General features: G+C 39.9%; 1 long non-coding RNA gene across 1 annotated transcript; it reads left to right on the forward strand.

Moving 5' to 3' along the window:
• The first annotated feature begins 31,688 nt into the window (after positions 1-31,688).
• On the forward strand, positions 31,689-53,665 carry LOC136178507 (uncharacterized). Its single transcript, XR_010665907.1, has 3 exons — positions 31,689-32,089; positions 34,683-34,735; positions 53,454-53,665. It is a non-coding gene; the product is annotated as an uncharacterized lncRNA (long non-coding RNA).
• The last annotated feature ends 7,283 nt before the right edge of the window (positions 53,666-60,948 follow it).

The following is a 60,948-nucleotide window of genomic DNA, read 5'->3' on the forward strand; positions in this document are numbered from 1 at the left end:
AATTAAACAGTAGTTCCGCTGTCAACATCACACACGTACACACACTCATACACACACTTACACACACACACATACAAACACACACACACACACACACACACACAGGCAAATGGCCCCTGCTGTTTAAATGGTAATTAAAGAGCCATTCCAGTATCAACATCTGGGCATACTTATAAAGAATGACATTAAATAACACACAAACACTTAACACACACACACACACACACTCACTCTCACACACACACACACACACACACACACACACACACACACACACACACACACACACACACACACACACACACACACACACACACTCACTCACACACAGGCAGATGAGAGCTGCTTGTAAGAATATTACAGGAGTTCTCTGTCGCACTTTTTCTTCCCTTACCTTCCACTACAGTACACTTACACACAAACACACACAAGCACAAAGACATTTCAGAATTAAACACAGATATATAACTATAACGTAAATCCATAAATAAAGACACACATACACGCACAAATTGCTGAGGGCTGCTGCACTGGTACTTATTAGAAAGGATTAGAGACCTACATATCTTAATTTTTCACACACACACACACACACACACACACAATGGAGGGTTGACTCAGGTGCCGACCCGCATCAATCCCTCCATTCATCTTTCTCTTCTCTCTGTGTGATCTTCATCCCTGCTGCAACCCATTTAAACTTTTCTAACTATAGACAATATGTCTCTTAACATAACTTAAAGTTGTTTAAGTTGTATTTGTTGAACTAAACTTGTAAAAGTGACTTGTTTTCCAAAAACCCTATGCCTTTTCATATTCTGATATCGTAAGCTTAATTTTGTCAGTGTTGAGATTGTACACAATATGTAACTCTGCCTAACATTCTCTGTCCCTGGTCTATCTTAAAAGTTGTTTTTTTTTTAATAAAGAATTGATTCTGGCAAATGTGTGTGTTTGTGTGTTTGCACAAATTTTGCATTTTTGTGTGAGTGTGTGGAAGTGCATGTGTTGAAAAGAGCATGTCTTGTATCTACAAAGCATTACCATGCATGTGCGTCTGTTTCCAGGCCTGTATATTTCTCTGCTGTGTGTCCTGGGAACAATAAAGATAAAACAGATGCCAGCAGATGCCCTGTTTAAAGATTATCAGCCTCTCTCTCTGTACTGTTAACTCTCACAAGGGACAGAAAAACATTTAACACGACCCATTTACGCAGCACAACACATGGTGATGTAAAGCAAAAAGGGGAGATTGGTACAGAGATAGTGTAGGGCAAAAAGGGAAGGATGGCGGACAAATGGATGAGTGAGTACAAAAATGAATGGATGAATGATTGACGCGATTGTGGAGAGAGAAAATGGACAAGCAGATGGACTTAGCTCATGTTTTTTTTTTATCCATTCAGAGCTTTCACTTAAATAAAATGCTCAAAAATGCCAAATGGCACACTGCCACATGGCCCATGCCAATTATTAAAAGAACCCTTCAGGAAATATTTCAGATAGTCTAACTGGACAATCAGTGAGTGCCAGAAATTTAAAGAAAATATTTGAAATATCAACATCAACTCTGATTGTTGGTAGTATCAAAAAAATATCTTCTTATTTGGGCTGATCCTGTAATTGTAGATTGCTGTTCATCAATGAGTCTAGTTCTTGCTTGAGCTTTCTGCCCATTAAAAGGATTTTTTTTTCTTGCTAATGTTTCTTATTGGTCAGTCAGGTCGATTATTATTGGTCTAAATGGCAAAGGGATTACTCAAAGCGTTTCCACCCTGCAGATCGAGGTTGGGGTTAGGGTTAGGTGATGACAAATAGGGTTAGGGTTAGATGATGGCAAAGGCTGCTATATAAAGTGACCATCAGAAGTATCTAATCCCACTGACACACATTCATACGCCGCCGACGAAGCAGCAGGTGCTACTTGGGGTTAAGTGTCTTGCCCAAGGACACATCGGACATGTGGCTAGGAGCTGGGGAATGAACCCCCGACCTTCCTGTCGAGAATCAACCGACTCTACCAACTGAGCCACAGCTGCCTCACAGGTATCTGTAATAGTACAAAAGTTTGGTTTAGACCAGCTCCACCGTATATGTAAAGTGTCACAAGATAACTTTTTGTTGTTGTTTGGCATAAAATAAATCAAATTTGATTAATCTTTTTTCCAGTTTAATAAAAGTGAAATACTCTTGTTGTATTGGTATTGTTTACTTCATCCCTCTTTTACTCTTCACTCTTTACTCTTTTTAGAAGAAGTAACTCTAGTGCAACTGATGGAAAATGTCAGTATTCCATGTTACAAAACAGAACATCACAAAAAATTGCAAACCTGTTCATATAACAAAAAAGCTTTAGTCCATAAGTCCAGCTGGCATGTACAGTAGTCCCTCACACTTATGCACACACATGCATATATTCACATTTGTATTTCTTTGAGCTCAATCCATCATGTTAACAAAAGATCAAAGTGTCTTTCTCTTCCGCTCTTTCTCTGTCTCTTTCTGTCTGTGCGGCTCCCTCAGAGAGCATAATTACCAGTACAGAATGATAACACCATTTCCAGTCAGAATGAGACAATTCCCAGCATAAGACTCATTTCATGCTTTGACAATTCCTCCAGGAATCATGGCACACAAAGAAGCAAGGACCACTTCAGGATTTTGTCATATTCCTACCGCTGTGTGAAAAAGAGTTCAGGCCTCTTGCCTCTCTTCTTTTCATTTCTTCTCCTCTCTTCCTATTGCTACTCTGGCCTCTCTTTATTCCTGCCAACTTTCCATCTGTCCATCCAACCATTTATTGTCTTCTTCTTTTCCAACATATTTGTCCTCATTTTCCTCAAAATTTCTCTTCCCCTCCATCCCTCTCCCTTCCTGAACATTTTACAGGCCATAAATCCCTAAAACAGTTTTATCTGAGCACTGTCCTCTCTGCTGTCTTCTTCTTCCATCTATCCCTCTGTGCATCCATCATCTGTTTGTCCTCCCGTCCTTCCATCTTTCTCCCTCTGTCTTAATCCTTTCATTTTTTTTATTTTGCCCTTCCATTGAGCCATCCTTCCATCCATCTGTCCATCTTCTGGTTAACAGGTCATAAATCTACAGAGCTGTTTTACCAGAGCGTCGTCCTCTCTGTCCCTATACGGGCCACAACATGAGTGTATTTGTGTATGCATGCATTTATTGTGTGTCTCCCATTGAGGTGCTGTGCTGCTGGAGGTATTCCATCCCCCAACTGGTATGTGCTTTATTTTGGGAATATTTCTATAAATCATTTTGTCATTTACACATGCAGCGGCATTCTGGACACCACTGATTTGGAGTGAGGGGGCATTTTATAAATAAACGTGCAAGAAGTGGACCTGAGATACACACATATAGTGTAAACACTCACACACACACACAAACACACGTACACACACACACACACACACACACACACACACACACAAACATACGTACACACACACTACCTCTGTACTGTGACACGGCCATAACTCACCTCACGCTACCGGGTACTGTGAAATATGACAGCCCCACAGTGCTGAAGTGCAGTGTGTGTGTGTGTGTGTGTGTGTGTGTGTGTGTGTGTGTGAGAGAGAGAGAGATAGAGAGAGAGAGAGAGAGAGAGAGAGAGAGCAAGAAAGAGTGTGTGTGTGTGTGTGTGTGTGTGTGTATGTTTACTGCATGCAGTGACAAGAGTCCACCCCAATGTCCTTGTCCGTCTCTCCGTAAACTTTTCATTGGGTCAGACATTAGCATAGGCGGCTAACTATAACCCACATGATGGATGGAGCCACAACTCTATCTGTGATGTGACCCATGCACAGAGCCACAATGGATAGAAAGGGCACTTCCTGCTGGATCATGCTAATGCCTCTGGTGCAGCCGGGATGGCCACTGTAGAATTTCAATAAAGTTGTCACTGAATCTTTGTGTGTGTGAAGAGTGAATGATGACTGAAATAATGTGATGTGTTGAAAAAAAATCTATCTTTCTTTTTTTTTAACAAAGGCAAAGTATATACTGAAAGTTAACAGGAAAACATCACAACAGATCACGCTGTCGAAAGATTTGTAAATAGGGGAACAAGTCAGACCTACTTGACCTGGCAGCAGAGTAAGCGACACTCTGTGATCGAGTCAAATTTACTGAAATGGAGTTAAGGCCTATTTCTTTTCATGTTTGCAACCGATGCATTCAACATATGTAATCTTGGGCTATATGTTGAGAAGGCAACACTTCCTTTATCATACTCTGCCTAGCTCTGTTCGAACGAAACCCATGCAGTGTTTAACCATTATGTTAGTTTTCACATTTCAAATTTGATGTGTCTTCTTACAAAGTGTGCCCATCACCACACTTACATTGGTGATGTAGAGTAATGGGTCAGTGTGCGTTTGTTCTGACTTCAGGCTGGTTAAACAGACAGCATCTGAGCAGCCGATATCAGAGTGGTGCTTTCAGAAGGTATTTTAGGAGAGCAGAGAGCGACTACCTTTGCCTGAATGACAAGACGGTCTGCAGGAAAGAGAGAGAGTGAGTGAGAGACAATCAGACTGAGAGAGAGAGATAGCCTGCAGAATGCTTTACAGATATGGAGGACAATCGTGCCTGTGGCCAATAACACACACAAACAGACACAAACTGATTTAACTAGAAATACACCTCCACAGACAGAGTTGCTTAAGTAATACAAATGCTGAGTATTTATTCCAAATCAGAGCGTTTAAAGTCTCTTTGATACAGAAGTAATCACGCAATGCTTATAGAACCCTTAACAGACATCAGTCAAAGTTAAATGAAGGGAGTCAACCAAAATCAATCATAAGTAAAGAAATAAAATAAAAAACCTTAAGCTGTCAAACACTACTTTAATGTTTGTTTACACAGATAGGTGTTTTTAAAAGAGTCTAGAGACCTCACCAAAACGAAGGAGCTGACTCAAATCCATGGTGTCATAAAACATGCCATAAGTACACTTTAAAGACCCTCGGTTGAGGCCCTCATGTCTTAAATTCATGTCTAATCTTGTGAATATCTTAAAAGAGCAAGTTGTTGTGAGTAGTTTTTGTTCCATTATTTGTGAAGAAAATCTTGGTTTTTCTCATTTAAATCTCTAACTCTCTAAGGCTGAGAGCGACACTTAAGCTTCTAAACAACTCTCACTTTCCACCTGCACAATGCTGCACATCTCCAACCATTCAATCATCCTTCAGACCACCTGCTGACTCCATCCCCTTCTGTACAGTCGTGGCCAATCACAGTCAGCCTTGTTGTTAAAGGATTAGTGACAGCCCAATCGGACGGCCTCCTTGGGCTTCTCTTCCCTCGACTCCCCGGGGGACAAATAAGACAGAAAACCACATCACTGGAAAAACCACATAACAGCAGAAGTCCAAAACATTCTCACTGGGAGAGTGGGACACGCTGAGGGCTTTGCTCTATGGCAGGGTGGAGGCCTGGGGTGCGTGGAGGCTTGCAGGCTGTGGCGCTTGTGTGTGCATCTGCCCGACATTTGTTTCAGAATCAGTGCAAATAATAACATGTATTCACATGCATTTGTGTGTGTGTGTGGATAAATCCTGATGTAAAAGCCAGGTATAGGAGCGACATGACGGAGGTACAGATGATGTGGAGATGAAAAACGGATGATGACAACAGCCATTTGAGATAAAATTGATGTCATGCCTTCTCACTATGGAGGTTCCTATAATACACCCCCATGTGTGTGTGTCTGCGAATGTTTTCAAGAGTGATGTTTGTGTGTCAGAGGGAGAGTAGGTGTGTGTATGTAACATGATGTGCTGACATAATACAGCAATTTAACGTCCCACTTCACTGCTGTCATACACAATCATGCAGGCTACAGTAGGTACAGCATGAAAGCGACACAAAGTGTGTGTGTGTGTGTGTGTGTGTGTGTGTGTGTGTGTACATACACATCAAATTACATGTATCTGCATGGACCTGCACACAAAGGTCAAAATGCACACAGTAGATTTGTTAACAAGCAGATGCCGTTATAAAGGCAGAAAGATGTGAAAACTCTCATCATGACAATACAGAAGAATTAACATACAATATAGAATGTAGATGAATGCACACACACATGACAGAGTAGATAATTATCAAGTTATCAATGAGAACGTGCTCCTGCCCTTCTCTGGACCACTGGAGTGTGTCATTACGTTTCCTCACAAACCCATCTATCACGTAGGATCCCTCTCTCCCTCTCCCTCTCTCTGTCTATCTCGCTTTCACTCAAAAAAATACAAACATTAAAATGAAAAAAGAAAACAGTCCATAATTGAAAAAAACTACTATGGCTATAAAGATTACTGGTAGGTCTAGTCAATCCTTCTACTCTCTTCAAAGGACTCCTCAGCAATCAAATATACTCTTTTCAATTTAAAAAGCAAAGCTCACCAGCCTGTTATTGTGCCCAAACACTAATAAACAAATCTGTTCTTTATTCAGTTCATAATAAGATATTCAGGGCAGACTAACAGTCACATTTAGGACTGCATGTTTATAGAAATGCTCTTGTTACTATATATATAACACAATGAGGAGGGGTCAGTCAGTGGGTCTATATGACCCCACTTTGCTGTGTGTTTTAAATGATGGGAGAGTGGATCACAGCAGTCTTGTTGAGTGTAGATGTCGTGTGATCATATCTAAAGTAGTCACATGTGTTTTTGTGTCTATGTGTGTGTTTGTCTGTTTGTGTCTGTGTGTGCCCATGCGTATGGAAGTGACACAAGTAATATCTCAGTAGCACTCAGTCATAAACTGCTACGGTAACCCTGCACCAGTCTTGCGGTTGAATCCTGTCAGTCTGGTCTATTCTGGGACAGTGAAACTGCATTCCTCTTATTCTCTCCCTTTATCTCTCAAGTGTCTCTCTCTCTCATTTGGGGAGTTCTTTCTCTCTCTCTCTCTCTCTTCCTCTGTCCTCTGCCTCCGATTGTATATCTGCGGCAGTCTGCCTCTCTTTATCAGAAGAGGCCATGAATATCTGTTGTCTTCCAAGTTGTGCATGTGCACACTTGAACGTCTGTGGTTCATCCGGTTTTTGGTGTGGATTTCAGTTCCTTCAATGGCCAAGCGTGGCTAAAGGAGGCTTAGGTTGCTCTGACAGACAGCAGGTAAAAAAGGAAGAAGGAAAAAGAGAGGGAGGACAAGAATCTTTTTTTTCTTGATTAAATATAGAATATATTAGGATTCACGTTATGTTGCAAAATATCTACGTCCAGCATGCAGCTATATAGGACATAGCATACATGTGTCTAGAAAATGTGCACATTCATGGCGAATATGAACTTAAGGAGCGTCCTTTCATGCATTAATTTTTTTCAAAGATAACCCCCACCCCATGGTGTGATAACCTTAAAGCTGACAAGAATAGGTAGTAGCTCACTTTTGGCTAAATGTGGACTTCTGAAGTATACTATCATTAGGATGTGTTTAGAGAAAATACAACATTTTTGCATAGAATGTAATTATTTGGGAGATCAAGTTAATGATGGGCCACTCAAATTTGAAACGGGCAACACAAATGACACAATGCATACGCAACAAATATGCAACACTGTAGTATTAAAATGAGTTCAAAATACATGTATGTTCTGCTCCCCAGCCAACACAGAAACCTTCACTTTGAGGATGGTGTTGACTTGTCAATTTGAAATTACTGCATATTTATACATACAACTACAGTAGCCTATATGATTTGTTTCTAACTTAAGCCTACCTAAATAGCCATATCATCCAATTTCAAACATTTTTTTGTGTCTAAGTCTGTGTGTGTGTGTGTGTGTGTGTGTGCCTATGTGTAAAGCTCCAAATCTTAGTGTAAATCAAAGTGTGCCTCAGCAACCATAAACCTCAAAGGTATTTACACTCTCTAAAATGTAATATCATCAGACACACACACACACACACACACACACACACACACACACACACACACGTGCCTCCAGCTTTAAGCTTCTATACTCCACCCTCCTGTTGTGATACTCCTTTTCTTCCATTCCTGGGCCCATATCCTTTATCACTTCTATTCTATAAAGCACCAACACACACTTTCACAAGAACACACACACTCAGTACGTCTGACAGCCCCCATGGCAAGACACAGACGCCCTGCTCTTTTCTCTTCTCCTCCCTCTCACCATGCTTGGCGTCTGTCTTTCATGTAGTGACAGGCAGACATGAATCTGTACATACTGGAGTGCATCAGCTTTGCGCTTCAATGGACTTCACTCAGAAGATGCTTGTTTCTGAGGTGTATCATATTCAGTGACTGAGTTTCATCAAATGACAGACTTAAAATAAATGCTGATATATGGTATTATTTATTGGTAATACTAAAATAAAAAAATAAAAAGACAAGGATGTTCCAGTTACATCATCATCTGACTAAAAAAGTTTAACATATTGATTACCCAAATTTGACTTATTGATAAGATGTGGTAAAATAAGACACCCTCTGTTGTACCACCTGGATATGTTCTTACTGAAGATTATCAAACATTAAACATATTAAATGTTTTTGGTTCAGTTTAGTCACCATTTTCTTCAGATTTTTTAATTTCATTTCAATGTATGAATCCTGTGCTAAGATTACAGAGGATAAATTGCAAAGACAGAGGAAGTACTTTTGCTAAAGAAAACACGATACAGAAAAAAAAAACAAGATGGCCTGCTATTATGTGATGTGACAGAAGCCTGACAGACTTATATTCGCCTGAAACCTGTAAGGCCTGCAGACACAGATTCAAAGATGCAGGCCAGAGCGGCAGTCCAGCCAGCGGCCTCATCCCACAACAGAGGCCTCCTCACTGGGTTGCCTGGCTGCATGGCCTGGCCTGGAGACCCAGCATCCCTCACCTCTTTCTGCCACATATGGGCTTAGAGGCGTGCACACACAAACACACACACAAACTCACACACTCATACAGGCATAGGGTAGGGCCTTGTGGTGACCTGGAAGAATCTGCCCAAACTGAACTGACCTCTAATTAGTGCTCTTGGCAAAGTGGCTCTTCACAGACACACTCACACATAGTCCCACATGCATGAACACACACAAACACACATGCTTGAGGGTGTAATTTTGTGTGAGTGTGATGCGCACACAAATTGGCTGTACTATAACTCTTTATTACATGCATCATACTGTAAATGCAGTAAAGAATGTAAAAAAATAATTTGTGGTTGCAACTATATATTTTTAATGGTTTTTTTTCGGCTTATTGCTTTTACTTTCCAATGTGTTTTGATTCATACTTCAAAATTCCAATTTTTTCTACCAATTTCGCACACAGACCAACCTATGTTAGACAATAAATTGCTAACATCTACAAAATACCCAATCACCAAGCTCAAAACATCTCTCTCTGCACATTTTGTTTTTACTTCAGACTGCATTCATTAGATTTGACCCACAGTGTCACTGCTCTACTTACACTGAACCTCCTCTCTCCTCTGTTCGCCTCCTCCTTTTCTCCTTTCTCCCTCAATTTTCCTCTTCTTTAAGAGACACTATCTAATCTCTCTCAGGGACAGGACCTGTCTACGCCGCTGAGATGCTGGCCATGTTGTATATTCATTGAAAAAACAGAGTTTAAAAAAAAAAGCAATGTTTAGGGTGAAAACTTCAGATTGTTTATTGATTTTTATTTGTGTCGTTGAATAAGTCTGTCTGACCATGATGTCCCAGCGGGGGCTTGGCTTGGGGCATTGCATTAGGCACACACATGCAGAGACAGATACTCTAGAAAAAGTGGTGCTCGGACGGCTAAAAGAAAAATATACACAGATATACACACAGATAGAAATGTGATAAAAGAGACTGGCCAAAAACACTTACTGACATTTAAAAATCGTCCAAAATAAGATGAAAGAAATCTACCTTGACCTTTGTTTGTCCCAAAAACTAATAGTCCATTTGAAATTTAGAGTATAACGTTATTATTATTTTTTTTTAAAGGGGGGGGTGGGTTATACAGGTTTAACACATTCTGAGGGCCTCATCAACAAATCTTTCTCATTTTAAATCTTTGACAGCTGTATCCTCAAGGTCAAAGATGTGAGCTATTTACATTGTTTTGATCCCTTAACCAGCAGGAAAAATTCAACTGAAAAAAAGCGACCCCCTCACTTTCACCACTACCGAAGTGCCCTTTAGCCAGGCATTTAGCCCCTACACTATTCAAGAGTGACAAATAGACCAAACTGTGGATATTTTCTTCTTCTTAAAAACCACAGCTTGTTTTTAGTTTGGTAATAAACACAGTAAATCATGTTTCTCTTATATCTGTTTTAATGCAGATGTAAAAAAAAAAAAAAAAAGGTGCATGGTTCTGTATCCAGCGATGGTGACCAAAAGAAAACACAATTATAGTCTGTAATTAGAAAATCCAATATCACACTCCTCGGAGGGAATGACAGAATGTGAACATTTGGATTTCCTTCAAGTCATTCATCTGCATCTCATAACAGACTGAGTGTGCTGGCCGGCTAATGATGGAGACAGATGCTTAATGCCTTCTTCACAATACTGATGCCATAAAACACAAGGCAAACAGGCGTCACCCTAAAGCGCTGTCTGTCAAACCATTACCTTAACTACACTGGCAACAGCACAACGAGTGGAGGGCGGGAGACAAAGTTGCTTAATGTGAGAGGAAGTGTGTGTGTGTGTGTGTGTGGGGGGGGGGGGGGGGGCTGGGTGGATAAAGAGAGAAAGATAAATTGACACTCAGAGAATGAGGGAGACAAAATGAAAGTGTGAAGATGTGAGGCTGAGTGAGTCCTGGCAGATGAATGAGCAGCCTCTTAGTTAAATGGCAGCAAGGATCGCTGTCTGTTTGTCAACCTGATCAAAGGTACCACCAATAGTAGATAGTACTGTTGCTCCCACACACACACACACACACACACACACACACACACACACACACACACACACACACACAGAAATGCACCTGAGATCACATTTGGTTTAGTCTGTGGTTTAAACACAAACAAATATTTCTTAACTTCTGTTTTATTTCTTGATAATGAAAATAGGGAACATGTTCTTTGGGGAAGTTTAAGTAATCCAGGTGCAATGTTCTTAAAGTTTGCTCTTGCAGACTCAATGATCATGTCAGGAAAGAGGAAGGGCTTCTTTTCCTGGACCAATTTTACTGGATGAATTGGAGTTCATTTAACCCTTCTGGTATGTAGTTTAATACAACCCCTTAACTTAAAAAATAGATTACAAAAGGAAAAAACTGTTTTTTTGTGGATATCCTGGAAGTCTGGCAGGCTTAACCTCCAGTGTCTGCGGGAGGAGGCATGACGATGACTCGTTGGTTAACTTGTCTCAACTTTAAAACGTGTGTCTGCCGCTCCGGACACAATGACAGACCAGCCTCTGACTCAGCGGGTCCTGCACAGAAAGTAACAAAGCTGCAGAGTAACTTGATCATCAAAACGTCAGACATCCACCGACTAACGAAATTCAGAATACACAGCAAATCTGCCAGTGTGGACAGGAAGGTGATGGTTTCACTTTTGTTACTTGTAGCCTGGTGGTCTATATTTCTTTTATTTCAATCCCAACCTTGTGGTAATAAGGATTATTTCACCGGCAAGAAGGCACAGGGGAAAGTATTTTAGATGCGTTTTTTGTAGTCCATTTTCGGAACATTGTAGTTTCAACACGGCGGACCCACGTCATTAACCTCCGCCGGCCCGTCGCATTTAATGACGTCGCCTAGTGGAAAATACGGTCGGATTGTCAGAGCAACGAGATCGCCTTTCCCTAAGTCCTTTATGAATTCTCCTAACATCTTTCCTTAACCTCATGACGTTTTCCCCGGGGTTAAGGTAAAGTGGATAGTGAAAGGAGATAGGAGGGACAATTCGAACGCACCCTTCTTCTTTGCTGGCGTGTCACGCCGTCCTATTGGCTGTCCCCGTGAATGTGATGCGTTCAAGCACATCACATTATCTTCGTTTTAATGATCACGCACAAGGAAAAGCCCGAATCAGCGGGGCCCTACATGCTAGGCTAATTATCTTATACAAAACATTAACTTGTTTTTTTTAATGTAAGGGGACAGTCCGTTCCCTCCCGGAGCGGCGCCCCCCTGTGTTCCCGCGCATTCCCACTAATTAATTTACAGATAAAGAAACAAAGAAAAGTTATCGAGTGTGACAGTAACGTGAGTACCAATGACCGTCATCGTTGTCGCTTGCGGCGCCATTTGATTGGTTGGTTTCTGTCGCGGATAACAACAACGGACTATCGCCCACTTCAGTCAAATGGTTTGATGTAGAGCGAATAAAGTTAATTCAGTGAAACACAACACTTTGTTTTGTTGTGTTTAAGATATATAGACGCTAAGGAGAGCTTTATTTTTCATGTGAGGAAGATTATGTGGTGAACTCAGAGACTGCTAATGCAACAAGGAGAAAGCTAACAGCTAACTAGTCGGGAAGATGAAGACGAGCTGCACACTGTGAGTATGTTTGAGCTGGATTAAAGATGTTGTGTGATTTGGGCTAATGTTGGCTAAAGCTTGCCGTTTGCTAATAGCTGCTTGATTCTAATAGCCTATTTACTTTAGGTGAACTTCAGCTAATAAGCACTCACTTATGCTTTTAAGACGAATTTCTTGCCCTTCACTTTCCAAACATCAACATTATTGACAAGCCAAACACTATGCCACTAGCGCCCCATGACATCTGTTTTTTAGCTGTTGTGAGATGATGAAAATACTCAGTGCTTTGAAAAGATGGTGTAATAACAAGCCATTGATTTCTAAAGCACTTAAAGGGATGCTTCACACATTTGCATTAATCTTTGTATCATTAGAAACCTGGTAGTATTTTTGAATGGTCGTGCATCCCGCCCTCATTTTCCCCTGAGATGGGAAATCTTTGTATTTCTGAGTCTGAAAAGGAGCTTCCAGTGACGCAAAATGACAATTTTTGCGTCACTGGAAGCTGTTGCGGTTAGTGGGGTTAAACTACAACGCTAGTTCCATATTTTCGACCACTGAAGCTACAGACCAATCACAGATCAGTGGGTGGGAACTCACTCCCAGAATCAAAACTTAACGTCCGCCATATTGCTTGGAAGCTATGCTAACAGGCTCTATGGAGAAAGCTGATAATGGCCAAAAAATATAAATATAGCTGCAAGATGGTTGCTGCCGACAGGCCGGTCTTGTGCCACTAGCCCAGCCGCCGGGCGCTGGCTGCTGCTAGCTGGCCGCCAGGGCCGCCGCTAGCCCGCGACACAAGAGCGGCTTGTCGGCAGCAACTGTCTTGCGGCTTTATTGTTATATTGCTATAAGGCCTGCCTGTCGGCGGCGGTGAGGACGAGGATCCCGGGGCGGCTCGAGCTGGGGCGGACTGGTGGTGTCGGTGCTCTCACTGTTTGCCTGTGGACACAGACATAGAGTCTTTTTTCTGCTAGGAATTTCCAAGATCAGTTCTGGAAGAAATCTCAGAATCTGTTGAGGGAACGGCCGTATGTGTTGAAGTAAATATGTCTGTAAATGTTTTTATTACTATATTTCTACTGCTATATTGCATATATTGGAGAAAATGTAATGATCGAATTTCCCTCTGGGATTAATAAAGTATTTCTGATTCTGATTCTGAAATAGAGGACCTTAGTGGGAGTGGCCTGCAGTGCTGTGCATTCTGGGAGTTGGTGCCTTTCATCCACATGAGCAAAAAGGGACTTTCTGCCTTTTCTCGGCCAAGAAGGCACATTACACATTTCTACTACATATATGACCCAATGTCAATACAGATTCATGTTCGGGTGAAGTATCCCTTTTATAAATAACAACAAGGGAGTTCAAATTTAATCTGACTTTGCAGGATTTGTGCAACCTATTCTGCTGTTTTTAGATATCCTTTTACTGTATGATACAGCTGCTAATAATATTTTATGTCTTCATTTTCCCTGAAACAAGCAATTAAAACGAGAAGAGGGAGAATATAAGGGGGGCAGATTATAACAAAGAAAATGTATTATTTTGGCCTGTAAAAAAATGCTTGGCCAGGTGACAAAAACTAGTGACATTGTAAAACAGAATTCAGAAAAATGGAATCTGGGAAAAAGTAAAATAGAAATCTGTCAAGATTTAAATGGATTTCATAGGGCCCTAATTAAAGGGTTACTTCACCCGTTGAAACATGAATCTGTAACATTGGGTCATATATGTAGTAGAAATGTTAAATACATTTTGAAGTTGGTGCCTTCTTGGCCGAGAAAAGGCAGAAAGTGTCTTTTTAGCTCATGTGGATGAAAGGTACCAAATCCCAGAATGCACAGCACAGCAGGCCACTCCCACTAAAGTCCTCTATTTACAGACATATTTACTACAACACGTACGGCCTTTTCCTCAACCGATTCCGAAATTTCTTCCAGAAGGAATTGGCATCTTGGAAATTCCTGGCAGAAAACAGACTCTATGTCTGTGTCCATAGGCAAACAGTGAAAGCACCAACACTTTTTCTGTGTCATCGGAAGCTCCTTTTCAGACTTACAAATACAAAGAGTTCCCATCTCAGGGGAAAATGAGGGCGGGATGCACGACCATTCAAAAATACTACCAGGTTTCTAACGATACAAAGCTTAATGCAAATGGGTGAAGTATCCCTTTAACTTAACCACGGAAAGAGGAATGTGTGACAGGTTGAAATTCAATGCAAATAGTTAAAGTGAGCAATGAAACTGAGCTGTCCAGGAGTTTAAAAGTGAAATGAGCCAGTGAAAGGTGCAGAGATGTTATTCCCTACCGCAGTGGCTGAGCTTTGCGCCTAAAGGGGCGAAATAGCATTTTAGACCTGTTCATTTTAATTAACAATCAATTTAGGCCTTAGTCGCATCGTGATTAATGGCATCAGTGGTGGCAAGAAATAGAGACAGGCAAACTATGGTTTCTTGAGATTTAGCTATCTGAGTGCATGGAAGGAGGATACCCTATCAACTAGCTGTAGCAAAGACTTGAAGCTTTTACTGTGTGTGTGTGTTTCACTGACTGTATGTATTATGGCTGTCATTTTTCATTGGAAGTTCGAACATTCGTTTGAACCTGGGGGAAAAGTTCACATTTGAACTCATTTCAGTAGGAATTCAAAATATACAGACTATCAGCGCACCAGGCTGATTGAAGTAGTGTGTACAGCAGAGGGCGCTCTCAGTGTAACTTGACCATTGTATGCACTGTTGACCTCAGTAAATGAAGACAGTAATGTTCAAAAGCAATGGATTGGGTGTGATTTAGGAGATATAAACAAACATGAGGGAGAGTGGAAGCCAACTGCTCCAGTGGAGAGACACAGTGTCGCGACACACCGGCAAATATCTATGTGTACGGTGAACCTTCGTGTGTTCTGAACCGTCGTTCTTGTCAGCAGGTAATATTGTGAATAAATAGAGTGAGAGCTGCACTGGATCCCAATCAAGTTTATGAACTTGGGTTCTTGCGTTCGAATGTTATGTGTTATATTCTATATTTGTTCGAAGTAGATTTTTTTCAAAAGTGACAGCACTGGTATGCATACATAATACAAAGGCAAGTCCATCTGTGTATAAAAGGACTGTTTGTTTGCAAGTGTGTTATGTTTGTGCAGTTCTTTTGGTGTGTCTGTGTGTGTCTTACATCTGTTGCTGTGTGCAGTAATTTGCGTTCGCAGCTTGGCGCCCTGGTAATTATTCAGACGCTACCTTTTGCTCCGACATTAAAAGCCTTCATCTGGCGAACATGAAACAGCGGAGCACCCGATAAGGCTTCAAACATTCCCTGCCGTCCAAAGAGAAGCAGGAAAGGTGAAGAGATGCTTGGTGGGATAGATGGGATTGTTTTTCTCTGGAGGTTTGCCTTCACATTGGTGTTATATCTTCTCTGCTTAAACCAAAACCAGAAATGTGTGATCACTGGGTCAGGTAAATTGAATATTCTGAACTAGCTTTGTCAATAAACCATATACAATGTACTTTGGTATTTAGATACATCAGGGTTGATGCTGGGGAAAGAGAAAAGGAAAAAAAAGTTATTCAAACCAAGTATAGGCTGCCTTATAGAAAGTGTTAACATTGAATACAGTAGATTTAAGATAAGATAAAATAAACCATTATTTATCCCAAAATGGAGAATATATAGTTTATTATAAAAAAATAAAGAGCTAGAATAGAGAAAAAAAATGCACACAGTGCACAAGTAAGTACCGTATTTTCCGCACTATAAGGCGCACCGGATTATAAGGCGCACCTTCAATGAATGGCCTATTTTAGAACTGTTTTCATATATAGGGCGCACCGGATTATAAGGCGCATAGAATAGAACGTGTTTACAACTGAACAAGGCTGGGAGATATTGTGAATATATAAATATAAATGCGTATAAAACGTAACGTATAAAACTAAAAAAACAAAAGTACATAAGACGATTTCCCCAAATAATAAATTATTTCTTTGACGTTTCTCTTAACTCTCAAAACGTAGTTTTATACGTAGTGCATTCACAATAACTCAACGTTGTTCAAACGTTAATGTGCATATTCATATCTCCCAATATCTCCCAGCCTTGTTCAGTTGTAAACACGTAAAAGAAACACAGTCTGATACCGCTAATTCAAACGTTAGTGCAGGGGTGCCCAAACAGTCGATCGCGATCGACAGGTAGATCGCTGACTGATTCTCAGTCGATCGCAAGATGTTTTGTCAATATAAAATACAATTGTAAAATAGAAAAGTGATTTCAATTTCATCTCATTGCACTGTTTCCCACACACGATACCTGTGTTGGGAGCCCAAGTATACTTCCGACCTGTGTGTATTTAATTTTTCATTTATTCATGAAATTGCTGCGTGCATGAGAGAGCGAGCGAGGGAGCGAGCGGGGGAGCGAGAGAGAGAGAGCGCGCGCGCAAGAGAGAGTGCAGGCATGCGCAATGACGTGCAGGTAAAACCGGGGGGGTAAATGTTTTACCAAAAAGTCATATATAGAAACTATGCTACGAGTATTAAGCGCATTTGATGAAGCTGCAGCTACTTTTCTCTGCTCCTCTCTGCTGTCATGACTGTGAGCATCGCGGGGGACACACCAAGCGCAAACGCAAACACACACACACACACACACACACACACACACATGCACCTGAGATCACATTTGGTTTAGTCTGTGGTTTAAACACAAACAAATATTTCTTAACTTCTGTTTTAGTTCTTGATAATGAAAATAGGGAACATGTTCTTTGGGGAAGTTTAAGTAATCCAGGTGCAATGTTCGCTCTTGCAGACTCAATGATCATGTCAGGAAAGAGGAAGGGCTTCTTTTCCTGGACCAATTTTACTGGATGAATTGGAGTTCATTTAACCCTTCTGGTATGTAGTTTAATACAACCCCTTAACTTAAAAAATAGATTACAAAAGGAAAAAACTGTTTTTTTGTGGATATCCTGGAAGTCTGGCAGGCTTAACCTCCAGTGTCTGCGGGAGGAGGCATGACGATGACTCGTTGGTTAACTTGTCTCAACTTTAAAACGTGTGTCTGCCGCTTCGGACACAATGACACACACACACACACACACACACACACACACACACACACACACACACACACACACACTTGCACTGGAGCGCCAGCCACCACGCAAACCTTTTTACTTTTTACTTTTAGTGCTACAGCACACAGTTGATCCGTGATCCGTACGGACCGAGGTGGGAACACATGTGACCCGGTCAAACAGTCGGTTGGACTTTACTCCGTTCACTCTCACCGTGTCTGCAGCTAATTTAACAAAAGCAACATCATCTCACAGCAGCCTGCTGTAGTCTGTAGTCTGCATTATTTTTTACAGAACTCTCATTTATTATTTTCTGTTTGTTGTGTGAGTATTAAATGCGTTTGTAGGCTGTTGGTAAAGGCTATGGCTCACTATGTGGACTGGTAGATCTCGGCAGACTGGTAACTTTAAAAGTAGATCTTGGTTCAAAAAAGGTTGGGCACCCCTGCGTTAGTGCATAACTCAACATTGTTCAGTTACGTATAACACGTAAAGCTCACTTTTTCAGTTCATTCCCCGTCCACGAATCCCTCGAATTCTTCTTCTTCAGTGTCCGAATTGAACAGTTGGGCGAGTACGGCATCTAACATGCCCGGCTCCCTCTCGTCATTATCCGAGTCAGTGTCGCTGAGCGCCGTGTACAACCAGTATGGATCAACCAATTAACCAATTGATCCATATATAAGGCGCTCCGGATTATAAGGCGCACTGTCGTTTTTTGAGAAAATTAAAGGCTTTTAAGTGCGCCTTATAGTGCGGAAAATACGGTAGTTGAAAAGCAGAAACAGAGCTGCAGTTGTTGCATATGCAGTTTGAAGCCCGTTTATACAGCATAAATTAACATGTTTACAGTCTGGTACAATAAATGAAATAGGTCTGATTAGTTATTGTCATTATGGGCACACACTGTACGGTGTTTTTAAAAACGGCTCTTTTTGGATTATATGAACAATACTTGTTATCCATAGCTAGGCGTGTAGCTGAGATGATTGACAGGTGATGTAATGGTTTGTCAAGAGGCTGAAAACCCACCTCAGCTCCAGCTCTAAGCACTGTCTTTAGGTTGACTGAAAGTTAGGGTGAGACTGAGACAGCATTTCCAGCATGGCGGCTGCTGATGGTGAGCCTCTGGAGCCACCTGCCGTAACAGATGGCTGACGTCACTCAGGCTTTGTCTATTCATATTTACAGTCTATGGTTTTGACCAGTCTGTCCTGTACTCAACTCTTGCTGTGTGACATATGGAGGTATTTTAATAATGCAATCAGTCTAGGCCTGTGACAGGATGTTTCGCGATGAGCCGGGGATCCGGCCGAAGATTTCTGCCTTTTAATAAGGCAGTTTTTTCTTACCACTGTAACTTTTGCTGCTATGCTAAAGTGATCATGATGGATAGGCCGGGTCTTTGTAATACAGCAATAAGTAAGTTACCTGCTTTATGTAACATAACAATGAGTATGGTCTTTTTACCTGCTCTTTTGTAAAGTGTCTCGAGATAACACTTGTTATGAGTTGACGCTATACAAATAAAAATTGATTGATGGTAAATTTATTAATGTATGCCGGATGTTCTTGCATTATGAGAGCCAGACTTTCGGGAATTTAATTATTCTACTCGATTCCTACAGTCCCGCGGCCAAATTCAAGCCCTGGTTTTATCAACTTGAATGACCATCATGTGTCCTTACTCAAATCTATAACCAAACTGTGTGATTTGCACTGATATTTTTTGGGAGAAGTACTGAGGTTTGGCTACCAAATTCTGAAAATACTGATTTGTAATCAATTATCTTGAGGTCTATATGCTTAGCTGAGTTATAATATATGTGAGACTTGATTTTCAAACATCTCTTGCTCTACCAAAATCAGATGAACAGAAAAATTGTCTTTTTCCCCCTGAGATACAAAAAATGTAGCATTTGATCTTTAAAAAGCCACTCTGTCACAAACTGCAAACTAAGTAATACAAGTGCCTTAAACATAAGTCGAATGAAATCTCTGTGGTATCCAAATGAGGTTAAGAAATATTAAAAATATTTTTTGGAACAAGGGGGGTACCCAGTAGGGAATCCACATAATGGGTTCTCCTGCATAAAAAGAACGACAAAACACTAAAATAAAAATCTACACACGTTGTTTCTCAAGGGACTGTGTTCTGTGTTCCCCCCTTTTTTTTCTTGTTATCGTCACCGAAACAAGACAGTCTGTCTGCACATCCATATTCATAATTTGCCTCTGCATGAATATTAATTCAGTCTTAAAGATAAGTGCAGAGAAAAAAGGAAGACAATGAATGAGGAAAATAGAATATGACAGAGTATGTGCGGTGTCGAATTCATGTCAGTTTTAAAGCCCCTGTGTCTCTATTTCTGTGGCTGACTTGTACCAACATGCTAATCAGTCTCACTGTACCCTGTTTTGGCTAATTGTCGACAAATTGTCTCAACTCTGAGAAAATGTATGCATGGCCTTTAACTGGAACAGGCAAGTCAGTCAACTCGACTGCATCTGTTTCAAATAGCTCATAGTACCATTTTAATATACACTTAAGTGAAGTGCATGTTTTGCACACTTGACTCAAGCTGTCCTGTTTGACCTTTGTCCATGTTTTTTTCTTGTTTGTCTCTGTTTACAGTTGGTTACTGGGTCATTTCCTGCTGTTATTTCACACTTTTCTTTTCTTCCTCATTTCTTACACACTGGCTCCCCTCACAAGTGTCTCAGTAGGCTGAGGTCAATATCTCTTTTTTTTAATTGAGTTTTGTAAGAACGGGCAAACATTATGATAATTTCTTGATCAGCAGTTAAATTAAAAGTAGTTTAATTACACCCTGATTGTCTTCAGTGGTGGAATTTCAGTTAAAGCGAAGGGAAACCACAAGATGAAGGAACACAGTGGAGAAATGTATTCCCTCATTTCAAGTGTACACCGTAGTAGGGCTGCACGATATGTCGTTTCAGCATCGTCATCGCGATGTGCGCATGCATGAATAGTCACACCACAAGGACACGCGATGTGAAGAAAAAACGAATCCGTCTGGAGCAGAAAAATATATTTGAGCCTTTCAATTAAGTTTATGTAGCCTGTCTACGCCCATTCACATTACTCATAGATCTAAATGAGCATAAATGAGCATCCATTTATATATTTTACCACATTATGCGAGAACTCGCATAGTTTTCAGCGCTCTGTCATCTCACCTGCTGTTATCAGGGTCAGGCAGAGCAACGTGCAGCGTGAGTGGTCGAGCAACTGATAGAGAGTGAACGGTGAATGTGAGCGGAGAGGAGCAGGGATTTTGACAATCTGACAGTTTGCTTATAGTCAACATCACATCACATAAGTGGCTATATTTAACACTTTCGGGGTTAAAGGCAGCAGCTTCCAGATCTGTCCGTTCAACTTTGTCTTCAGTAGTGTGACTGTGCAACTGAATACAGTTGATCCGCGATCTGTATGGACTTAGTCTGGAATGCAAGTGATCTGGTCAAACGGTCGGTTCAAGTTTTCTCCGTTCACTTCCACCGTGTCTGCTTTTATCAACAATCACTAACACAACGATCATAACGTTAGCCAGAGTGTGAACTTCTCCACACAGACTGTCAAACAGCGCTGAGTTATAGCCAGCAAAGATATTTTTATTATTTCTCAATTTCCTGATCTGATCATATGATCCAAATTGTCTTTGACTTAAATCTGCGATTATTTGACATATTACCGTAGTAACTCAAATAAATGTACTTACTAATTTATGCAGTGGCAAAACTGGACTGTGATGTAAAGCTGTAAAGGCCCCCTCTCATTGATGTGTGGTTTGGCCTTTTTTACAATATTGCAGTGTGTGAACAAAACGACACAAGGGAAATATGCAACAATGCATCATTTTATCATCTGAATCAGAACAAAGCAAGGTAGCAAAATGTGTGCAAGCACACTTACTTAATGTCATCCCCTGCTAAAGTGTAGCCTATTCTTTGCCAAATTTGGGTCAAAACCCAGGATTATTCAAATCAGTCTTTTTGGTTGGCTGTGTGTGTGTGTTCATTTGTTAAGTGTGTGCCATCTGGAAACTGATCGGAGCTTGCCAAGGTTTACTAAGCTAAATTTCTTTAGCTGCCTCACACATAACAAGTTTATGCTAACATGAATACATTTGGGATAGCTTTTTTAAATGAAATAATAGAATCACTTTCAGAATTTTTTCGACCTGCTCTAAATTTTGATCATTTAAGGCAATTCAAAGTGCTTGTTTTCTGGGAGTTTGTTCCAGATATGGGGAGCATTGAAACTGAACTCTGTATTTTAATATATCAAATCAACAAGGTTGTAGCAAATAAAACAAAACTAATCTTACAGAGAAACAGAAAGGGAGATTATTTTTAGTATTTTATGTAATTAAGGCTTTAGCCTTAATTTAGTAATGCACTAACTAGAAAATTGACTATTTAATTTACGAGGATGCACTTTCAATGGAGAGTCATAATTAACAAAAAAGATTACATGAATGTAACATCACTCTCATGTTAGCAGGGACTTTTCCATGTGGTGGTACGTGATGGAAGCTTCTTCCTCATCCAGATATCACAATACTTGTCACTTGTTATCAATGGATTCATAACAGAATGGTGGTACCTAATAAATATGCCACAATGGGTGCCACAAATCAGCCCTTGCCTCAGATTTATGCCCTTAATAACTCCATTTGGCATAACGCTGACACCTGCTCTGCCAGACAAAATGGAACTAAATATTTCAATCAGTGCCACAGCACGAAGAGCTCTCTCTCTTTCCCTTTTCTTCATCTTTGACTTTCCTACAGAGCTGTTTAACAGCTGCTCTCCTTTTGCCCTTTACTACTCTTAAGTATGAGTATCTTTTCCTCTGAGTGTCTCTTTCTCTTGCCCTCCTTTTTTAGAGTGTGAATCATCTGGCAGATCTCTTTTAGGTATTAGTTTATGGGCCATGACATGAGCTATGAATGAGAAACATCGAGAAGGACCAGAGAACATTAATCACAGAGCAACATATGGTAATAGACGGTTATCAGTTCTCTCACAATTTGTGATTAAGGGCGGCAGAGATGGAGGTGAGGAAGAAGGAAAACAAAGGAAGTAGCTATAAAGTTAAGAGAGGAAAGTGATGAATGACAAGAGATGGAATAAAAGCAGTGGGAATAGTTAAGGGAAATGAGAGATTGAAGAAAAATTGTGTGAAAGGGGAAGGGACCAGAGAATGGGTCACAATGAGGCGGAACAGATACAAATTTATATAGGAAAGAAACTTAAACTACACTTTAGTTTAGCAAATAGTCATTGAAAAAAGTAATAAATACAATTAATTTATCAAGTTTCTCAAACATTTCATACACAATTATAGTCAAGGCCTTTTTTTCATTGGAAGTCTATACACAGTTAATTACTTTTCTCAATTTCTTAATACTCATCGATCCCCAGTTGGCAGCAATCACAAACAGTTTTTTTCTTCTGCCTTTGCCCTAAATTTAGGATCAGTTGTTGTTGACTTATTCATCAATATAATCATTAGATTTCTACAACTCCACTTCTTTTAGGTTAATATTTTTTATTGGGAGGATAAACCCTTGAGATGTACCACCTCGTTTTAAAGGGGTTGCCTTACACAAATGAAAAGACAAAAAGGAATAATAAACATTACAAGACCAGGGTTTTTCCTGGCTCAGAATGGGCCTTTGGGGGGGTGACTATAGGCGCTGTAGTAAACGTTCGACCCACATATAACAGTATAGTCTACGAGTCTTATTTGACAGAAATCTGTGCATTTCCTGTTATTTCTGACCATTTTATAAATAATATTATCATTATTCTTAAGTTACTGAAACCCCAATTAAATTTGGTCAAGATTTTTTTTTTTTTATTGCAACAGTGAAACAGGGAGGAGAGGCATTTTGAGGTAGAGGGGTGTAATGAGATTTGGAGAGGGACGGTCACAACCTGCCAGTGCATTTCACCCTCTTCCTCTGATGGCTGCTCTTTTCCTTTAAATTGTGTTTTTCGTTTTATATACACATTTGTTTAAGTACATTTATTTGAGTTACTAAGGTATTATGTCAAATAATCACAGATTTAAGTCACAGATAGTTTGGATCATTTGATCGGAGGAAGTGGACGGAGAAAAGTTGAACGTGTGTTCCCGACTCGGTCCATACGGATTGCGGATCAACCGTGTTCCGTTGCACAGTTGCACTTCAAGTAAACATATGCAAGCGGTGGTTGGCGTTCCAGTGTGTGTGTGTGTGAATTATAACCAATATTATAAAATTTAACAGTATCAAAATATATAACACTCATAGGTCAAAAAGAACTGTTACCCTTTTCTCTATAATACAGTATTGTGTCTACCACGTACCGTTGGCGTATTATGGATAGAGGGACTGTTTTTAAAAGTGACATGTACAATTTTCACATGAAGAAATATGATTGCCTTTTTGCAGAGTGTATTTTTCTTCTTGTTTAAAAGGGCATTGATGTAGGCTAACTAAGTCATAAACATCACAGTTTTTGTTAATATGTGGTAAAACTATTCTCTACTGCCAATGAAAAATGGCTAAGCAATGATGTATGAACAAGATAAGAGTGTAACCTGACTTTACATCTTGTGGAGCTGGATGCCTCCTGCCTGCCTCTCCTGAGCGTTTGGTGGAGATTTATAGATGATCCACCCTGCTCTCATCACCATGCGGCTGAATTATCTCATCGGTCGCATTAATCCGCCGATTACATTTGATTTAATTTTCATAATAATTAAAGTGAACCATCACCAAAATTAAAAGCATTAGGGATGTGTGTGTGTGTTGGGGGGGGATGGAGGCCACATATGCTCATAGATGAAAGGGCTGCTGTTATGATATTTGCGCTGCCAGTCTCTTTTACTCCACCTTTCTATTTATTTCTCTGTGTGTCTCCCCCTCTCCTCCCTCTCTCCACCTGCTCCAGGAATGCCGATGAAGTGATTAGATTGATAGGTGCAAAATTGAGAGACTGAAGGTGGGGATTGGACAAAAAAAGATTAAATTAGCATATCACAAATGCCTTGCACACCCCCACCCATGGAAAACAATGTCCCTGACCACCTAAGGCCTGCCACAGTGCTGAAGAGCCCAGGACCTGTGAGTGTGTTTGAAACCCTGCACGGCAGGATTAAAGAACCCAAAGCCTGAGCTGGAGACAAAGTAGAGTAAAGCCTCCTGGTGCTCGGAGACAGCATGTGTGATATCTGCATTAGGTGGCAGCAAAGATACAGTACTCCGCTTCCTAGCCCCAGTGGCTTTCTCTGTACATAGTATTTCTGTGTGTGTGTGCGTGTGTGTTTGTTTGTGAGTGAGAGAGACAGCGAAAGGGTAGCAGGAAAAAAAGGCTCAATCTTGTAGTCGAGGGGACCTGAGTACATGGAAAAACTGTGAAAATATATATTTTTTTATATACAAAAAAGGGAAACAAAAAAAATGCAGAAAAAAAGAAATACAAATTTTTATTTGCAAATGATGCATTTCAGCTGTTCGTGTTTCTTTCTCCCCCTTAATTATTTGTTCTTTTATTAATGTTGCAGCCTTACTTTAGTGGTTTTACATACTACCATTTCCGAAATTTAATATTGTAAACCTCTTTCGTAAACTTACTAAGTGCTGTGCAGAAACATACTTTCTCTGACAGTCGAAATATTTGCCAATTCTGCATCCAATCCAATAACTGCAGCCAGACTCCTACCGACAGAGCAAGAGAAAAACCTGTGCACAATGAGCTAATGAAATCAAACGTGCAGTGCGGTTTTGCATGTTAATGCTGGCAGCGGGTGTCGATAGCGTTTAAAAATGTCAGCAGGTGGATAGCGAGATGGATGGCCCTCTGCCTGCCTTTCACTTCCCAACCCAAGGAAGTTAAACAACATCTGCCTTAAATAGAAAACTTCAATATCTATTTAGGGAGAGGGAGGAATGGATGAGAGAGAGAGTTATAGGAAGAGAGAGGGAGAGAGAGAGAGAGAGAGAGAGAGCGCAAGAGGGAGAAAAGAAAGAATTGAAAGAAGGCAATAAGTCCCTGACCTCGAGTGCACATTGCGACACATTGACGCCGTTGTCATTTGTTAATCAATAGAAGTGCTATGCAGGCTGTACATTTAATGGCATGAGATTGGCAAACCTGTAACAAAATTAAGGGAAGACTAAGACCACAGCCTGTTTCCTTGTTCAGTCAATTTACAACCTCAATAACTTGAACAGTGCGGAGAGAAACATGACTTTGAGTCCCGCATCACTGCCACATCGAAACATTGTAACTTCTGATTTAGCTTTTATTTATGTGAATATAAACCTCTGTCATGCTCAGAGAAATCAAATCTTCAGCCTTAATGTTGACAGGAAAGTGGACAGAGTAGGTATTTAGGGGAGAGAGTGGGAAACTTGAAACTTGAAACTTGTTGATGCTCATAAGTAACTCTGAGCATACAATATCTGTATTACACACTGAAGTATACTTAGTCCAAAAGTAGTCTGTGAAACAAACAGACCACTTTAACAAATGACAAGAGCATTAAAGAGAATCTGAAAACATAAAGACACACTAAGACAAGATTTCCATTCAAAGCTGTCTTGCTGTAACTCTCTTACAATTAACTACCAGTTACTTTATAAACAGAAACACCAGATACTGTTTAACCTTATTGTTATTAAATATTGTTCAGTTTACATTGAATCTTTTTGTGTGTGTGTGTGTGTGTGTTTAATTTGTATCCTGTTCTCATTATGTTCCATCTTCATTAATAACTGCTATGCTTTTTAATTTCTTTTGCAGGGCCTAAATTAAAAGTGTCATAATTTAAAATAGATAGTGAAAATCTCACATGCCCCCCCCCCCCCCTCTGTTTGTATCATGCAGGCACACAAACAGGGAGACCCTTCGGGATAATTTACTGGATAAATAAAGCATTGCTCCAATTAGTTTCTAGTCAAATAAATTAGTCATAAATTCAATCAGCATGATTTTATGTGCTAAAGATTCATGATGTTTTTAGCAGAAGATATATTTTTTTTTACTGTCATCAGTCCTAGTAGAAAGGCCAGATGACACGAAGTATGTCTAACCCCAGAAAAATTGTAAACATATTTTCTTTTTTGGATTCAGAATAGTATTTTGATGTAATTCATTAGTCCTCTACCCAGTAAGAGCTTGTTTAATGAACTGCTATTAATGTCACACTGTGGCCTAGTTGTAAGAGACTCTCGTACCACAGGCTCATGGGACATCTTTGATTTGTGATGATTTGATCTTGCTCAGTAAATATGCATCCTGATACCAAACATCTAACAAATTCCAACTTGACAAAATCTAAAAAACCCAACTTTTAATTAAGATAATAAGGAAGAGAGTATAAAGTCATACAAATGTTCACTGTGTTTATGTGGCGCCATATAATTTTACGTTAATCATTTGAAAATAAGGTTTGTCCATATTTGCGTATTCTTCTTCCAGCTTATACACCCACTCAGAGGGATTTGGGGCTCTGTGTCAACTCAAGAACACTTGAACAAAAAAAAAACAAAAGAAAGAAACAGTTAAGTCTTTTGCAGTACAAGTAAGGTTATACTTATGTTTCACAGATAGACAGGAACAAAATTCTATTTTGTATCGCTTTCCCGGTTGCTTTTGTATGAATCTGTTTGTTTTACAATACCTGTGTATTCTGTAACTGAGCGGCTCAGAAACCACATCTTTTTCTCCCTCTTTTACTTCTCTCTGTGTTGAAGCATTCATCTTTCTCTGAGAGCATGTCAGTGCGTGTTCACTTTGTCCTCTTGTTCGTTGCCGTTTCCGTCCTCTATTTATTTTGCACTGTACACTTTTCTCTGTCTCCTTCTCTCCATTTTCCTATTGTTGGCCGTTGTTCTCCTTCATCTCACCCTCTTGCTCCCTCACTCTTGTTCTGTTCCCTCTGTGCTCGCTCTGTCTCCTGGGCCCTGACCCCTCCATGTGACCCCGCTGAGCGACGGTGACTTTGGTACACAGTACAGCCTAGTTGGTAGAAGTCAGCTCAGAGGCTACAGATATGAGCTGCAAACTTTTTTCCCTCTAGTCAGCATAAAAGTATGTGTGTGTGAATAGATCCTGTTGCATGCGAGTCCTCCATCTCTCTCACTGTGTGTGTTTGTGTGTATGTGGTGGATCCTGTTGCATAGTAGTCCTCTATCAGTGTCTGCCTCCTGATCTGATTGATTGTTCTGGGTAAATTAGGACTGGGCGCTGGTGATGGGGACAGGAGTGAGTTACACCCTTCACCCCTGTCCTTGCCCTCCACCCTCTTCTCCTCCTTGGTGTCCCTGCTTTTTTCATCTTTCTCCATGTCCAAAGCTTTTGCTTTATCTGCTCTTCTTTTTCATTTTTTTTTTTAACTTCTCACGGATTCCTTTTCTGATGCTGATTTGTACTTTTCTTCTTTTCTTCACATACTTGGCACAATTCTTTAAGTGTTTTCTTTGGTGCAATACCTGCATAAACATGTTATTTCAAGGGGCAATTAAAGAAAATAAGCAGTACAATCACATCTTTTATCAATTTGATGAATTAGTGAAAAAGAACTGTTAGATGCAGAACTTTCCATCAACTTTACTCATCCTCTGAAAGATATTAGATATCTCTATATTTTAATTAATTGAGATAAGCCATACCAGACTCCTTTTTCAAGATATGCATGCTTACACATTCATTACTACATGTATTATCTAGTGAAGGAAACTTGAGATCAGTTGGCATTTTGGGCTTTTCGTGCCTTTAATGCAGAAGGAGGACAGTAGATAGAGTCGGAAACCAGGGAGAGAGAGCGGGGAATGACATGTGGAAAGGGGCCACGGGTGGAAGCGAACCCGGGCCTACTGCTCGAGACGAGAGTCTCAATACATGGGACGCGTGCCCTAACCATTGCGCCACCAGCGCGCCTCTGTTGCACTTTTTATTGATAGATTTCTGACACTCCACTTTGATCTGCGAGAATATTTCAAACCAAATTGAACATTACACTTCAGTTATGTGTAGTTAAGTAGATTTATAAAACAAACTGATCACTTCCCTGGTGCACTGGAGGTTTAACGTTTCTACATCTGACTTTTGTAGGTTTCAACACTGTACAGTAAATCCTGTTTGTGAGTGCATGTCTGAAACTGAGTGGACTTCACTGACTAACTGTTCTCCAGAAGAAATGTGTTTACAAAACCCACTTACGCAAGATTCTGGCATTCACTAACGTTTTCTTATTTCGGTGTTCTTACATTATCTAAGAACTCGAGAGCACTCGTAGGCACATTAGTGCTGATATGCATGATATTTGATCATTTTAGAGTGCTAAATTAAGAATAAGTACATGAAATGTTTGATCTTAGCAAACTGTTATTCTATGAATATAAACTTTGGAATTAAGGTTACAATTCACAACATCACACATAACATCACAACAATCAATACCTACCTTTTCACACAGGTATGAATGACAACGCTGTCACTTTCTTTATTATTTGACAGCAACAGATTTTAGAATAAATGTATGCTTTGGGTCATATTCATTCAAGAATATAAATATGAGATCTGGCCAGTGTCTCTCTTTTGCTCAGTGACATTAGGTGAGAAAAGAGGTTTTCCCATCAAGCAGATTCAAATCAACACATCCTCCATTCAGCACTGTGAAAGCCGAACATCACAGCTAGATAAACAGATCTTTTGCTTTAAATTATTATTTAGAGCAACAGTTGAACCCAAACTTTACAAGAAAAAGTGGTATCTGTTCAAGGTTTTTTCAGCTATTTGGAAAAAATTATATGACACATTTTGATATTAATGGACAGTGTTTGAACAACTCCAACTTAGTTGTCTCTTTTCAACTTAAAGGTCCTCTGATTGCTCTCATGTTGGATAAGCCACTGCTGATGTGGTGCATTTTCAAAGCAAATCAATTTCTGTGTCTTCATTAGTGCAATTGCAGTGAAGCTTTTCTTTGGCCCTGAAGGGGCTTCACAGTTTTAGTTGGAATTAGACTCACTTGGGTGAACGTTCAACACTTACTTGTCTGTTCTGGGACTGCAAAGTGACTGGCAGTTGCAGAACAATGTTTTTCAGCTGCTGAACCATAATATTGGCTCATTAGTTTTAAAAAAGGAATTATAAAATATCACATGACTAATTTTAAATTTTATGAGAAACTTAAACATGTAAACACATGTGAAATCACTAAATACAGCCTACAATATACTACAGATGCTGCACCTAAAGTAAAATTAACTGCATGTGCAGAGAGAGAGACAGAGGCTGGTCACCTTTGACTGAAGCCCCACATGTTTCCTCATCCTCATAAGAAACCTCAGTCACAGCCAGCATCACTTTAAAAAAAAAAGAAAAAAAGATCTTAACCTTATTTCTTTTATCTCCCTCCGATCAGGAGACAGGACAGACTGCCAGTAAGTAGACCAGTGAGCAACAACCTCTCCTCTCCTCTCCTCTCCTCTCCTCTCCTCTCCTAGTTGTTTCTCCTAAACTGCTGAATTGGTAACACTGTCAAAAAAAAGCTTCTAGCATATATGGCTGGGAAACTGGACCCCCCCTCCTCCATAAATAGATGTTTGTTTCTGCTCTCTGGGTTTGTTTGTGTTACCTCTTTCTGGATCGGGCCTGTGGGGACCATTTTTCAGAAAAGACAGCAAGACTGTTGGGAATTACTTCCTCTTTTGTAAGCAGCCCTAAACTTCTCTCCTCCTGTCTTGTTAGGATGTTTTCTCTTCTCTTCTTTCTTTCAGTAGTTTATCCTAATGATTTCCCTCTCTCAATTTTTATTGGCCCTATTGCATCCTACACTAATTGTTCATAACAAAATATACTCTACATTGTACGTTTTATTTCAGCCTCACAAGAATTTTTTTAATTCAGTTTTATAATTACAAGTTTTCTTAGATGGTCACAGGCACAACAGGCAACAAGTTGTACATCTCAGCCTCCCAATATTTTCCCTCATCCACCCCAATTTATTTTTCTTTTTGTCCATCTTCCTCTTACCTGTAGGTTATATCATACAAAGGGGTGGAAAGATAAACCGATACGAATCTTGTCGCATCATGACGTTAAATACCTGAGTGCATCAGTCTCATTTAAACCAACCTTGGTTTGGTTTAAATGGAAGACGAACTGGTCAAACGCCCAATTTTAACATTGTTACTTGTTCTCGTAGCTTTTTCTGCATACTCTAGTCTGAGCTTTAAATCTCATGACACTCTTACTTTGACCTTTAACCTTCACCTGAGAATAACCTTTGTGGTAGGTGGCTTGCTTGTTTGCCAACTATCATACAAGGAGTAGAATAAAAAGTCTGAAATTGTTGAAGCAATTTCCAGTTCTACACCTCAGAAATCAAGTCATGGGAGTTTTGTGCAGCAGTTTTGCTGAGATTCTACAACTAACAAGCAGACTCGAATATTGAACACTTTTCTCTGCCACAATTTGTTTTAGTCTGTGGTTACACTATTGTTGAGATGTTGCTTTCATGACACGGTTAATGAAGTTAATACCGGTATCATGATATGAAATACACAGCATTTAACCAAGTTAGCTATCAATTTAAGAATAAAGACAAACAGGAACTGGCTGATGAAGGTTGAATGGCAATGTCTGAACATCATATAGACTTTATATTCACAATCACAGAGAAATCATGAAAAGAAAAAAAAATTATGCTGAAATGTTTTTTTTTTTCAATCTCCTAAAGTTGTTAAATTGGCTTTAACTTGTGCTTCTTGAAGGAATTCAATATTTTGTTTTAACTGTAAGAAAATAATTACTTGGATTTCTTTAATCAATTTGCATTAGATGGAATGGAACCGGACTAAATCGAACTGGATTGTTCCATATTTGAATGAATGGTTAATGAATCAGATCATTACATTTGAATTGAGATTTTAATTAAATTGTCTTGTTAAGGAGAGATTCACTCCCCTTCTTCTACTTCTTCCTCTGCTTCACAGGTCAGCTGTTTGTTCTCCCTGCAGCCTGACTCCGGCCGACTGTCTGCAGAACGTGGTGTCCTGGAGTGGTTCATCAGTTTGGTCAGTTCACCCTGCGCTCTTTCCTCTCCTTTCTCTCCCTCCCAACCTCGTTCCCTCACTTCCTCATTCTCATACTACCCGGCACTTGAAAGAAAAACAGAGAATCCCGGCTTCATGGCTTAGAAAATGAGCTCTGCCTCTCAGCTGCAGACCGAGAGGCGAGGGGAGTGGAGGGACAAGGAGAGAGAGGAAAAAGGAAGGAATGAGAAGGAGAGCAGAGAAGCAGCGACACACTTGCATCTTTTGTGGCAGCGTCCTGCAAGCGAGAGGCAAATGAGAAGTGGGAGAGGGACAGAGAGAGTGAGAGAAGAGAAAGCAAGAGAGGGGAGATGTCTGACTGCCGTGTCCTTGAGAACTGCACTGCAACTCTTTGAAGAGGGCCGGGAGACAGTGTGAGTAACGTGCACCTCAGCGGGACATGTGTGTTTGTGTTGTATGGTTGTACATGTGCAGTACTGTTTGTTTGTGTGTGTAACCTGCTGCTTGCTCAGTGACCTGCCAAGCTTACAGTGAAGGGGGTTTGGCTGCCGATCTTCTTTGCTATTGTGTGCCTGCCTAAGTGTTGTTGACAGGGGATTATGGCGAATACAAAACGCCGTATGGACCAAAGAACCACAGTGCCAAACTTCATAGACAAACGCATGCATGCATGAAGCTCCATGCTGAGAGCCCTGTGTGAATGGACTCTATGTGTGTGTGTTTGTTTATGTGGGCGTGTCCACATTATCATGCATACGTATTTTGTAAGTTGTATATAACATGAAACACTTGTATTTTGTTGGTGCATAAGTAAAGAGCTCTTATTTTTCCTAAACTGGTACATCGTGCCTTCGCTCTGAAACCACCTGTAACAAGCACAGAAAGTCCATAGTGAGTCAGAATTAGAACTTTGACTCAGACCTTTAACTTTTTACAACCTGCCACTGAGTTGTTGGGTCAATGACTGGAAGGTTTAAAACTATCGCACTTGAGAAAGTTCTGATCAGCCTGAAAAATTGAGTACTCACTGATGGTTTAATGGTCTTAAGACTCAGTTGATATTTTTTGATAATAGTGTCTTCCTACCAAACAGATTTGTATGCAGCTGCTGGACTTTGTTGCTTAGGGGGAATGTTATGTTCAAATAGACTATGAGGTCTCCAGATCAGTGCCAAGCTGTGTGACCCATTGAACTATTTGTAACTAATCATAGGCCACAAGCCACACAGCATGCCATGCAACCCAATTGGGCTACGCTCATCAAAATATAACGACAGTCAACGTATCTCTCGAGTCATGAGTTGTTGAGATTAACGACATTGCTGTAGAAGTGTGCCATTTCATGGAACTAAGTATCAAGAGGATGACATCGTGAACTTGGCTGGCAGGTAAACCGCTCCCCTCTCACATTTGCTGTGAAGAAGAACCAGGGGAAATGCATTTGATATTCTTAGTAGGGTATCATCATACCCTAATCTAAAAATGCCCTGGTTGCATCATGTCTTATGTAGCAATGTGGATATCACATGTCCAGTTTCATCTACAGTGTTTGATCATTTGTACGGAGACAAGTGTGACAAGGATCATACTCTTATGGCTATATTTAGATATTAAATTTAAGCATACTAAGTGCATATAGAAGGCATACCAGAGTATACATATCGTATATCGCGTATCACAAGATTCATGTTTCCAGTAGACTTCAGTGTTCTATCATAAATTTAATTGATTATTTGAACCCCCTGTACCTTTAAAGGAAACTCTGGCAGGACCATAAATATTGATATAAACTAGTTTTACATCTAACTATCAAATAATCTGTAATAACCATTAACATCGTGACATTTGACTGTCGCGACTGCCGCTGTCTGTCTTTAATCATTACTTATTCACAACCATTTTACCTTGTCTTAGAGCATCATTTGCCAGTTCAATACTAAAGCATGGACAACAATATCAAATATATCACAATCTTAAAGTGATATAGTATTATTTATTTGGCAAATAATACAATGAATGTTGGTTCAAACGGTAGTAATCGATCATAGTACAGAAATTATGTTTTTATGTTATTGCACTGTCGTCTAATTATGATGTGGTAACAAAAATACGGCTCTGAGGAAACTCGATTTACCCCATAGCCATCTCAAACAATATATATTTTTAAGCAAACTATAAAAATACAAGTTGACAGGGTACTTACATAAAACTGCTACTAAAACTATGATGAATAGTCCTCATGAGTACCATTTCTGCCAGACATGAATAGCTTATTTGTCTGAAATGTATTTGACGAACAATTACATTTGTTCAAGACATTTCTTCAAATGCTGCTCGAAGAACATGAATGTATATCATTCTGTAATGCATCACAGTACTTGGTAAAATGTGTCTTCACTGCATGATTCTCATCATAATTAATGCTGATAGAATCAATGAGCTGAGAGGAGTAACAGGCAGAGTTGATGATGTTCACAGTATATATATTTAGACTTAAGAGACTGTCCCCAGGGTGAGCATGTAAGCGTGTAGTATGTAGTGAGATTGTGTGAGCATGGTGTGCAAATGCTTGTGCATGGGCAAGCAACTTGTTTGTGTGTGGCGCACAGTGTTTTAGGCTGTTCCAGCAAACCAATTTAGGTCAGCCGCTCAATAATTAAAGCATGTCACTGGTCAGTGAACGAGCTGGGTTGGTCTATCAGAGAGACCGATGTCAGATCAGAGAGTAAGAGAGTTAGTGTGACTGTTAATAGAAATTGAGAATCGTAGGCTAAGGAGAGACGGAGCCTGGACTGAAAGTGAGAAGGATAAAAAGTTTCTAGATTGAGAGTACAATGTTTTCCATTCATCTGAGCTTTCATAAAACATGCTCAAGTCTACACTTTTGAGATGCTGCTGGTCAGTCTCGTATGTGTCCTGCTGTTTATGTCCCAATTTTTTATATGCTGCACTGTTAATCTGACAAGAGGGTCCCAGCTGAATATGTTTTCTCTAACCCCCCTTCAGTATCTGAAGACAGCCAACACCTTACAGCAGTTACGTGAGTTGAAGAATGACAGGTAAGAAGAGAAGAGTTTTTGAGCTCACACCTCTTATCTGCCTTTCTGGGTAAATAAGCATCACATAAACTAGTAACAACATTTTGTTGTAGGCTAATGTACGACCCATTTGAAAGCAAGTTTTATCAGACGGGTTGTGGTAGAGGTAATGTTTGATCAAATTGTGAATATTGATTCCTCTTCTTAATTTTTTTGAAATGTGTTTCAGATTTGATATTATGAAACAACCACAAAGCACACAAGATTATTTTGCATACGCTTCTTTCCTGGTCTGTACAATATAGTAGTAAAGTAGTATTTAAAAGATAAGAACTTGTTAGTCATTTGTTGTTATTTAACCTAAAATGATAATTGAAAAATGCTTATTATCTTTTATCAAAGTATTTGACTATTTTTCTGAGGTCAAGCATTGGCACAGTGGTTCACATCCTGGGTGAAATGCTCCAAGGTGCTGAGTCTGCAGCTGTTTGAGTTATGGCTTCAGGAAGTGTTAAATAGACTCAAAGTTGTTCTCCCCAGCAGTAATATCAACTGTCTGTGGGAAGCCAAGGACATATCTTTCTAACGCTGTGTTTTAAAAAAAAATCACATTTGATTGGCCTGATAACTATTAGTGTCTAGACCTTGGTCGCTGAGTCTTGGAACCAACACAGTTTGGGTCATGAGTGCTACCTTACCATAGCTTATCTTTCATTTTTCATTTTGATTCCTCTACTTGACATCCATAAATCATTATTTTCCACCATTTTTCTGTCAGTCATTGTTAAAAGTTAGGCTTAGGTTTGTATCTTCATGGTACCCAGACTACTTACAATTACTCTGAAAGTTTGTATATGGTCTGCAAGATGTTATATGATTGTAAATGTGTGGCGGATGTGAGCTTCTTTTTTTTTTTTAAAATCCGGAAGCCTTTCTGGGTGAGTGAGTTCCTATTAATACTATATGCAGCGGTCGCTGCCTGCCACCAAGATTGTTCAGACACACACACACACACACACACACACACACACACACACACACACACACACACACACACACACACACACACACACACACACACACACACACACACACACACACACCCACCCACCACAAACACCGTACACACATACGCACAAAGCGAGACTGGTAACCAGAGACTTGAGGCTTCTAAAACACCACAGACGGCAGTCCACATCAGACCCTAATGATGTTAAAACGGACAGTATGTAGTTTGGGACATTACAGCAAAGACTGATTGACAAAATGTTGAGGCTTGTTAGGAATTATAAGAGTTCTTTTTTTCTTGCTGTCTTTTCTTCCTTCCTACCTTTCCTTCCACTATGGAGCATGTGTACTAAAATCTGGAAACTGGAGCCATGGTTATTTCAATTTTGATTAATTTCCTTCCATCTTTTTCCAATGTGTTTGCTTGGACGGTTGAACCTTTTCACCATCCTTGGGAAACCTCGTCAGAATAATTTCCTTAACTTTAGATTAATATGCTCGTCCTCTGTCTGCGTGGATCCCTCTTTACATCTTTAGCATCCTCAGTTTCTTCTTCCCCTCAACCTTTTCTTTCAAGATGTTGAGACTGTCCACCGATGTCTCTGTTCTGTATAAGCTTTTTGTATTTACTGCTAATCCTTTTTATGCTTCTCCCAGCCAGAAGCCCCAGTGAGATCCTGTAGATTTAGCCAGAGGTTGATCTCGTGATTAGTATTCCGCTGTCAGAATACATCAGTCAACTTTTGGAGGCCCCTCTCAATCCTCACACTCCTATGACCATTTCCCCATTAAACTCTCAATGTATACTTCTTTAATGTAGTGTGTGTGTGTTCGGTGTGTGTGTTCGGTGTGTGTGTTCGGTGTGTGTGTTCGGTGTGTGTGTATGTGCATGCGCATACCCATCACAATGTATATAGCCACATGGTCCTGAAGAGAGAGCTATGTATGCATTAATGTAGGTACACACCCACCCTCCTCCTGATTTCTCAGGAAGTCACCCTCCATCATCTTAAATGACATGAAAAGAGCTGAAGACAGATATATGCATGAATTAATTGGCTTGAATAGGAGTATTTAGAAGCTTAATCCATGGGGATTAACGCAAGCAGCCCTCTCCGGATTTAAGCTTCTGTGCGTTCTCAGCAGAGGATTGTTTCATTTCACTCCCTCCACTCACCCCTCTCCCTCCTCACATGCCACCACCTTTAGTTTTATATCATTGAGCCTCTAAAAGGCTATCAAGTGTAGGATTAGCAATATAAAATACCACTAGAAGGCTAATTGCCTTAAAAGAATTCAAATAAAACACAATGATGGTTTGCATTATAACATGGTTTGCCAGTTGTGCTATTCTGCTCACTTCATAAAAAGATACTGCTGTTGTTAGAGGATTACAAACGATGGTAGTCATTTTAACCTTAAAGAACATTAACACATAGGTGTTAATACGTTATCCAACCACAACACTGTACAAATCACTGCTGAGTGTGTTTAAAGCAACAACCAATGATTTAGATATAATTTTCTAATTCTTATGACGTTCACATAGTTTTTACTGACGAATAAAGGCTGACTCATGCTGAATAGAAACAACTTCAGATTAGTGCAGTCAGCAATAATTGTGATGAGATTAAGGTCTGAAAATAACGCATACACTTTTTTTCATCACAGTGATTGCATGCAATTTTGTCACTTTAGGTACACCGTAGCTAAACCAATTCACAGACAGCAGTCTCCTTGTAGGCCTAGCGATTGAAAAATGGCGACACCTCTCCCATCAATGACTCATTTCACTTTAAAAAACTCCCAGACAGCTTAATGACGAGTTAAATGTAATATCCATCTTGATACATCAAACATTTCACTTTTTTTACCATCCTCTTTAGTTGTTTACGTTAGCCTTTCAATTGAAAACAAGTTAATTTTCTCTGTGGTTAAATTAATGTTGTTGATTGTTTAATAAAATTTGGTTTTAATTGAAACAGAAGGAAGTAGGTTCATGTTAAGACGGTACAAAATAAGAGCCAAAAAACTTTTTAAATAAATAATGGAAAATTCAAATGTGATTCAAAATGCTATTAATTGTGATACACTTTTGAATTTCTGCTTTTAATCAAGATTGAAAACTCTGGTTGATTCTTAATAAATGCATTTGTGGCGATGTGTTATTGCTCTTTGTAGTGCAGTTGGAAGAAGTGAAAACCCCTTATACTTGTAAGTTGTACTAAAGTCTGTCAGGCCAATATATTCAGTTCTTCAAGTGAATCAAGCTCCAAAAAACACAGAATCCTTCATTTACAGAGTACACTGAGTTTGGATGTGTTTATCAAGAGTATTTTCTTGTCTTGTCCTTCTTAAGATCTTTTTTGATCTATTGTACTGACGATTATTAAAGGTTTTGTCACAAATTCTTAATATGACATTTGGTAATTGTTTAAACAAACATATGTGGTCTTTGATAAGGTGAGGTGAGGGCGATAATGCTTTATACAGAAAGACTTTTTGCACTCGACTCTGCTCTCTTTGCACTTTCTCTATAATTTTCCCTCTTTTAATTCTCATCTGTATCCTTTATATCCCTCTCTCCATCTCTCACTGCCTCTGTCTCTCTCTCTCTCACCACCTCTTCTCTCTTCTCCTACTCTCATCTTTTCCATACCATCCTCCACTGTCTTCGTTTTTTCATCCCTCTGCCTCTCCCCTCTCCCTTCTTTCATTTATAGGCTTTGCAGTGCAAGTCTATGAGATACTGAGCAGATCAATGCCTATAGATTGGCTCATTGGAAGCCATTAGTTATGGGTTTTTATAAAGCTAGTCATTATTGTGCTTAATCTTGCAGAAAATTAAATTTAGAGTTGTGTACAGTCTTTTGGTTAAAAGTTGTTGATTCCCCCCCCCCCCCTCTCACTCACTTACCAGCTGCTGTTTTTCTCGCCTTTTTTTGCATTCATTACTGTGTGTGTGTGTGTGTGTGTGTGTGTGTGTGTGTGCATTTGTTCACATGTTTAAGAAGCTAAAATTAATGACAACCTGCTGAAACGACGCACACACACATATACACACAGAGGTGCATTGGTGTCACTGTTAATAAACCATCATGCATCCTAGTCATGCCAAAAAACCCTTCAAGAAAACTGCCCATACAACAACATGGCTTGGCCACAGTACTGCACACGTACAGCACTTTTTTTCATCAGGGCTGGCAAATTTCTCCATTGTCAGAGCCTCTGTATTCAGTGGCTTTAATAACTTTAAAGTGATGGTGACATTTCCCCCCCCTGCCACTTTACTTTTGTTTTTGAAAGAGTGCTGCTACTTCGTCCAGGTTCAGCTTTCATTTTCAGAATTGGTCATGAACTCTTCGACCCCGGACTCACCCTCCTCTCGCTATTCTGTTTCCATTTTCTTTACAGAATATCCCACAACCAATTACTTATCATCCTCTTTATACTTTCTTAATCTTCCACTTTGCACAGTCTTCACCCATAGCCCCCAAAAACAACGGACACTAATCCAAACGCTATAAACACTACATATGATGCTTGCATTGGATTGCTGTTTTCAGTTTGTCTATGTATATTGTATCTATCACTATCAAATAAACCATAAAATAAAAAAATCAGGCCTTCATCATACAGTTTATCCTTTTAATATTATTAAGATCAAGATAACTATTTATTCTTTCAACCCCAACTGGTTACTTCCTTTTCACACCTTCTCACACCTTTCTCCTTCCTCCTCCAATTTTCCATCGTTTTCACGTCAAACACCATTCTTTTAACCCTCTCCTGCGTCCCATCTCCATCTCTCAGTGTTTTCCTACCTGCTCTTGCTCCCACTTCCTCCACTCCTCACTTTTACCTACCTACTTCTCCGTTTGCCTCCTTGTCTTATTCCTTCCATTTCTTTCTGACACTTCTCTTCTCTACTTTCCTTCTGTCATCTGTCCTCAACATCCCTCCCGTCTCCCCTCTTCTCCCTCATTCTCCGTCCCTCATCCTCGTCTCTCCTGAATCCTTCTTCGCTCCCCCACACCCACATCCTCTCTAACTAAACAATAGATGCCTTGAGCTCTGAAAGATCACATCCAATCCCACCCCAACACCATCAACACTAACTACCCTCCTCCTCTCCCACCCCATGATGATATGCATAGTAGGGCACAAGCCTTCTTTTGTTTAGCTTAGCGCAAATGAAAATTGCTAATCAATTTTTACCCCCTCTTATTTCATGGCGTGTAGTTCCTGCCCCTCCCCTGCCAGCTGTCATTGTGTGGTTGTGGCGCAGGGCTGAAAGCTTCATTAGCAGGAGGACAGCATGTTTTGCCCCTCAGCACTGTATTCATGGAATTACTAAAGATAGATAGGACATTGCCTGGTGTTAGATAGTTTGATAGAATTAACGCAAATAGATACTTCCCTTTGTCTCGTGATCATGTCTTTTTTTGTCAAAAGCATTGCATAGCAAAATGTTAATCATGCTTGATAATTATAACCAATTATTTCTGAAAAATCACATGAATCAAGATATGTGGGTAAGTAATCCTGGTTTTTGAACACCAGCAAGTGCACATTATCGGACCTAACAACTAAATTGCCAAAAAAATCACAAATCCTGTGTTGAGGAGTGGTCCCCATTAATCTATCCATCTATAATCTGTTGCATCTGTGTCACACAAAGGAACCCTTAAGCTTGTAACCTACTTTGCAGTTTGTTCTTAACTATGTATTCGCTTATGTTTTTGTAAACTCTGTGTATGGTTTCACTGTTTTTCAAGCATTTAAGTCAAATTTGCTTTGAATGATTCTGACAATTTTACACTGCTAAAAGTCTTCCTGATGCAAACGATGCATTCTGGGCTCTACTTTTTGATTAAACTTGCATTGAGGCTTCTTCTCATACATCAGAAGCATGTTAGTTAACAACATGACCCCTCAACTTGATAATCTATACTGGCTTCATTCCAGCATTACAAATGTTCATCCAAGCATATCATGGGCAGCCAAATAGTGTGTTCGACGACCTAGATTTGTTATGGGCCTCATCTTAAGTTTTACTCATTTTATTTTTCCTAATGATGGTGATTGGCAACATTGACAGAGTCAGACAAAGGTCTCATTTTTCCCTTTTAAGGAAAAAAAAATATATATATTTATAAGAACTGAATTTCTTAATCTTTAAGCAGTGTGACATGTATAATGTAAGAGTTTGACACTAACATCTCATTCGGCCCAATACACCATAAATAATGGCATGTTTCCTGAATAATGATTCACAATAGGTTTCCATGTGAACACTCATTATTAGCACATAACTACTTAGAAGGAGGATTGACAACAAATAGGGCTTCCTGGCAGGTTCTGAGAAGCATTTCCTGCTGAGCTGATGTTTGCCATCTCAGCATAAGCATTAGGTTAGCTGAATGAAGCTAATGCAGGTACAGAGTGCACAGGTCAGAGGTCACACGAGGCTTGATCGAGGTAATGTGATGGCGAAAGAGAGAAGAGAGAGACAGAAAGGGACAGGACCGTATGTTCTCCATTGCAGTTCTGATACAGCACTGCTCTCCTCTTTCAATCTCTTAAACTACCAGACAGTGTATGTCTGTCAAATAAAAAGCTGTATCTTTTTCAATACACTTGTCTCTAGTACTACAGTAATGGCTTATGTCTCATGTACGGAGCTTTAAGTTAGCCGGTATATAACGGCTTTTGTCCGGCAGATGAAGATGTCAACAGCCAAAATGTCCTGCTGGGAAAAAGCCAAACAAATAATTCTGAATAACTGAATTATAAATGTTATGAATATTTGTTGATCAATTTTAGCATTGTTGCATTTTAGTTCGTCTATATGGCCTGAATTTTTAATTATAATGGCCAAATATGCCGTAAAAAAAGTCCAGTGTAAATTCTGACTGAGACGGAGGTCGTAGTTGCACTAGTTGCATGATCGTCTCTGGATTCTGATGCTGTCGGGTGCATGTTATCCCCCACTCTTTATTTTCCTGTCACTCTATATATGTCCTATACAATAAAGGCCTAAATGCCAGAAAAATAATGTTTAAATAATGTTTACGCGTGCGTGCATGCGTGCATGTGCTGGCAGCAAATTCAGAGCACCTTCTCACTGACCCATACGGTTAGTATTTTTCAAAGTTGCTTTTCTTGGTAGTGACTATTAAGTGTTTTTTTAAATTCAGGAATTCAGGAATACAGGAATCGTGTCCTGGTTTTGATAGCAGTAGACCTGGAAATTGTACCATGTGTGAGGGAAAGGATCATTTGACAATGATCCCACTTGACAATGATCCCACTTGTCACATTTCTAGACGCTTGATTCATTAATTTTGTAACAGAAGCATAAGAAATAAGAACTGACCAATTCCCAAACTTTTATTTACTAAGAATGAGAACAATAATCATAAAATTTCAAGTACAGTACCTTCATCACTTACAATCTTTCCCATGTATATTGTTCATATATTTTCATTAATTCAGATGAGATGAGGCATTCTTTCACGTCTTTTTCTTTTGATTGAGATTTTGCCTCAATTCTCAGTTTTCATTTATCAACACATCACAATATTGACTTCTCTTATGACTCTACCTCCCTCTGCCCTTTTCCCAGCCACATCTTGGTCTTGACCCTTCATGTCGGTGTCGGGATTTTCATCTCTAATTCTGTCTCTGCCTTGGCTTGTTGATCATACTTTTTCCATCTCGTTCTATGAATAGACCAAAGATCAGTTTGTCACCCTACTTTAAGGTGTCCAGTTGCCTCTTGGGTGCTATTAATAACACTGAATACAAATACATTGATACCCTGAATCTGGTGATAAGAAGGGATGAGTCCCTTAATTCAATCAGACCCCCCTTTAAATGTCTCTTGAACTGTAAAGGCTGTCTGTTTATGAATGTGTGTGGATAGCTATGGGTTAATCCAAGGCTCTGATGGTCACATGTGGCTATTTGCCTTCAAGGGGTATCCTGTACCAGCCTGTATTTTCATTGAAACCAGATCTTACCCACCAATCACATGTATTGACTTAAAAGTACCAGAGTCAAGTACAGAACACAATAAATGGGTAGAATGGGTATTAAGAGTGAGTTCAACACGCATGATTTACATTTCCCTGTCAGAAGTGTGCCATTAAATTAAATTAAATAATATTCAGCATAGATTTTTTCCTGGAGATTTAAAATGTTGCATTTAATGCACATTTTGTTTAAACTTCCAGAAAATGTCCTCTAGATTATTAACTTTTCAGGGTCATTATGATATAACATTTCTACCAACCTTTAACATTGCTTTAGCACATTACCACAGAGCCATCTCAGGCGTACTGAAGGACACTTCATGAGAAGGTGCATGAGATGGTATGACACTACTAAGAAGGATCAGACCTTTTCCATAAAGCTTTACACAACACATGACTGTTTCCACAAGTTGTAATGGAGCTAGGTCTTTAGTTATTGATTGTCTCTTATATGAGCTCTGGATGTCATTGTGGATTGAGAACAGGAAGGGAAAAGAAGAGTAAAATGGAAGTTCTTTGACAAAATAAGATACTTAATAGTGGAGGTGGGAAAAAATCAATTTAAGTAAAAATCAAGATTCTTATCTTCTGAGATTTTAAATAGAGTCATAACTTCCAAATTTTTTTTTTTTTTCTGCCAGTCAGTCACTCCCTGTTAATTGCTAATGCTAGCTCTTAAACTCAGTAGAATGGAGCAGCAAGAAATTTAGCCAGTCTCACAGATGACTGAAGTAGATCCTGAAGTATGTACTAATTAAAAAAAATAGACTAACATTCTACGTGCCATTGCACACTTTTTGGCATTTACAGTGTCTGTTTTTGGCCACTTTTAGTCTAAAAGTGGCTCTAGAGAGCTATTTCCACAGAGAGAAACTAAAGATGTTTAAGCAAAGCTGTATCTCAATATCTCACACTCAGCATTTGCAAGTGAGAATGTGAGTATGTTTGTGTGTGTGTTTAAGAGGCAGAGAAAGGTGCTGCAGTGTGTTTGAGCCTAGTGGAAAAGCAGGAAGGGTTGCTAATCCGCGTGGCTGGCCGAGCAGAAAGGCCATTCATATTTATAGCTGACTGAATCACATTCTGTCATACAGATGTCCAATACTGTGACCAGGGAAAAGAATAACTCCAGAAATAGATGGATGTATGGATCAAAAGGAAAAGTCAGTCCAGAGTTGTATTTATATCTGTTTTTTGATACAGGTGGCCCCTTTACTAAAAAAAAACCCTCCACAAATATCATCAATCATCTAAAACTGACATGAAAGTCTGCAAAGTAACTCATCAGATGTCTCTAGTTATGAAGCAAATGACTGACAGTGGGCCATGTTAAGTCTAAAGTTCTCCAAATGTCTAAGGAGGCTGTGTTATTTACATGGTGCTACCATGGGTCACCACCCAGCCTCAGATCGGTGTTATATTAAGCCTGCTACATCACAGTCATCCAGAGGTACGACAGGAATAACTAGCACTGGACAGCAATAGAGGGTCTAAAAGTAAACGTCTGTGAGAGGTTATATATAGTGTCCTGAGGCACATACTGTCGTACACATGCCCAAATGTAACCATCAGAAATCCTGCGAGAAGAAAAAGGAAAAATAAAGACAGGAAAATACTTTTTTTTTTCAGTGCGACACCACTTAATTAACTAAAGCATTGATTGACATGTGCTACTGTGGTGTTTACCCTAAAATTTATTTGGAGCCCACCCCCCCACAACACTACTTTTCGACCGTTCAAAAGAAACACAAAAAATCTCCTATGAATTCACAAAATGTATGTGCACTCTTTTATTTCAGCAGAGCATGACCGTCTTTTATGCGTTTAGCTGTTATAAGCAACGTCTCTGCTCTAGTTGTGGGAAGGATTGAATTAATCCATGTTCCTTTTGGATCTCCCCCAACGGTTCGGGCTGCATGTGATCAGCGGATCAATGGAGAATTTATCATCATAGTGTAAAATATATGTAGGCTACTGCTGCTAACCCCTCCATTGCCTCCTTAACATGGTGGAGGAGTTTGCGTGTCCCTGTGAACTCAGAAGCTGTGTTGTCAGGGTCGTTACCCCCTGGAGGGGTCTCCCACAGCCCCTGGAGCCAGACCTGGGGGGAGAGCTTGAAGGCAAGTGTCTGGTGGCTGGTCTTACCTATGTGGGGTCCAGTCAGGTTCAGGCTGAAAGCACTAATTGGAGCTGCCACCCTGTAGACTCAGGTGCTAAGGCGGGAGGCAGGTGTGAGAGGGGAACTGGTCATGCCAATCCCTGGAAGCACAGATCAGTTCACGGGACATGGAACGTAACCTCTCTGGCAGGGAAGGAGCCAGAGCTACTGCAGGAGGTAGAGTGCTACCAGCTAGAGTTGGGCTCACCTCAACACACAGCAATGGTTCTGGAACCCAACTCCTGTTCTGGGGCTGGACCGTTTCCTTTTCTGGAGGTGCCCAGGGTGAGAGGCGCCAGGCAGGTGTGGGGATACTCACAAAACCCCAGCTGAGGGCTGCTGTGTTGGAGGTTTCCCATTTTTAAAAAGGGGGGCCGTAGGTAGTGCTCCAATTATTAGGGGTATCACACAATGCTTAGCCTCCCAGAGAAAGTCTAATTTAGGAAGCTAGAAAGGCGGTCTGAACAGTTGTTGAACCCCGGATACAGGAGGAACAATGCGGACTCCGTCTTGGCTGTGGGACATTGGACCAGCAGTTTGACCTTGCAGAGCTTCTTTGGGAGGCATGGCAGTTTGTTCATCTGTTTTACATGTGTTTTGTGAACTATAAGGCTTATGACCTTGTCTCTCGGGGGGTCATGTGGGGTGTTGGGCCATTGCTAGGAGCCATCCAGTCCCTGTATGACCAAAGAAGAAGCTATGTCCGCATCCTCAGTCTGTGACTTTCATGGATGCTATCTCAAGGCGCAGCCGGGGGGAGAGGAGTGTCTCCAACTTAGGGGCCTCAAAATCTCATCTCTGCTTTTTGTATGTAATGTGGTTTTGTTTGCATCTTCATGTTGGACCTCCACCAGGCATTGAACGGTTTGCAGCCAAGTGCGAAGTGGCTGGGATAAGGGTCAGCACCTCCAAGTCAGAGGCCAAGGTTCCTTCTATGCAGGAAAAAAATTGTGGATTGCTTCCTTCAGGTGGGGAGTGAGTCTTTGTCCCATGTGAAGGAATTTGAGTATCTCTGCCCTCACTAGTGAGGGTAGGATGGTCTGTGAGATTGACAGGTGGATTGGCTCAGTGTCTGCAGTAATGCCGGCATTGTACCGAACCGTTGGGGTAGTGGTGTGCGATATAACGATCTTAGATCGTGAAAGGATTTTAACATGCTGACGATCTCCCAAAGCAGGGAGATCGTAGAACCGGGCTAATGTGTTTATTCTATCATGCTGCAGTTTATGCTCCGACACAGACGCCTCTCCCCCCCTTCTGCTCCGCCGCGGTGAAAACAAAAACGAAACAAAAACAACTCCATCCCTGTTATATGTAACTGTTCTGATATTTTTCCATACCGATACGGCGTGATCAACATTTAACTTATCTGCATAGTTTGCACAGAGATTACATCTCGGCTAGCGACAGAAGAAACCGTTTAACAGAGAGACTTTAACAGTCAGAGACAGACAGGGAGGAGCTCAGACAGTCAGTGATGGGCGATATAACCCCGGTGTTTAAAATGTTGCTGTCTGTGTTTTCTGCTCTCTCTCAGTTTTTAAAAGTTACTATCAAGCCTCTCCACCCGAAGCTCACCTGTTGTGATAACTGAACCTATAGGGATTACACTAAACGATGTTACAAAGCAGCAGGCAGGTGAGAGTGAGTAACCATGGTGACTGACTGTCTGTCAATCAACAATGCCCCGCCCCCTCTATGAATGAAACTCTTCTGTCAGTAAAACTTACTTTGATCATGTGTCACAGAATGAACACATTCTGTATTATGATTGATTATATACAAACTAAACTAAAGTTAGTCCAATGATGTCATAAAAAACAACGAAGGCTGCAGGTATATGAAGCTCCAGCTGGAGGAACTCTGCAGGGCTAAAATAGAACAGAAACACAAGAACTTGAAGTCTACATGTTTTTAAATGAATGCATCACTGCGTGAAAATGTTCCTGATGAACATAAAAAGAGGACACATAACTAAATCATAATTTCAAAGTGGTGAGGAAAACCTTCAAATTGTTCATAAATAATGATCAAATTGAGGGAAAGATGTTTCTGGTGCCAAAAATATTGTGGGTGAGAGACCTCCAGACCTCCTACAAAGCGGCCAAAGGTAGTTTCCTCAAGGGGGTAGCTGGCCTCAGCCTTAGAGATAAGTAGAGGAGCTCAGACATTAGGGGGGAGCTGGGAGTACAGCTACTACTCCTTCTTGTCGAAAGGAGTCAGTTGTGGTGGTTTGGGCATTGGATTAGGATGACTCCTTGACGCCTCCCTTTGGAGGTTTTCTGGGCCCGGGAAACTGGGAAGAGTACCTGAGGTAGACCCAGAGTTCGCTGGAGGGATTTTATACCCCTCCAGATCTTGTACATTACAACAGTGAAAAAGCACAATTTCCTTAAAAGGTAGAAAAGATATGTATCCATCATCATTTAATTTGGGGAGAAACTAATGCAGCCCACACCTAAGTTTTAAGATTTGTACATATCCATAAGATTCCCAAGTTCCAGGGTCATGCTTAAACACAATACTCTGAGAAGCTTTAATATGACTAAAGTGAAACTGTATCAAACAATCCTATTCAAAGAAAACAACAAAATGTCATTGTATTGTATTTTAAAGATAACAGATGTCATTAAGATTATAACATGATGTAAATGTGTGGATGAAATCATTAAGCTGAATGTTTATGTAGGACTTGATGTGCTAACAATACCCTCGAGAAACAATAAACATTGAATCTCTATTTTATCTAACCATGTTTGTCAAAGTTAATTTGTGTGATTGTCATTAGTGCAGTAACGTCTCATGATAAAAGCCGGTAAAACATAGAGCATGGTTATGAGCTGACATTTATCGCATTGTATTGGAAAAATAGAATTTACATCAATAAAAAGCAGTGAATCAATTGGTTCAAGTTTATAAAAGCTAACACTACTCAAGAGAAATACTCACATATTCATTCAGTTTGTATTTATCTATAAGAAGTTTGGAAAAAAGGAATGACACATTCACACATAAACAGCTGCACTCCCAGTATTGTATTCAAAGAACACACACATAAGGACACACAGATAAGTGCAGATAGTTCATGCAGCACAATAATACAGTATACGCACGCACGCATGCACTAAGGCAAGACACAAACACTATCTCTGCAGTGTGTTGTATTGTGTGTTTGTCGGTCCCCTCTCCCTTGAGTGCTCTCACCTCCCTGCTCATCTCAACCTTTCCACCCCTGCACATTCCCCTCCTGACTGAAACTAGGTCTCACTCTTCTTCCTTTCTTCCATTCCTCTGCCTCTCACTCTTGTTTTCTCCTTTTCTTTTTGTCATAAAGATATTCTCTCTCTGCCACTGTATTGAGATACCCCCCCCCCCCCCCTTGAAGCACCCCAAGTGACCCTGTCCATGACCACTGACCTCAGGGGTAAATGCAAGGTCCCACCCCACCAGGAAATAAAGACATTAGATTCCTCCCGCTGTCTGACCCCGCTCACCTCCCTTGTCTTCCCTCACCCTGTCCACTGTATCCCTCTCTCCCTAAATCCCCTTTGTACCTCCTCCTGTTCTCTTTTCTTTTTTCTCCCCTCAGCCAAATATCTCAACACTTACAAACACTTTCATTGTGCCCCCTCCTGTCCTCCTCATGTACATCATGTTCTTCAAAACATAGATTCACTACATTTATTTGTCTTACCTCATATTATACAGCCTAGATTATACAAGACTAGACATGCACCTCATTTAGGTCAAACACTTAATCTATTCTTAACACGTTTTATAAATGTAGATTTGTAGAAGAAAAAAAGAATAAATCAAACCCTTACATTGACTTGGCTAAAACACACGTCTTTTTCTGCTACTTGTCATTAACCTCATCGACATATTCACGGTATTTAAGTTGTCAATTACTGAGGCATATAGAAAAAAACAAAATTTTAAACTAATCCACGGATGGGTTTGTTTATCTCTGTTCTCTAAAGACTTTTTTTTTAAATAGTAAAACAAGATTATTAGTTTTCCCCTGAGAGAAACCCTCGCTGTCCATATCGTCTATATCAATCCTCTGCTGAAACTCCTCTGTACTGAAGCTGAGCTGAAAATTGGATTTCATGTCAAATGTCTCATTATCCTCTTTATCAGCAGATGCTTTGATTGAATAATGGTCTTGGGTGTTATCATTTGTCTTGAATAGCTTAAGCAATGACTGATCTGTCTCCAAAAAAATCTTACAAGAGAGATTAGGGCCTCAGTTTTCTGACTTCCAACTTGAGAAATAACTTGTTCTTGTCTCCAGATCTAGACTGAACTGTTCAAGATAATAGGACTCACTTATATGAATACAGTATTGAAAATGGATCTCAGCTCTAATGTCTCTCTCTGGCTAGCCTTCAGCCGACAATCAACAAACTCAAAATGAGTTGGGAAAAGAGGCTGGAATACTCCTGTGAAAAACACTTCGAAAAGAAAAAAGTGTTTGCATATAGTTTTGTGATGTGGATTGTCTTTTGTGTGTGGTGTTGGGGGGTATATATTATGTATCTTAGCTCTCATGGTTTCGTGCTACTTTGCATGTGTGTCTGCATCATTAGTGTGTTGGTCTTTATCCACAGAGTACAAAAAAAAAAAGTGTTCCCCTGAGATTGCTGGTCTTCTCTTCCTCATTCCCTTGTTCCTGAGAGAAGGAGAGAGAGAGAAAAACATTTGTCTGGTGCACTTGTTCGAAGCAGTAACACAAGTCAAGCATGTCACCCGCGTGTAGTGCTTTGCTTTATGCATATTCATAACTTTATCCCATCTCAGAAGATAGAGCACAAACAGACAGGAAACAGAGTTAGAGAAAAGAATAAAATATTTACTTTTGCTATGGCATAAAAGAAAGAAAATGCTGAGAACTGAGTGAAAAGTATAAAGAAGTAAAAAAAAGTATTTTAATCTTCTGCATTTATAAAACAGTTTTGGCCTGATAGCTAATGTAGTAAAAGTGCATAGGCCTGCACACCTTCCATTCACCATGGCGTGAACTGGAGTTAGTTTATTTCTCGTCTCGTGCGTTGTCCTCTTTCTCTTTATATATATGTGAAGGCACAGCCACTCCTCTGGAATGTAATCTGCAAAACATTTTTAATCAAAGATCCAATATTTTCTTGGTTAAGTAACAGCTCCTCAGGTTAAAACACTGGTGAGATATGCCAGTTTTTGCCAGAATATTGCAGTCCGTTGCAATTATGGTCTTGCCAAGTGTTATCTCTACATATATCCTTAACTACTTTGCATCTTCAGATATTAACAATAGCTAGCTGCGATAAAAGGCCAACACTTAAAAACAAAAAGCTCAAATATTAGCAACGAGGACACCTACCGTTAGCTAAATTACTCGTAGACCGAACTTGCACCCTGTACCGACATATGATCATAGAATATTGAACATGAAGTCTAACTCTGCAGGGAAAAATATAAAGTTGTTATTAAAAACTTGATGGGCCTTAGTCTTTACAATGCTGAGTGTGTTTCAAATACAACCCTCCATTATTCTTTAATTGAGGATAATGTATGCTTTCTGTCTTTTTGTCTTACTGAATAATATTTTGTTAGGTTTCTTTGACATTTTCGGTTATGAATGAGTTTTTATTATTTTTATGGTGCCTCCTCATGGTTGTCTAAACATACATTGTGCAGTTTATGATGCCCTAATATTGCTTGAATAATAATGTGCCTCATTCACCTGAATCCAGCTATTTTCTGTTATAGTCAGAGCTTGTTTTTTTTTTTTATGCATGCTGTCCTGTCAGACACTCAGCACCATGGACAGGGCCTGAATGTGGTCGGTGACTGTAGTCAGTGCAGTGGTCTCTTACTTTCTTAGGCCTTGTCTTTCATAATTATTAGCTTTAATAGCACACTAAGTAATAATATATGTGGGAAACTGAGAATGTGTCTGGGTCATGTGCAAGTCATGTGTTGAATACATATTGACATGTTTAGATGTTGATATTGAAACTTTTTTGCTTTTCATCTAGACTTAGATAATCATCTGTAGCTGAGCTTTGTTTGGTTAGTCATGCTTTCTGGCGGTGTTATACTGTGCCTATATAATATATTTACAAACAGTGAATACATAATGTCAGTACAGTACAGATGCATTGTGTGTGCAAGACTTAAAGAGAGACAAGGGGTATAGTGAGGTCAGGTTTGCGGTCAGGTTTGTCTCGCTGTGTGTTTGATTCAGTTTGGTTTTTGAACAGATGGGCCTACTGTGACCCACAGGCAAATACATGTAACTCCCTTCCTCTAAACACACAGACAACCACACATACACTTACAGATTTTAAGGTCCAAAACAAATGACAATAATGATCAGTGTTGTTGCTCTGGCAAACACGGGGCTGTTTTATGATATATAAGATCGCAGTTATAAACACTGCAGTATTGCATTGCTTTGTTCTTGATGTGTGTGTTATGAATATTTTGTAGACATCAATTGGCTGTAACAATTTTTGGCACCTGGTTAACCTTTGTTTGCCGCCAGGTATAGCACACAGACTAAATTGGACTGAAACGCAGTATTGTAGGCTTCTAAAATATATTTCTGTATGTAACACCAGTTAACTAGAGACTCTGTAATTTACTCCAAGGACGATAAACATAGTGGGGATCATGCTGAGGCAATTTGTGTGGACTGCAGACTCACACCAATAGTCTTTGGGATCCACAGGGGAAAACATAGTTCACACAATCACCATGGCGATTATCACTAAAGGTCGGCACAGGTCAGCTGGACGAGAAGGTGGGGAAGATAAAATGAAGACGAGGAGTCCTCAGTGAAGAGTGGATTTTGGGAGAGAAAGTGAGTAAAGCATGAGGAAAAAAAAGGATAGGTGGGTGGTAAAAAGTAAGATGGATGGAGTAACTACAATAATAGGACAGGCAGATCGGACATAATCATGGTTTAGAAGACGGAGAAGAGGGAGAGGACATGCATAGAATACAGAAAAGAAGATGTTAAATAGAAACGAAGAGAGAAGATCTGAGTTACCAAAAAAAAAAAGATTTTTGAGGTAAAGAAGGGAGGCAGGGGAAGAAAAGGGGTACATGGACGATAAGAAAAAGGAACGCATAATGATGGAAAGTAGAAAAGAGAAATTAATACGAGGGAGAGTCAAAACATTTTTTATAACTCATCTGATTTTATTTTATTAAGGAAAACGGCTATGCCCATATAAGGGTTGTGGCAGATTTGATTGACAGCTCTGCACGCTGCATCTGTCTGTCAGGTCAGGAGGCTAACAGCTTGATCCGTCTGATTTCTCCTCTTTTTTACTTCATTTGGAGAGTTTGTTTAACACATATCTGACAACATACATGGCTTGCTGTGCGGTTAACAGACCATCCAACAAGTTGATGCTTCAGTTTTTTCGGTAAGTGATATAGTAGTGTTATATTTACTGCTTACTCATGTGTCTGTATGTATTTTTACGGGGCTAGCTTGTTTAATGTTAGCTTGTAAACCAGTCGGCTAACTGTATATTTGGCCTCAGTGTAGCTCATTATTTACGGTCAATGGTTAAGCCGATCAAGACTCCCATTAATGCCAAAGATGCTAATGGCAACATAGCCAGCCAGGACGATTAAACTGGGGAAAAAGTAATTCTGAATTGTTAGAAATGTTTGTTGTTAAGATGTTTTTGTTGAAAATAATGAGTTTGTGTGATGTTAGAAGCTAAAGGTTCACCTCGGTGGTTAACCATAAACTGTTAATATGGTTATCTGACGTTATGATGAATGTTTTACTCTGCGTAAATGTCGACATTAAAAAACAAACTTTGTGTAGTAAGTAACATAAACTGAACTCAACTGAACCTAATATGCTGTGGAGGTTATAGAGGATGACATTAAAGTTACATGGTTGATGTAGTGTCTTAAGGTTTGTGCAAACTGTTACCAAATAAAAACAAATTCACTTTGTATGCGTTCAGGGAAATTTAATATGGTTATTAATATAGTTCTTAATCGTTACAGATGCCCTTACACAGAATATAGCAGTAGAAATATAAAACATAAATAACATATGGAATGAAAATAAGATATAAAGCAATAAGTACAAGAAATAGTTTGAAGAATACAGCCATGTACTGAGCTCATGTTAATAATAAATTAGTTACTGTATGTTCTGTACTAAAGCACAGAGAGTTGGGACCTGTTAATGATTTAAATAACTCAGGTTATATTTGTTTCATGTTAAGATGAAGTACTATCCACAATAAACTGCTTAATTTTTCCTCACACAAAATCTGAGACCATTTGATGTGGAATATCATTGTGCGAGTGAGAGAGCTGAAAACAGCATGATTACAATAATGTTTATCTTCTTAACTTTGAATAGATGTTGATTACCTGAATACTGTACCTTTGTTGTCTGGGTAGCACACTGTTGAATTTATAATGTGCTCTTACACACAGATGAATACAGAAAAATAGATGAGAACAAAACATTTATTTAATGAATAACTGATATTTTCTCTCTTTCCTTGCCATGCTGAAGACCCCGCACTAAAAGTCCATGTTCTCCTGGATCCATGTCACATGCTCGAGCTTCTTCAGAATGACTTTTCAACAGTTGAAGTTCTGCTGAGAGAAGATGGCCAGCAGATAAGACGGCAGTACATGAAGGAGCTCCACAGGCTTCAGGAGGAGGAGGAGGGTTTACACCTTGGAAGACTGTATTCATGCTTCAGCTGTTCAAATAAAACTAGATCTCCTCCAAACAACTTGCAATCAAACTATTTTCTTCCCATTTTAAAACCCTTTGTCCAGTTTAGATGAGAGAAGTTGATATTATGTGATCTAGATCAGGGAAGACTACATTTCTAAATCATCAAAACCACATTCAAAAAGCCTGTTTTTACAGCAGAGATTAACATGTTTACAGCTTGGTACAAAAAAAACAAATGGGTCTGATTAGCTCATGTCTCGATCGACACACACTGTACGTGGAGTGAATGTTTTAATGACTCATCCGTTTTGATTTGATGAAGGATAAGGATAAGGTTGACTGAAAGTAAGGGTTAGACAGCATTTCAAACATGGAGACCGCCATTGATGCAGGAACATGTGGGTGACATCACTCAGGCCATCCGGGGGAGACCTCCCTCGCAGCGAGTTATTGAAGAAGGGAAGCAACCGAAGTCCACCCCAGAAGAACCAACAGATGATGCAGATGTTGTTGAGGCTCAGGTTTCTTCCTCTGTCTCTGCAGCTCTCTGGGCACCTCGACGGACAAGTCACCAATAATCCACACTGTGTCTATAGGAGAAATACAAAGGTGTTCAATTAATGCCTCAGACAAGACAAAATGTACAGTTAACTACATGTGACAGCTCAGGCTGTTTTTTGTTATTAGTCACATCTGCAGGAATAATATTGAACAAGGTAGCTGCAACTTTTTGGTGTGCAGCTGACACTTGGCATTCGTCACTGACCACAGTCTCCATGACTTCGAGGAGTTCTATAGAAAACAAATATCTTATGATAAATACTAAATATTTATTTTTCAATTGTCATGTTCACCCACATCGCTGTTGACATCAGTAAATATAAGACACAGACATTCCTCTTTTTGTCAGAACAGTAACATGAACTGTATGCTTTGTAATACTGATTTCTTCTGGATGTCTCACATTTATTTACAGTCTATGGTCTAACAGTAGTTTTATCAACAACAACGAAATAAAAAAGACGCCAAAGCACTCGTCTTTTATTGTTTAAAACAGACTATCACGTGCAAAAAGCGCACATTGCTAGGTGACCGAAACAATAGTCAGGAAAATAGCTCAGAAAAGTAGTTTCTGACACATCACTATGTAGGCCCATATGTCCACTATTGACAAAAAAGCCCCGACTTTTCTTCTGCTTGAGACAAGCAGCAAAAAAAAGAAAAGAATGTTTGTTCATGAAATCATCAGAGCACGTCAGGTTGTGGGATAGTTTAGGCTCGCCCAGGAGCTGCAGTGCTAAAACTATTGCTCTACGAGCATGACACACATTACTGCTCTGTTTTAAACACACCTGGTACGCCCAAACAGTTGGAAATATCTTTCAAAACATGACTTTTTCTTGTAGATGTCCTGGTAGGTCTTTAAACTAGAGCTCAGGAAAGTGAGACACTGTTTGTTGTGATCTGAGCTACCCTCTTATTGGACGCGGGGAGGTGGCGTCGGGGAGCACTGCACAAAAGAGCGGCAAACGGGACCCTCCGCTCAACTCGGCAGCATGGAGATGCGCGCTTGTGTGTAGCAACACAATACACAATGAATAGGCTTGACAGGGGCCTTTCCCATCTGAAAGGCCCTTTACGCTCTAGCTCCGCCACACTGTGCTCAGCCCAGTCGGCATGTAAACAGTTCCACATTTACGTCACCACAGTCTGCAGTGACGCATTGATTGCACGACACAACGAATAGGGGGAGGGGGGCCAAGCACCTAAGGGTTGAGTTTGGATTCTAACTCACGGCCACTGGGTGGAGGACCTCTGTACATGGGCAGCACGCTCTCAGCACTGAGCTAAACTGGCACCGCATCAGTCTCTTTGAGTGCTCATCTTCTGTTTTCTCTCAACTGCACTGCCCTGTCTGCCCTCAACAGTGAACCTCTGCTTATTAGGGGAAGTGAGAGAGGGATACAGAGACTGATGAAAAGAGGAGGTAAAAAGATATAAAGAGAGAGATTGGCAAAAAAATAGAAAGCAAATTCTGCATGTCAGGATTTCTGTGTGCGTGTGTCTCTGTGGCTGGTTGGGTGAGTGCAAGACGCTGAGAGGAAGAGAGAAGGATTTTTGCTTATCGGACAGGAAGTGTATCTCTTACAATAGCATTCTGACGTTTCCCCTTCTCTAATGTGGAAAACTGTTAAGATTCCTATTCCAGATACGATGCGTGCCCCCCCCCCCCCACACACACACACAAAGACACATACATATACACGTCACAGCGGTGCAGATAAGATGCAGCTGCTGTGATGTAGACAGAATCACTGAGTCAGCCATATGTATTCATAGACTTAAGACAATTGCTAATTCACACTAACACACAAGTACACACAAATATTCACAGTTCTACAGGAGGCCTACATACCTCACATACAGTTTGATGTTTGCTATTCAGCTGATGCTTCGAATGCATTTATACATGGTCAAAAAGACACAGTTATGGAATAAACAGGCAGGTACTGAGAAAGGTGTTTGGTTGGTAAAAAGGTTAGAAATGATGAGATGGAGAAAGAAAGGGGAAATACGTTTTGAAAAGCACTGTGGGAAAGGATGAATGAAATCAGATCTAAGAAAAATATAAAATAAATAGGAGTATCTGTATGCCCTCAACAGGGAAATGAATTAATGCCCACTTTAACTTGGTATCAAACACACTTGATTGATAAGTGATTAAGCCTGTTTCTATTGCTGAACTTCAGCATGTGAGAGTTTTGATCTGCGTTCTCGGAGGAAAGTTTTCTGTTATAAATGATGTTATGTATAATTTGGTGAGTAATGTGTAATTATTTGGGGGATCAGCAGCATATGGGGCCAACAAGACCAGAATGACTGAACAGATATGAAGTAGAATATTTGGTACTGACATTATTCAAGCATTCACAGATTTTTGGGAACTGAATGGTCAGTATGACAGTTTCCTTTACAGTCAATGAGCGTTTTTGAAGTTATTTTTAAAGTACTATTCTAATGATATCCATGCTATTATTTCTATCAGGCCCTGAAATAATGTAATGATGCTTTAGGGTTAAAAAGTTGTTTAGGTATTTTGTTTTGTAGTCATTTTGTTGTCGAAGCTACCTCTGCATGGTAGCAGATTCCCAAAAGCAGACCAGAGAACCGCTAGGGGAGAGAGTCCTCTTTCAGACATCTTTTAAATCATGTTAAACCACGCCTAAGACCTTATGGCTATTCCTCAAAGATTTTTAAAGTTCATTTTCAACACTGGCTCTGCTTTTCTTACTATTATTATTTTTTAAAGTATAGTAATCTAAGCCACTGCCTGTCCTGCCCTAACTAATCCCTTATCTCTATACATGTTTGTGTGTGTGTTATTTTTAGACCAGTGGTTCTCAACTGGTGGGTCGGGACCCAAAAGTGGGTCGCAAATGTGTGCCTGGAAGAAAAATAATGTCAAAAAGTCTATGAAGCGCTTTTTAAAAAGTTTGTTACAGCCAGTTTCTTTGTTGTATCAGGCTTTGTGCCATCTGAGGTCCAGACTGCACAATTTATCAATAAATAAAACAAATTGATTGATAAATAAAATACATTTGGGTCACGATTTTTCATGGAGTAGTAGTTGGTGGGTCCTGTGGCTCAAACAGTACAACTGCTTTAGAAAATACTCATCAGCAGTATGTTTTTACAAACTTTCCTAAATAACAAAAGCTGTGAAATGGTTCTCACAAATTGGTTGTGATCCACTTGTGTGTTGAAAAAATCTAAAACACTTCACGAATGCATGTGTCAACCACTTTCACACACACAAGTAGGTCTACAGAGAAAAGAGAGAATGTTCCCTCGTTTGTCGAACCTGGATGGCTTTCTTATGCAGATAAAGAAAATAAGAATGCTTAAATGGTTGGCAACTTTATTTGGGTGGAGGTAAATATAACTGAGTGGGCCGACCCAGTGTTATTCTGTGCAGTAAACATTGTGTTCTCAGACCTCCGCTACTGTTGCTAAACTGCGTACCTGCCCAATTGCGGGAGGAGAGAAAGCCAGTTTGTGTGCATATGATCCAGACTAATGTTGTTCGTTTTGTGTTCCTGATAACTCTGTCCTGTACTCCACCTTTTCTTTGTGACATACAGGGGCATTGTAAACATGATTGTATATTTATGCTGGATTTCCCTGAGCAGCCTTAAAGGGTGCTCCAGACAGGTGGATGCTTCATTTACCAATTAAAAACTCCACAATGATAACCTTACAAAGAAGCTGCTTGTTACGGATTTTCTAATTAAAGCCCCAAGGCCGAAACAAGAGGTCACTGGGGACTCTCATGTATGTTGTATTTTTAAATGATAAACCCCAGAAGGTTACTGGGTCTTATGTTATGCCACATGAGCATTTACTATCAGTAATTGAAAATTCTTAACATTTACTTAACAAGCAACTCCACACCTTAAAGTGCATGGTAAGAATCATATTGTAAATCTAAGTTAACAGCTTATCCTTACTCCTAAACTTTAGCTCCTTCAAGTCCTCAAGCTTTAATGCTACATTCAAAATCGTTATTGCTTTAATCTAATTGTTCTGGGCTTTTTCCTGTTCATCTATTCAATCACCTCAAGTCTTTTTGCTCAGCTACTCCTTCATGTAAAGATCGGCCCACAACTCAGTGCACTTATGTTCATTAAAAATAAACAGATACAGGTCGCTGTCGGTCAGATGTCTGTAATAATATACATTTTCGAAAAAACATATTTAACACATTTTTCTAACAGCTTTAGTTTTCACTTAAAAAACACTCCCCCGCAAAATAATTTTATAAATAAAGAGGTATCAAATGTAGCTAAAGGAAGGAATCAGGTGTGTGAACCACCGACAAAGAAAAATAGCTTGGAAAGAATCTCTTGAATTCAGCTGTGTTCTGCTTTACCCGTGATGAAAAAGAGATCACGTATTTTTATGTACCACACTTGGGTCGACAATTGTCTGACTGATGAACAAACAGTTGGACTATCCCCTAATCCCAGTTGGTGTTACACACACACACACACACACACACACACACACACACACACACACACACACACACACGGTAAAATCCCACTGTGTGTGTGAACAAACAGAGGATGAAAGGCAAGACAGCAAGGGGAAGAGCACATATAAAGAGCTGCTGTTTTATTAATGAACCTGGAAACAGGCTTGGGATTCTCAGGATCTGTTTGTGTGTAAGTGTGTGTGTTTGGATATGCGCTCACACAACAGCAAAAACCAGGGTGGATGCCCGGTCTGCACTGACTGACACACATACACACACATGGTCTCTAATAAATTCACTCTAATTCATTCTCTCTTTTCTCTGGGGAAGAGCCAGCAGTTTGCCTGATCCAAGGAAGCTTCACGTTACCTTCACTAAATAATTGATGCTCTCTCTCTCTCTCTCTCTCCCTCACTCTCTTCTTTTCGCCCGTTCTCTGAGTTGCACTCACTTGCTCTATCTGCTCTCTGTGTATGTCTGTTGTCTGCTTCATTTTTTTCTGTCCGTCTTTTCTGTCTGTTTCTCATTTTTTGTTTCCTCCATCTTTCCTCCTTTTTTTGTCATCATGTAAGTTGTCATTTGTATTGACAAACATACAGATAGCTATTAAAAAGAGTCAACATTTTGGTAGATAAAGGGGTTATGAAATCTTTTATACTTACTCTTACATACATACTCTTTTGTATATGTGTGGACATGGCCTTGTGTATTTTTTTACGCGTGTTTTTGTGTTAAAGAGAGAGAGAGAGGGAGTCTGACAAGTTTTAGTGTGAGGAATATTTTCAGTCTCAATGTCCCCGTAAAGAATTGAAACCACAGAAAAGTATCGGAATGTAGATGCACAGTGAGTGTGATAGTGATTTTTTGTATGCATGTGTGCCTCTATGTTTGTCTGCATTTCTGTGTGTGTGTGTGTGTGTGTGTGTGTGTGTGTGTGTGTGTGTGTGTGTGTGTGTGTGTGTGTGTGTGTGTGTGTGTGTGTGTGTGTGTGTGTGTGTGTGTGTGTGTGTGTGTGTGTGTGTGTGTGTGTGTGTGTGTGTGTGTGTGTGTGTGTGTGTGTGTGTGTGTGTGTGTGTGTTTGCGTGCGTTCCTGCGTGTGTGCCTGCGTGGGCTTGTGCATGCAGGGACCTTCTTCTCCCCCTACCTCAGGGATCTGACCCCACTAACCAGGGGTTAAGTGCTCCTTCTCTTTTTCTCTAACATTCATCCCGTCCCTTCTCTCTCCCTCAATTTGACATGCTATTCCCCTTTCTACATTTCCTACTATTGCCTATCTCTCATTTTCTGACTGTGGTGAGGGCTGTCCCATTGAATCTGGATGCTTACCCCTCATTGTATTCTTATGAATGTAGAAAATAATAATCAATCATTTGGATAGTGTTACATTTCTGTCAATTCTCTCTGTTTTTCTGTACTCTTTCATTTGAAAGAGAATTTGAGTGTAATGTTGAGCAGAATTGTTGAGGAACAGACGAGTGTCTAAATATGTTTCCTTTTTTCGATAAAATGCTTTAATCAAACAGTTACAGTATACTGTTAATATCTCAACCCAGTGACTCTAGGACATGAACAGAAGAAAGGGAACTTTTATCTAGGGATGTGTGCGTTTTTGGAAATTCAATGTGTTTATCACTCTGAGCTCTGGCAAAGCTGCATTTAGCGTAGACTCTTGATAACGCTGTCGGAAGAAACAGCATTCACAGCCCCTCATTTGCACACAAGTCAGAGCCCCAGCCCGCTTCTTTTAATCATCTTGGCCTCATCTTGGACTGAAGACAGCGAGACATCAGTTTAAATACACCTGCAGCAGGTAGACCTATATTGCATTCAATGCATTCTGTGGGAAACACATACATCACACAGTATGTAAACACATAATCTATAACTGCACTAAGCTGGCAGTGTCTTTGTCACTACAAGTGAATTTGCCTGCTATGGTTGAAGGAATTAGTAAATAGCAATAACAGTGTTGTTTGTCCTGAAGCTTATCAATATCAAGTAACCGACTTGTCAGGAACCAGAACCAATTAAGTTCCAGTTCTTAGTCCTGTGTTAGATAGTAATAGATTATTGGGGGGATGTCTACCAGATTGATTTTAAAGTTCATGTACTCACAGTCGAAGATCTTCTAATAGAGAGGCTAACTCTAACTTGTGGATGTCGTTTTATTGCTACTTATTGCAAATGATTTTCAGCTCCATGCTTTTTTTTTTTTCTTTATCCTATGTTTTGCCCCTGGGTTTGTGACACTTCAGGGCGCTTGACACTACTTGTCACATAAACCCAATT

The sequence above is a fragment of the Labrus bergylta genome, chromosome 3 (genome assembly GCF_963930695.1).
Source record: "Labrus bergylta chromosome 3, fLabBer1.1, whole genome shotgun sequence".
In the NCBI taxonomy this organism is placed as follows: Eukaryota; Metazoa; Chordata; class Actinopteri; order Labriformes; family Labridae; genus Labrus; species Labrus bergylta.